Here is a 72,089-nt window from a genome sequence, read left to right as displayed (position 1 = left end):
AATTAAGTCGATAACGTGAAGTCACCTGCCTTTTTCACGTATTTCCACTCTCTTAGACATCCAAAATCGTTCAGTTTAACGCAGCCTTCACATGGTTGCAGCTGTAGTGCTAAAAAAACATGTGTCCCAGGGGATTTGGAATGCTCTTGCACTCAGAGAAACGAAGGTGATTTTCCGTATATTATCCAGGGTGTTCTGGTGAGCCGGAAGCCGTTGATTCATGAATGTGGCCCTACATGTAAATGTTTTCCTAACTGCAGAAACCGAGTATCTCAAACCGGTCTAAAGCACCAAATGGAAGTGTTCAAAACAAAGGATAAAGGGTGGGGTCTTCGATCATTGGATCCTATTCGTGCTGGCGCTTTTATTTGCGAGTATGCAGGAGAAGTTATTGATAAAGCTAGGTTAAGTCAGCTTATAAGAGAAGGAGATACTGCTGAGTATGTTTTCGATACAACCCGTGTTTATGAATCTTTCAAGTGGAATTATGAGCCTAAGTTACTGGATGAAGTGAGAGCAAATGAGTCTAGTGAGGATTATGCTATGCCACATCCTCTTATTATAAATGCTAAGAATGTTGGAAATGTCGCTCGATTCATGAATCATAGTTGCTCACCAAATGTTTTCTGGCAGCCTGTCTTATACGAAGAGAACAACCAGTCCTTTCTCCATGTTGCATTTTTTGCATTGAGACACATTCCTCCAATGCAAGAGTTAACATACGACTACGGAGCTGATCGATCTGATAACGCTGAGGGTAGCAGTGCACACAAAGGTAGAAAGAAATGCTTATGCGGATCATTGAAATGTCGTGGTTCTTTTACTTGACATTTTGTCGCAGTTTTCAGACTTACATGATGCCTGGCAATGCAATCTTGGCTAAAAAGGTTTCGAGTTCTCACCCCTCTTTTTGATTTTTTAAACTGTTGCCGTTGAATGATATATTATAAAGAATGTTTCGCCACTCAAACTCAAAATCACATATTAGACCCTCTTTAACAACGAGGTCACGGAAAAATCACTTCTTCTACTTTTTGATTTAACAGATGGATGATAGCATTCTGTAGAAGATTCGGATCAAGTTTAGAACTTTCTTGTGATGCAAGCTTCCAAAGATCCTTGTCAAGGGTTGGTTGGTGAGTTCGTTTGAACCATAAATAAATCATGTGTGACCTGGCCCTTTTATTCGAGTCCAACTTTATCATAAATATTCGGTGAAGCTGTATAATTTATGTAAATTACGAGCTGGTAATGGCCATGATACACTCACTAGAAAGTACATAACTAGTGATATGATATTTATCTTTGACTTTGTTCTCTCGGCATGGATTTGTACTTTGTAGAAGCCAATTTGTGAACATTGGCATAAATCTTCGGCTAAACTTGTTTTCGATTGTTGTCGTCTTGCTTTGGTTTCAGCAGCAATCATGGCTTGCACGCGATTGAGCTGCGTGAACTCTGTTTGTAGTTTATGTTGTTTATTAGTGAGAACTTGTTGTAGTATGTGTAGTGATTTATCAAGTCAATTGTACTTGGAATCTCCTTGTACATTTGTTACAGATAATGTCAAGATGCACTTTCAAATATTATTGGAAATATCCAAGTTGTTATGAAGTTTGAATGAAGTTTATAATGCGATAATTTTGAGTTATCTGAAACTTAAACTTAAAATTGTGGTATTATTTGGATAAACAATTTAATTTAGTGCTTATAACATAAATATTTATTAGATATTTTTACAATAACATAAAATAAAGTCGAACTATTTTTATATTAAGTTTTTTTTTTTGGCTACTCTGGGGAGTGTTTTAATTAAATTGGAAATTATTTATGAACATGGGGATAAGGTTCTTTTTATATTCTCTTCCAAATTGTCAACATGTATCAAAACCTATCTTGGATTTGTAATTTTTGAAGGTCTTATTATACAAATTTATTTTAGATCTCTAAATATATTGGACTGATTTTGATAATATAATGTCTTAATTTTTGTTGGAAAATTATATCACCATCCATTTGTTTTATGAATCCCTAGAGAGAATTTCTTTATGCATCATAAATATTTCTTAGCTACCATCAGAAATTATTTAAATGCTTCAAGTTTCTGGAGTTAAATAAACATTGAAATATTTTGGAGATGTATTTTCAAAATAATTTCAAACATTCAATACAATTAACTCAAAGACCATTTACATTTGAATTGTATTGGAGATGCATATCTGTGGATATTCCGGAGATACGTCTCCGGAATTATCAAAACAAGTATTTAATGTTATAAGTTGTTTATCTGTGTTCAAATGAAGTATAACGTACGATCGAAAAAAAAATTGGCGTACATAATAATAAGATAATACTACTGTGTGTGTCAAAAATAAAATAACAATACATGTCGAAAATGCGTACAATCGATATCCAAAATGTAGTAAAACTGTCAAAATAAAGTACAGACTATAGTACTACAACAAAATAATAAGAGACTACTATTGTGTGTCTGTCAACCTCTCTTTTACCTCCTTTGCTTGCTCTACCTCCTCGGCCATCAATCCCCCATGTTCTCTGATGACGTCTCTGGTAAAACAATACCCCATGTGCCTCCGCCATGATGACATCTAGGACTCGCATAGCACCAGACCCATCAACGAATATACCATCGTCAATGCCTGCCCTCGCAATCTCCACAATGCAACGACACCTAGGCAAGACATCATCAGTATGATCTAACTGAGCATGTTCCTCCTCTAATATCTCCTGATGAGCTGATCTCGACGGATCTCCTAGAGCAACATGCACCATGTATGGATGTGACACCCTGAAGAATCATCTGATGTACCCTTTGACGTAGCTTCAGTCGCTCTCAACTATGGTAGCATGTGCCTCCTATGGTATCAAATGACTCTCATAATCATCAAACACCTCATTTATTTGTCTATGTGTTAAGGAATGAGGAGCAGAGACATCAGGGTGTTTGGGAATGGTCTGAGTGTAGCCGAGCTGTCATATAACGCACTTGGGAAGATGAGGAGCAGTGAGATGAGATCTGCATGCCAATCATCTAGAGTATAGCACTATCTCGTCAAATAGCCACATCTGACGGTGATCAACGTAGTCGTTGAAATGCATGTCCTCGGCAATCAAACAGTCAAGATAAACTCTGAAATGCTCGACCGCCTGGTTCTCTCTGAGCAGGATAAAAGCAGTAGCACGCGACATAACCTCAGTGTACTTAGGCACACTCACCCAGTCATTGATGCAAGACTCCCCCAGTTTTACTCATGGATCCGCTGGAGATCCGTGAAGCACTATAGGTACACGACGTCAGTATAAGTGGCACTCATGTCCATAAAAATCGAAGTTTCAACCAAAAATAGCAGGTATGCTCTCAATTCATACGATATATGGACCATCATCTGCTCAACAATCACCATCATCCTGCTCTGCTCTCTGGATCTCAGTCGCATAAATGTTCCTCAGGAACTCAAATCTAGCATGAGCACCCATGGTCATATGCACCTCCTTCATCGCCTTCTCTGGATCATCCCCTAGATACTCTACGATCATCTCAAGTGCCTTGTCTTTACTAACCTTTCCATGATCGAAGAATCTCCCCCTGATCGGAAGATGTAACAAAAACGAGACATCGTCTAGTGTGATAGACATCTCACCATGCAGGAGATGAAACAACGAGGTCTTAGAGTGCCATCTCTCCACGGGTGCATTAAGCATCCCGTGGTTGACCAGAGTGTAACCGGTCATGCATAGGTCCTTCATGCCAGATAAAGTCATAATCGACAAAAACCAATCCTCATTCGGCGGAGGCAATGCAACAATCTTTCTCTTGTGGTTAACAAACTTTTGGGGATCACGCTTCTGAAATTTGTCTGAAATAATCAATATTAGGAATAATAAATGTCAGAAATTATCAATGTTAGCAATTAAAATTTAGGTAAAAAACAAATAAAGAATCCAACTAATGCTACCTCGTTGTCCCATATATGTCTGGCAGTATGGTCTAGATATAGAGGAAGTAAGGATAAATCAAATGGACCTCCTCCAAAAGCCCACGGTTCAGCATCCGCAACAGCCTCACCCTCTAGAGGTCGCACTGGATCAACATCATCAGTGACAGGTGGGACTAAAACAATAACATCATCCGTAAGAGGTGGCACTGGTGAATGCTGACGCCTACGGGAGGATGGGGAAGTGATGCGTCAGACGGTGAATCTTATCTCCTACGGTAAGAAGAAGGTGGAATGACCTGAGGAGAAGCACGGACTCAGAAGTAGACGACTCTACCTAACAAGAGGTACCTGGAGCATCCGGAACCTGCTGGCTCCGCTCCCACCGAATGGATGCGTGCTAAGCACCCATGTCATACCTCAGTCTTTCATGTCTATAGCCATTATGCTTGTAAGTTAAATTAATGCATATCATTAGTGCACACAAACAACACACACAAGCAAGAAAATAAATAAATAAATAAATAAATAAATATAAATATATATATATATATATATATATATATATATATATATATATATATATATATATATATATATATATATATATATATATATATATATATATATATATATATATATATATATATACTGCAGAAAATTTTGGAGATGAGTCTCCGGAAGAACCAGGTAACTAAAACGTTGAAACATTCTGGAGATGAATCTCCTGAACCGCCAGAGAGTTAATATATTTAAATATTCGAGAGATGCATCTCCGAATTTTTTTGCAGTATATGAAACGCTGAACAATTTCGGAGATGCATCTCCAAAATATTCGGCAACTCAGAAGTTGCGTCAATGATGAATGTACCACACGCAAGTTGAAAAAAATATGATGATCACTATTTTCAGCCAACAAACAACTTATACACTATGTCTAAACTATGTTACATGGATTTCTACACATTTCTAATCTTAATCATTGATTTATACTCATTTACACTAAAACTCAAACATTTATTGAAAATTCGAAAAACTTATTTGAAATTGATGGATTTGATGAAGTTGAATGATGTTACAGATGAAATTTGATGTTCCCTTGAGTTCCCTTTAGCCTTGTTTCATGAAATTTGATTTGGTGTATAGTAGTGTATTGAGAGAGTTTGAAGTTGTGGTTGAAGAAATATGAAACAAGAAAGGAAAAGAGTCAGACGCGACTCTTATGCTCCAAAATGTTCTGGAGATGCATCTCCAGAACATTTTAACGTTACCTTACATTTAGATGCGCCCGGAGATATATCTCCAAAAACAGGGGACATTTGTGAAAGTTTACATGGTGCAGTAGAAATAGTTAGGGTGTCATAAGAAACTCTCTTCCAATATTGCTTTATTTTGAAAAAACTTTTTTAGTGTTAGATGTTTTTCTTTTAAAAAGTCATTCTCTTACATATGCATATTTTAATCAACACTCACAAACTTTTATAAACAAAAAAGTAATTCTCAAAGATGTATGATGAAAATTTCTTTGTTTAAAATACTAAAACCTAAATGTTCATCGTTTTGAATAAATATAGAGAATAACTCACCTAAATAACAAAAGTCATATGTTGTTAAGGGGGATAGACTTGCTATGGTAATCATTAAGGAGGAATATTAACTTGAAGTGAAAGCGGGTAAACACCACTTTTATGATAGAGTGTTATGGTCGAAAGGTACAATTTCCCTAACCGTGGTTAAATTCAGAAACAAACTATCAATTTTGTAAAAATCAATAGGAATATGGGACATCATTTCTCTCAAACAGATTTTTCAATTATGTTAGAAGTTAATTATATATCTGTTTTTTCTCTCTTTCATTTTCATCTTCAACCTTGTATACCAACAAATTCCAACTATTTTTAAAATTCAATTTTTTAAAATCAATTTGTATTTTTAACACCCCTAGTGTTTATTATGAAAATGATAACATATTTATTAACTTTTATTAAATAACGTAGTTAAAATACAATAATTTTAACTTATGTATCCATTAATTTTTTTTATTTAAAATCCATGCATATATCGAATTAGTAATTAATGTGTAAATCTTTTCATTAAATTTTTTATCAAGAATTGTAAACCAAAATTATATACATATATGCGAACTGTTGTGTATAGTATTATTATTGCATATTATTTTGATTAAAGTATTCAAAAGTAATGGAGCAATTACCGAAATTAACCTTCAATTTCTTAAACGACAGGTCGTATTACATCAAAAAACGGTGATAGCTTATAAGTATTCATGTCGTTCATAGAACAAAAATCAGAAAAAATGAAAACTCTTATCAGAGTTTGGTTTCGATCCAGAGATCTGTGGGTTATGGGCCCACCACTCTGATTTGTTTATTTTAATTTTGTAAGGTTTGTATTTATTTAAAGTTTTAATCTACAAATGATAATAATTAATAAATTCTGACAAATATTGTTATAAACAAGTTAATGAAGATAACGTTCCGACAAGTTACTGTTTTGACAATTTCTGCCACTTGGGTTTAGTTTTTTATGACGGAAACCTAACAAAAGTTACCTAATCTTGAGATTAAAAAAAATAATAATAAAATACATACATAAAAATAGTTTTTTCTGTTAAATATATTTATCATGCTTTTAATTTAAGAAAAAAAATTGTGTTACTATAAATGCAAAAGGTTCAAATTGTATCACTAACTAGTGGTATAGTATAGGGATAGTTAGAATTATAAATGATAACTTCACAACAAAATTCCACTATTTTATGGTAAGTACATAGTGTTTGAATTTTTTAAGAGGTCATATTCTCTTATTGGTTGCATAATTGCATTTGCATTTTTTATTTAAACATCGATGTGTATAATATTTAATAAAAATAAATGATAATGTATAAAAACAACTAGAGTTTAGAGTAATTTTTTTAGGGGTGATCATGGATGCGGGTCGACCTACGAACTCAGTGATCCAATCCATAAATTACTCAAACTCATTTATTTATGGGTATACCCAACTCAACCCATAATAACTCGTATAGTTTTGATTCGAGTATCGGGTTTGAGTTTTACAACCCGCGGACCCGTTGACCCAACTCATTGATGTGGTTTTAGTAATTTTTTATTATTTTTATTATTATTTTAAATAAAAATATAAAATTAATTTCTCATTAATAACTATAATTTTTCCTAATTTTTTTATCTCCACCAATAATACTACTAAACGGATGAGTTTACGTAATTTTAAGATTAAATGTTGTTTTTTATTTTCTTTTGTATCATTTTCAACTTATATATTTTATGGAAATAACGTGTCATGTTGAATTTTATACTATTATAAAGTGTTATGTCGTATTGATGAATTTTATTAGATATTATATGATGTGTTTCATTGAATTTGAGTGTTATAAATGATTCTAATTTTATTGAGTTGTGTTACATCAACTATGAAACTAAGCACAAACATCTTGAGACACTACCTAATACACCCTTCGTTAAAGATATAAATTACACTTACAAAAGGATATTAATTTAACTCATTAATACATTGGTTGCTGCCCAATTACAATGTACCATCCTGCCACGCGACGCTATGCAACATCTGGACATTCAATTTTTCAAACTTTTGAGTCCAACCTATTACCCAGTACATCTTTCCCTCTTCCATGAAATTGCCCGATACATCTTTCCCTCTTCCATGAATTCACCTCTTCTTTCACTTTACCCTTTTGCTTGCCTTCAGTACGAGAAACAGAATTTGCAGTTTCGACTTTTCCTTTGACATTACTGTTACTTATGTCATTCATCACAACTTCAACTCACCTCTATAAGTGCATCTCATTCATCCATCTTCAACAACGAAGGAAACACTTGAAGGTTGGTTTTTTTTCCGACTGTTAAAAGGTTATAACAATGTTATTTTCGTATATGATACAGATCTGTTGAAAGTTGTCTGTTTTTCATTTTCGAATAACTCATTCTATATTTCCCAGATGGTCCATTCTGTTTCCTGAACTCATTTGTCAATAGTTCAGTTGGTTCATTATGTTTTATTCATGTCGTAGATGGTTCATTATGTTTTATTCATGTCGTAGATGGTTCAGTATATTTTATTCATGTTGTAGTTCATTATGTTTTATTCATTCATAGATCTTTCACCGTTTTATGTTATGCCATGTTTTACCATGATTTTCATAATGTTTTTAATCATTCTTCTGACAAGCTTATGTTTGTGATTTTATATCAGTAGAAAATCATGTCCAGACCACTGATTCTTATTAGTGCATTAACGTCTAACCAGAAAGTATGGAAAATTGTTATACGTGTTATCGATCTATGGATTGTGAAGGAGCACAATGGACTGCAGCATGTCGAAGCTATTATACATGATGCAGAGGTATTATTTATTTTATTTCCTAATATTTATTTATTGAATCCAAGTTTAACATACTAATGTAAATTATTTTCAATGACAAGGGACATGAAATCCACGTTGTGACCAGGAACCGTGAACTTGAGTTGTGGATGTAGACATTAAAAAAGCATCACACATACATGGTTTATAAGGGAGAGCCTCAAATTTATGACCTTCCGTTGAAATTATGTGACAACAAGTTCAAATTATTTTTTAATGGGACGACCGCAGTCACAATCATTGACATGCCACACATTCCACTTTAGAAATTCAATTTCAAACCTTTTGGAGATTTTATGAATGGAGACTTTGTAGTTGATCGCTTATACGATACTTTCTTACAACAATTGTCTTAAAAAATATGATGGTATTTCTTTGCAACAACTTCTAAAATGTGATTAATGGCATAACCAGATGTCTTTGGTGTTCTTCATCAAGTTGTAAGGTCTCAGATTGGCGGGAGTGGCAAAAAGGCCTGCATCAATGTTACACTCTCCGATGATTGGTATGTTACATCACATTTATACACCTATATAATCTACACCACACTTACTCACCTCGGTTTTGTTGGTTTTATTGTGATTCAGTGGAGCTGAACTAGACGTCACACTTTGGGAGTCGTACGCAAACCAACATACATCATACATAAAAGACAATGCTCCCCCAGGTGTTATACTCACCCATGATTGGAGTCTCAAAAGTTTATGTAAATCCCCTTACTAAAAATTTCTCATTTTCCATGTCTTACTGTGTACTGTTTTCTTTTGAATGGCCCTTTACATGATTGCAGCAACTAGGAAGCTCAACGTTTCAAATGCATGGAATGGATCAAAATTGCTTCTAAACTATGACCATCCCCAAGTCACTGCATTCAAATCCAAGTATATTTATACTACACATATCCTCTATTACTTTACTTGGAAAGTTATTATACATTTCCTAAACATGACTGTGTATACATATTTATATCTTTGAATGTGTTACGGTTTTGTATTTCTTTAAACCTTCAGCTTTGAAGATGGGAAGCCATATTCGATTTCTTCGCAAACAATGTCTGTCAATTTTGCATCACAAACAGCTTTCGAAGAAAGATCGTTCTCCTTTGTTAAAGATATGAAAACTATTGGCCAGATCATGTCTCTTAAGGATGTATGTTATTAGTCTCATTGAACATTGAATATTACAATGATTTTTTAAAATCAGGCTTCATAATATCATTATGACATTGTTATTGTTTATACTAGGATACTTTTTGCAACACGATAGGTATGACTAAAAGGTTCAAGTCTAATCGTTTTGTCTAGTATTATGAAGTTTGTCCAACCTGTAACAAGACCAACAAATCACTCGGTGATCCCTTTCAATGCGACTGTGCGGATAACAAGTCTCCCCCTATCACCAAGTAAACTTTTATATTTATATTTCCTTGATGTTATGCACTCACCTACAGGTTGGATATCTATAACAATTTACATTTATCTTATATTAGGTTCAAAATAGAAATTGAGATTGAACATGATAACAATATTGGCAATTTCGTATTCTGGGACAAAGAATGTATCCCCTTGGTTGGTATGTCAGCTCATGATTTATGACAGATAATGAAACAGGTTTTTCGTACGACTCTAACTGCCAAAATATTCAACTTTTTGAAAGCTTATTATCTATAACCATGTATAATCTATGTAGGTTTCAACTTATTTTCCTATTATCATGTTCATCAATCGTATGTCATAATAACACATGTAATGAGGTTTTGCAACTTATTAAATAACCATGACATGTTCATATATGCTACTCCATATCAACAGTCATATATGCTACTCCATATCAGACATGTTCATCATAGGAACAATTATCATCTATTTAGCTTCTTTCAAATCTACTACTTCAGTACCAATTTCATATTATTCAGTGAAATCAATTCAACTTATTTTCCTTAACTAACATATGAAGCAGTGAATTGTTGAAGTCTTCAGTGGTTCAGCTTTACAAATTTGAAGTAGCACTAACTTTGTTGCCAAGAAACTCTTAAAAACATATTATATATATATATATATATATATATATATATATATATATATATATATATATATATATATATATATATATATATTAATGGATTCTTAAATATACTATATACAACAACTGCATGTCCTTCATTAACCCCCTTTGCTTTTGAACCCATGTTATGTTGTTAATTTCCCCCCATAAAATACAGTTTCCATACAACTAAATTTTAATTGATATGACTACATAGGATCTACATTATTCTGAACATTATATTTACTACATTCTTATTGAACATTAATTATATATTATTCTTCGATATATATAACAGACCAATGAGGATCATTCGTTGATGTATCCTGTAGCGGGAAATTCATGATCATCAAGCTAGAGATCAATTAACAAGAGTCGCCACCGCGCTTTTATTGTTTCCAAGGGAAAAGGGAAAAAGTACGAACAAAACCCAATAAGTAAGAAGTTTTCAAATCAAAACTAATAAAAGTCAGAGATCACGGGTAAGGGGGTTGGTTACACAGAGGGAAGATGTTAGCCCTTTTTGTGTGTATATGTATTTTGTACAAAGTGATATTTACAAACAAATAGAATGGGGGGATGAAAACCTCGTAGTTCGTGCTATAAATTTCAAAATGAGTGTGTTGATTTTAACAAAATTTAAGTTTGAAAGACACAAAGGCCTAAAAATGGTTTGATTGAGTTAGTTCTTTTTGGCTTTTTGAAAGTTTAAGTCACGTATTGTTAAGTTCATTTACAAGTTTAATTTAAGAAAATAAGTTTGAAAATGCAATGGCATAAGGCCAAAGTTTCTATCTTTTGAAAGTGGTCAAAGTCTAGAACAAAAGCAGTTCACACAAAGAAGGTTTTGAAAATGGAGGGAGATATTTTGAAATTAAAGAAATGGGGAGAAGATGAAGAGACTACCTTATGCACAAAATTTAAAAGTTTAAAGTTGAAAAGATCTGACCAAATGGGTAGCAATCCAATAAACAAGTATGTCAATAGAAACCCAGAATTCCCTTGGACTTTTAGATTCAAACAGTACACAAATGCACAATCATATCAATCTTGAAGAGCAGAGGCATCAAATAAAGATGGTCTCATCCAAGCTTATCCACTTCATGGTCTTCTTCAGAATAGCCCATGTAACAGATGAATTCCATAAATCACAGGTTCAACATAACAGCTTAACAATGATCAATGTTGTAGATGAACTGGAGAGATCTTGAATGATATATCAGATGAACTTCAAATTGCAAGCACTTGGTTCTTCAGCAAATTGGCATTGGCCAAGTCCATTAGCAAAGTAATGTTGCCTAAGTTCTAAGTTCAATTGGGCAAGATCAAACCAACAGTCCACTCAAAAGTCTTTTAGGGTTTTTGTTGTTGTTATTATGTACATTTATGGTCAAAGACCACACAAACAAGCAAAATAGCACAAAAACAAAATATATCACACAATATGGTCCAAATGGGCAAAGAGAAAATTACATTAACATAAACAATTAGAATGATATGTACAATGGCAAATGAAATAAAGTGCTAAAAATAAATTGCATTAAAGTAAAAGCTTGAAATTAAAAGTCAATAGTTAGTAACTTAGAGGTTAGTTTTGTTTTGCTTTTGATTTCAAGACATTCTTTGGAGAACACTCAACCCACTTGCCACAAGCATGGATCCTTGAACCAAAACATCTTCCAAAGGAAGGAAAGAAGGCCAAGTTTCCACACAATACCATGGAAGGGGGGAGACTTACAATCTCACTAACTAGAATGCATATGCCTTTTGTGTCACAAATTTAGCACTATGTTAAGCAATCGTAATTGGACTTATGTAGAAGTCACAACTATTTGAGACCGGGAAATAGACTTTTGGTCTTAATGCATGTTGGAGACATAGTATTATGAACTATGCTTATTAAACATACCATACAAAAAATATGCAAAAGGTATGGCCTAATCTCATCCATACTCATGTTAATCTTTCAATCAACTAGCATTAGGATTTTGAGATGTCATTGCCCAAATGAAAATGAATGGATGAAGAAGGGGAATTAGATGAAGAGGAAAGGGGATGAATGAGATCACAAATTGGTCAAAGGAGGACTTTTACCAAATTAATATCATTCATTCATTTTGGGAGATGGAATGTAGATTCATCATTCCCCTAAATCCAATGATATTAACTTGACAAAGTCAAATCAACCTTGACCAAGGCCCAACAACAAACAATCAAACTCAATTAAGTCAATACAAATGGTCAACATAATTAAAATGACATTTATTTAATTAAAAATAGTAAAATAATGCATTAAAATCAAATATATTTTGTCCAAATCCTAAAATCTCATCAAAACACCAAATAAATGGCCATGAGATTTATCATAGGTCAAACAAGGTCAAAGGACCTTGGAGAAAAAATTTCATAATTTTTGGACACTTAAAAATATTGTTAATCAATTAAAAACAAATGAAAAATTAATTAATTCATGAAAAATCAATTAATTCATGAAAAATCAATTAATCCATGAAAAATATTAATAATGATCCAAAAAATAATTTTAATTCAGAATATGGAAGAGAAAAATATTTGAATTTTTTAGGTGAAAGTCCCATATTTTTTGGATCAATATTAAAATTAATATGAATTATTGAAGAAAATGCAATTAAAATAAAATTCAGAAAATCCAAAAATACGTGGACCATCAGATCTCCCTCATTAATTGAGGTGGCAGATCTGATGATCCAAAACACACGTTCCATGTACACCTGAGTCAACTGCGCGACAAATGGAGTAATCACAAAGAATGATCTAGATTAAAACGTGAGACATGGATCATGTGGCTCAGACTCAAGACACGTCATCACCGGAGCCAAAGCTCCGGTTGTCTTCTCTGGTGAGCTCCACTGGACTGGTCAACATGAACCATCACCAAAAAAAGAAATAGGGACATGATCTTAAAGAAAAAACATCACTGAGCACGAATATGACCTCCAATTCCTCCAATTCCAAATATATTAAGAGATATGTGGAATTGAAAAATGAGGTTCATGATCTGAGTTACTTCGATTTGGCCTCAAAGCAACTCAATCTTCTTGCCTATATTGGTAGGACTTCAGACAACTCAAGAATAAATGGAATTGAGCAATAATTTGAGAGAATCGAAGAGTTTAAAATTTCTGCAAATTACCTTCAATGGAGGTCTGAACATGATGGGTCTTGATCTGAATTGTGTTTGGCTTCACTTTACTTGCTTGCAGGAGAGGAATGGAAAGGTTTAGAAGCAATGGACTCCTGGAGAATTGAATTCCAAAACAGTGGAGATTCAAGCTCAAAATCAAATGAATTTATCAGGGTTATCCTATGTGAGTGAAGGGTTTTCAATGGAGATTCAAAGTTGGCGCAATATGTGTGTGATTTCTGAGCAAATGCATCTGTATTTATAGCCAAATCCATGTGATATTTGCACACTCTCTTCAACCTTCCAAATTTGGCAAATGATGATAGCATGGTGCATGGGCGTGCATAGGCCCATGAACTGATAGCTTGAAGTCCAAAATTAATGATCAGATGTGTTTAAGCAAGTTTGGAATGCAAGGCAATTGAACATTGATGCTTGAAGTTGGATCCATGCCAAATGATATTAGCCTGTTTAAGCCATGCGCAGCCTATGCATTTCTCATCCAAAATGAAGATTTGAGCTCTTTGGAAAGGTGAGATCAATAGGAACAAGTTTGATGTTGAACACTTTTTCATTTGGAGCTTGTAACTTGGAGAATTTTGAGGTGGAAGTTTGGAAAAATTTGACATATCAAAAATTTTCTAAGTGTCAAGCCATATGTCTCAATATTCCACCTTGCTTAACTTTTTATAGGAGCTTCAAATGAGAAAAGTGTCTTCATCAAAGTAATAGCTATCTCAAAGACCTTTAAAATGGTCACTAATTTCATGTCATTTGGATTTTAAATGATAGAGTTATGCATTTTTGAAGTTTGAAAATATCACTTAATCAATGGTATAGGTCAAAAGTGATCTATAATGTAGCCTCATATCACATGCTCAAAAAAGTTGAATTATCTCCCACTCCAAACATCAAAGTTGAAGTAGACACATTGAATTTGATTGAGAAGCTTGGAAATCTTTCATCTCATAAAAATTGAGCAAGTTAAGGCCTTGGGAAGTTGACTTTCAAATTAGGGTTTAGACAAAATGACCTATAATATTTCAACCTAGAAAATGATTTTCCAAGCAAAACTAGATCTAGGTATCAACATGAAAGTTGTTTATAATGTCATTTAGAGTATGATTTATCTTGGAATCATTTTCATATGGTGAAAATTGTAGGAGATAGGGTCTAGGGAGACCCAGTTTTGATCAGATGAATTCATCTGGCCAACCACCATCAACCAACTTGCTAATTTCCAATCCTCTTGACTTTATTGGCTCATGGTAGATCATATATGCGTAAGATGATGAATTTTGAAGTGTCCCTTGAGAAATTTGATCAATTGGTGAGATAGCTTATTGGAGAAGTTACTCAAGATACCTAGTCAAACTAGGGTTTTCAAGGCAAATCACCCTCAAACTCTTGAAGAAATCTTGATCAGTATAACATGTAGAGAACACCGGGACTCATATATTATGTTCATAACCATTTCTTGAATCAATTCTTGGTTGTGCTCTTTGTTCATGAGGGTCTCAAACCCTAGATGTGATCAATGAATCAATGAGATCATGTCTTACCTACAAAAAGATTTAGATAGAAGCAAAGACATATTTTTGGTATTTTAGTTAGTAAAAATGATAATATACAAGTATGATATAATCACAAAGATGCTTGGTGATCTCTCCCAAAACAAACCCAATGAAGGAGGGGTAAGTAAGATGCCAAGGCATGATTCCAATGCTAATGCTTATGATAGAATGCATAAGGGATCTTAGGGTCAAAATTGGGGTCTTACAACTGCCCCTATTTAAGGACATTCTAACTGAGGAGGCGAAGGTTAAAATCTTCATGTCGACTCAGTAGAATGGGCTTAAATAACAACATAGAGAAACAAATTTTGGTTCCTAAGAGACCTCATGGTGCATATGATATGAATGTAAAAGGTTAACACTCCGTGGGGAGATATTTCCACAAAGAAAAAAGAAATTAGAGGGACCGAAAGTCCGCAAGAGCATAATGCATTCCATAAGGAAAACTCACTGGGGATACATAGACTCTGGGGGGAATAAAAAGGAGTTATGCGTAGGCCAGGCTACGACTTAAAACTACTGGGGGGGACTAGAGGGATTCCAAAAAATGGAAAGACTCAGTCGGGGAAACAAAAACATCTGCAGGGGATACGAGTAAGTCAGGATAAAACTGAAGTACTTGAATCATGTAAGGGAAAGCGATTTCACTAAGGAAATGCGCACTCAACTCAACTGGGGAGAAATAAACTTTCAATACATGAGGAGCAGAAATCTATTATCTACTACCTGTTACTGGGTAAGGCGATAATAAAGATCTGATAGAGAGACCATCCATCATCGGTTAGGATGAACATATCAAGGATGACTCGCTGGGAACCGCCAGGAGGAAGTATTCATTACCGGTTACTGGGTAAGAATAGCCTTGCTGGGGGAAACTACAGACAAGAATAAGATTTACAACTACCAATTATTGGGCAGAAAACCAAGGGTGAGAGTATCTGTCATCGGTTAGGATGAACATATCAAGGATAAACTTGACAGGGAAGAAAATCCGTCACCAGTTAAAGTGAACATATCAAGGATAGACTTTCTTGGGGATGTTCAGAAGGATACCCGTCATCGATTAAGATGAACATATTAAGGATATACCAACTGAACAAAAGGGGAATTACATCTATCGTAAATTGGATAGAAAACCGTCGGAGAGAAAATCCGTCATTGGTTAAGATGAACATATCAAGGATTAACTCTGCGAGGGGACAAAGTAGGATTTACAACTACCGGTTACTGGGTAAAAGACCAATCAAAGAGAAAATCAGTCACCGGTTAAGATGAACATATCAAGGATAGACTCTGAAAAGGGGAGCAAAAATAGGGATTACATCTATCAGTTACTGGATAGAATACCAAAAAAAGAGAAAACCGTCACCGGTTAAAGTGAACATATCAAGGATTAACTCTACACAGGGAAAAAGTAGGATTTATAACTACCGGTTACTGGGTAGAAGACCAACAAGAGAAGGAAATCTGTCATCGGCTAAGATGAACATATCAAGGATTAACTCTCTGAGGAACAAAATAGGGATTACAACTACCTTTTTATTGGGTAGAATACCAATCATGAGAATATCCGCCACTGGTTAAAGTGAACATATCAAGGATAGACTCCACGGGGGAAGAAAAGATATCCGTCACCGGTTTGGATGAACATATCAAGGATATACTTTTCGAGGAATAGATCCACTAGGGATTCTGCTGAGGAGAAAAAGGGTACTTTTGTCGGGTATTGGGAAAGAAGTAACAAACTGCAAACTAAGAAGAATATTACCAGTTACTGGGTAATAGACTCTTAGGGGACCAAAATATCTATCTAGGTAAGATCTAGAAAGAAAACGGTCAATCAAGCCTCAACCCATTGAGGACATAACTCAAGCGGAGTAATTCCATCCAGAAAATTTGCTGGAGAGGAAACTGAAATAACGATCATCCACGAGGAAACAAACTCAGTGGGGAAACGGAGAAAGGTTAAATTCTTTCTGCTTAAGGGGCTGACACTCTACAATTGAAGGAGGACTGACACGAGATTTGGTATGGGGATAAAGTACCACCATGACAGAGAATGAGAATCTCAAACAAATCAAAGGTGGAGATACAGGATATGCAAATCATGAAATTATATGAATGTATATGTATATGTATATGTATATATGATGATTATGTTGACAAAACGATCACAAAGGATACAAAGGTGTCGCAAAGAAATTGAACCACCGATACAATCCTCGGCCAATCCATAAATCATGGAGACAAACTACTGGAGAACAGAGAGATCAACATCCTCAACAGATCTCCTCTGTCTTTCCCCGGCCAGGGTTGAGTCTTTGGGATAGAACATCCAAATCTGTGGGGAATTTTAGGTCAACACCATAAAATGGGAGACAACCCTACTGGGGAAGAATCAAAAAGCTGCTCAGGCACCAGGAGGAAACTCTAAATGGGGAGCAAAGATACGACGATTGATGGGGACACCAAAGCGGTCTACCGGGGAAGATCAAAACATCTCTTGATGACGATCCACCCGTTGAGGAAATACGAACTCCACCGAGGAAGGCCGAAACTCTGTTGGAGACAAGGACACGCCGCAACCAACTCAGCTGGGGATAAAGAAAGAAGCTCCACTGGGGATCGAACACTCCGCCAAGGAACTGAATCAACACAAACGTCTAGGGATACCCGAAGAGTTAACTGCTTGGGGAACCTCAGATGCTTCACACTTAAGGACTTGCTTTTTACCGAAATATTGTTGATATTCTTTTTACTTGTTTTGGAAAATTTCTTGCTTTTATATATTAAAGAAAATTGATTTTGATTTAAAAATTTAATTTCAAAATGATCATAATAAAATTTAAAACTATTGGCTGAAGTAAAATAAGAGTAGAAACAATTTGGATAAAGGCTCAACTTTATTTAATATGATGGTATTCTGTAAATGACAAGACTCCATAGATTTTACAAAGTTGAAAATGGTAATTTACATGGAAAAGAATTACATTGAATACAAATGATCCTTAATCCTTCTACCAACTCTTGATATCCACTGTGCTTTTGACCGCTGCTGGAGATGAACTGATGTCAACCCTTGTGCTCAAACAAATTTTCAAAACCCTGAAGATCAGCAGAATGCAGTTACTTGCCATAATTCCTAATTTTGCATAAGTTGCCCCAAGGTGGGGTACTCAACTTATCGAGAAATTCTTTCTGTTTTATGACTATAATTTTTTCTTGGATCGCCCTTTCGGGTTTTCAATCCACCGAGACGCTCATTTTTGCCTAAGCCGCCCTTTCGGGTTTTCAACTTAGCGAGTTGTTCTTTTTTTTAGGCAAAGTATCTCTTGATTGCATCCGCGTTCACAATACGAGTGAACTCTTCACCATCCATAGTTGTAAGAATCAATGCACCGCCTAAAAAAGCTCTCTTGACAACATATGAACCTTCATAATTGGGAGTCCATTTTCCTCTGGAATCTGGCTTGAATGATAAAATCTTCTTGAGCACAAGGTCTCCTTCTCTGAACACTCGAGGTTTGACCTTCTTATCAAAAGCTTTCTTCATTCTCTGCTGATATAACTAACCATGACACATGGCAGTCAATCTCTTCTCTTCAATTAAATTCAACTGATCAAACCTGGTCTGACACCATTCATCTTCAGTCAACTTGGCTTCCATAAGCACACGTAATGAAGGAATCTCAACCTCTACGGGGAGCACTGCTTCCATACCATATACGAGAGAAAAAGGGGTTGCCCCTGGTAAAGTGCGGACGGATGTACGATACCCATGCAAAGCAAATGAGAGCATCTCATGCCAATCCTTGTACGTGACAACCATCTTCTGGATAACCTTCTTGATAATCTTATTCGTAGCTTCAACATCCCCATTCATCTTGGGTCTATAGGGAGAAGAATTATGATGTGCAATCTTGAAGTCTTTGCAAAGAGCTTCCACCATATTATTATTCAAGTTCGATCCATTGTCAGTAATGATCTTACTTGGCACACCATAACGGCATATGATTTAATTCTTGATAAACCTTACAACAACTTGCTTGGTCACATTTGCATATGGTGCCACTTTAACCCATTTTGTGAAATAATCAATTGCCACCAAAATGAAATGATATCCATTCAAAGCTTTGGGCTCAATTATCCCAATCATATCAATTCCCCACATGGAGAAGGGCCATGGGGAAGAGATAACATTTAATAGTGTCGAAGGAACATGAATTTTATCAGCATAAATTTGACATTTATGGCATTTCTTCACAAATTTGCAATAGTCAGATTCCATTGTCATCCAATAGTAACCTGCTCGCAACATCTTCTTTGCCATTGCATGTCCATTGGAATGAGTACCAAAGGAACCTTCATGCACTTCGGTCATCAACAGGTCTGCTTCGTGTCTATCCACGCATCTGAGCAGAACCATGTCGAAGTTTCTCTTGTACAGTACATCACCATTTAAGTATAAATTACCGGCTAACTTTCTCAAAGTCTTCTTATCTTTCAAAGATGCCCCAGGCGGGTAAATCTGACTTTGGAGGAAAATCTTGATATCATAATACCACAGTTTCTCATCTTTGATCTCTTCAACAGCAAACACATGACCTGACCTATCAAGACGCATTACAGACAAATTGGGAACTTCATTCCAATACTTCACTACAATCATTGATGCCAACGTTGCAAGATCATCTGCCATCCGGTTCTCATCTCGAGGGATATGATGAAATTCAACCCTTGTAAAGAAAGTTGAAATCCTCCTCGCATAATCTCTATATGGTATTAAACCAAGTTGGTTCGTCTCCCAATCTCCTTTGGTATGATTCACAACCAAAGCTGAATCACCGAAGACATCCAAATATTTGATTCTGAGATTCATGGCCTCCTCAAGCCCCATAATGCAAGCTTCATATTCTGCCATGTTGTTTGTACATTTGAAAGTCAATCTAGATGTAAATGGTAGATGCGTGCCTTGAGGAGTAATAATCACCTCCCCAATGTCATTTCCATATTGATTAATAGCTCCATCAAATACTATGCCCTAATGGGAACCAGGTTCTGGCCCTTCTCCTAGAAATGGTTCATCACAATCTTTCATTTTCAAGTACAAAATCTCTTCATCAGGAAAATCATATTGTAATGACTGATAATCTTCAATTGGTTGGTCAGCCAAATGGTCAGCCAAGATACTATCTTTAATCGCTTTCTGAGATCGGTATTTGATATCATACTCTGATAACAACATCTGCCAACGGGCAATTCTCCCAGTTAAAGAAGACTTCTCAAATATATACTTGATTAGATCCATTTTGGATATCAACCAAGTGGTATGATTCAACATATACTGGCGTAGCCGCTTGACAGCCCAAGCCAATGCGCAGCAAGTCTTCTCAAGCATAGAATACCGAGTCTCACAGTCAATGAACTTCTTAATGAGGTAGTAAATTGCAAATTCTTTCTTTCCAGTCTCATCTTGCTGACCAAGAACACATCCCATATTATCTTCTAGCACAGTCAAATACATGATCAATGGTCTTCCTTTTTAACAAGTGGAGACAAAATTTGAGGTTCAAGCAAATATTCTTTTATACTATCAAATGCCTTCTGGCAATCTTCGGTCCAATCACAAGACTGATCTTTCCGAAGAAGCTTGAATATAGGCGCACATGTGGCAGTCATGTGGGAGATGAACCTGGAAATATAATTCAAGCGACCGAGAAAACCTCTGACTTGCTTCTCAGTTTTGGGCGTAGACATCTCTTGTATCGCTTTGACCTTGGCAGGATCAACTTCAATACCCTTCTCGCTGACAATAAAGCCCAACAACTTACCAGACCGAACACCAAAAGTACACTTACTGGGATTCAAGCGGAGTTTATACTTCCTCAAACGCTGGAATAACTTCAACAAATGCTCAACATGTTCTTATTCATCAGTTGGTTTAGCAATCATGTCATCAACATAAACTTCAATCTCTTTATGCATCATATCATGAAAAAGAGTAGTCATTGCTCTCTAGTAAGTTGCACCAACATTCTTTAAACCGAAAGGCATCACTCTATAATAGAATGTTCCCCAGGGTGTAATGAATGTGGTCTTCTCCATATCTTCGGGTGCCATCTTGATTTGATTATATCCGGAAAATCCATCCATAAACGAAAAGACTTTGAATTTAGCAGTATTGTCTACCAACATATCAATGTGTGGCAGAGGGAAATCATCTTTCGGATTGGCTCTATTCAAATCTCTATAATCGACACACATGCGGACTTTTCCATCTTTCTTCGGCACATGCACAATATTGGCCACCCATTGCGAATACTCAACAGTTACAAGCAAACCGACATAAATCTGCTTCTGCACTTCCTCTTTGATCTTCATAGCCATATCAGGATGCGTTCTTCTCAACTTCTGCTTGATTGACGGACATTCTGGTTTCAACGGCAATCTATGCTCCACAATCTCAGAATCCAAACCAGGCATGTCTTGATAGGACCAAGCAAATACATCTGAATACTCTCGAAGAAGATCAATCAACCCCTTCTTAGCATCTGGACACAATCGAGACCCAATCTTGACTTCCCTCACATCATCTTTGGAACCTAAGTTGACTAGCTCAATCTGTCTTCAAACGGCTGAATAATCTTTTCATCTTGCTCAAGAAGACGAGACAATTCTTCACTCATCTCTATATCACTTTCCTCCTCGGCTTCAAACACAGGGAATTTAAAATTTGGAAAAGGAGAAGGATCATTGTATTCAATGGGGGTTAGGAACCAACCTGCATAATGGTTTGATATTTTGATTTTAGAGAAGTGAATTTGTGACCAAATATTATGCAGATGGACAATTATATTGTTTATTTATGTTTTTTGTGATTACCATTTTCAGAATAAAGCAAAAAGTAAAAATAAACATCAAAGATGTGGATGAATATAATTAATTTTATTGATGATCAATTTAAAATGCTCAAACAATGTTCACTTCTCCCTTAGGCATAGGAGAAGGATTTTAAAATATAAAAGCAATTACTTAGATTGATGCAAAATAATAGGAATATCAACAGCAGTCCAGTTGTTGCATGTCCCTCCATGCGTAACAAAGTTGGTGCAGTCTTCCTCTTCATTGTCCTCTAGCACAGCAACTAAGTTTTGTTCATTCCCATGAATGAACCCTCCGCTACGGAAGCTAAGTTTCATCTCTTCAGATCTAACGGCTGAACGGCCCTTCTGGAACCCCAAACCAGTTCTTCCACTGTTATCGGCGACCTCTACCACGCACCCCCACTGATCAACGAGGACATAGGTGCCCCAATTCTCTTCTCAGCAGCAATAGATAAGGCTTGGAACGGAGTTCCAACCTCATCCTCAACTTCCACATAGGAGAAAGATGACAGATGGCTAACCAACAATGCCTTCTCTCCTCCAACAATTACCAGCTTGCCATTTTTGACAAATTTGAGTTTCTGATGCAGAGTGGAAGTAACAGCTTCTGCCTCGTGAATCCATGGCCTTCCCAATAAACAACTGTAGGCCGGGTGAATATCCATTACCTGGAAAGTAATCTGAAAACCACTCAGACCTATCTTGATTGGAAGGTCCACTTCTCCAATAACTGTTTTGCGCAAGCCATCAAAGGCTTTGACAATCACCTCACTATACCTCATGGGAGCTCCCTGGTAAGATAGCTTTGACAATGTTGACTTTGGAAGCATATTGAGTGACGAACCGGTGTCAACGAGCACGTTTGACAAAGCATCTTCTTTACAATTCATCAAAATATACAAAGCCAAATTATGATTTCTTCCCTCCTCAGGGAGTTCTTCATCGCAAAAGCTCAAATTATTACATAAAGTGATGTTAGCCACAATGTGATCAAATTGACCCATAGTAACATCCTGCTCCACATATTCCTGTTCAAGAACTCTCTACAGTGCTTCTCTGTGTGCTTCAGAATTCAAAAGCAGAGACAACACAGAAATCTTTGAGGGAGTCTTGAGCAACTGCTCGACCACATTAAATTCGCTCCTCTTAATCATTCGGAACACCTCATCATCATCATTGGCTTTCAAATTGCTGGATTCACCAGACTTATCCTTTGAACAGCCAACAGGGTCAACAATAGGCACCTCTGCCTTCTTACCAACCACTGTTTCTTCTCTATTCTCCGGGAATACCGGTCCAAAAACTCGACCACTGCGGGTCACCTTCGTCGCATCAGCAATGCTCACCACTGAACTGGTCGTAGGCAATGGAACCTCTTGACCATTCTCTAACATTGTAGCATTATACTGGTATGGTACAACGTTGTCAGATGCATACGGGATTGGGCCCGTTAACTGTATTACCAACGGTGATACTGATCTATTGCTGATGTTCTTGTTACTGCTGGTATCATACTGAATCACCAACCACTCTGGTTGCTTGAAAACAGGCACTATGACATTAACACCGTCATATTCATGACGGGATTGACAAATCTGAATCATGCCTTCATCCATCAGACGCTGGATGTCCCTTTTCACAACAACACACCCCCTTGGGTCCACGCTACAAATATCACAACCATCGTGATCATGTTCACAGTCACTCACCAAACAGATATCTTTATGCATTTGTACCAAAGATCTTTGGATAAACCAGACATCAAAAACTTTGAATTCACCGGGACAGCCGTCCACCATGTTAACTAAAGAATTCCCATGAGCGGGCAAGGGATTAGCTTTCACATTAGGCATGCGGTCTTCAAAAGACACCATGCCACTCTTCATAAGCTTTTGAACCCCATACTTCAGCGGATAACAGTTCTCAATATCGTGCCCAGGTGCACCTTGATGAAAAGCACAACGAAGCTCGGGTTTATACCACCATGGAAGTGGTTCTGGGATCTGCAGTGGGTTCCTCGGTTGAATCATATTTTTTAGGACTAATGATGGGTACAGTTCTGCATATGACATAGGAATCAGGTCGAAAGAGACCTTCTTCCTCTCGAAGTTCTGTTATTGGTGATGATTGTTGTTGGAATTGTTGTTGTTGTAGGTGTTTGTTCTTTGTTGCGGTTGTTATTATTGACGTTGATTTTGATATTGCTGTTGTTGTTATTGTTGAATTGGTGTTGTTTGCTGATTAGAAAAAACTGGGATAATAGAAGATACTTGATGGTGATGATGTTGACGGGGTGGTAGATTTCTTCTTACTTGAGGCCTCCTCTGCCTCCCATTGGAAATTGCGTTGGTCTCATTATCCTTCCTTTTACTGAAACTACTCCCATATTTCTTGCTTGTCGACGCCTCATCTTTTGACAATCGTCCTTCACAGACCCCCTCTTTAAGTCTCATCCCCATGTTTACCATTTCGGTAAAATCACTAAGGGCACTTGCAATCATACGTTCATAATAAAATAAACTCAGGGTTTTCAGAAATATTTTTGTCATCTCTTTCAACTCCAAAGGAGGAATGATCTGGGCAACCAACTCCCTCCATCACTGGGCATACTCCTTGAATGTCTCCTTATCTTTCTGAGACATGAACCTCAGCTGGTCCCTATCCGGCGCCATATCCACGTTGTACTTGTACTGTTTCACAAAATCTTCCCCTAGGTCATTGAAAGTGTGGATGCTTGCACTATCTAACCCCATATACCAACAAAGTGCAGCACCTGCCAGGCTATCCTGGAAGTAGTGAATCAGCAGTTGGTCATTATCTGTCTGGGTTGACATCTTGCGGGCATACATCACAAGATGACTGAGTGGACAAGAATTCCCCTTATATTTCTAAAATTCAGGCACTTTGAATTTCATTGGGATTTTCACATTGGGCACTAAGCACAGTTCAGCAGCACTCTTCCCAAACAGATCTTTGCCTCTCAACATCTTCAATTCCTTGCGCAGCTCAAGAAATTGGTCTTTCATTTCATCCATCTTCTCATAGACACCCGGGCCCTCATATGGCTCGGAATGATAGATGGTGTCCTCCACACGAGGCAAAGTGTGCACAACTGGAGGTGGCACGGACATGACCGGGCTAGATGTCAGCATGGAAGCAAAAGTAGGAGTGAAACCTTCTGGCACAAAATTCGGAGGCATTCCCCACGGGAATCCAGCAGACAAGTTTTGAGCAAAGTGGACGGTAGCAGCAGGCACCGTAGAGGTAACCACCTCAGAAATGACAGTCCTCGTGGGAGGAGTTGCAGGCGTTGGAGAAGCTTGGCTCTAAGCAGCTAGAACTGACTCCATCATGGCAGTCAGTCGGGCAATCTCCTCTTTCAAATCTCGGTTCTCTTGCTCAAGGTGCTCCATGATTCTCTGGTGATTGGCTTTGGTGTTGCACCGGTGAGTTAGCTTGGCTAAAGCACAGAAGAACACCAATCAGACACCTGGAAAAAAACTTGCTTATGCAAATGATGCATGCAATGCTTGATTATTTTTTATTTCCAAGGAACTTACTATATCATTTGCAAATATATATAATTGAAATGGCAATTGCAACAATTTGATATGACCAAAAATCTCTTTTTTATTTATATAAATTGGAAGGATTACACTGAGTACAATTTCAGAAACCAAGGATCCCTAACAACAGCGTCAGAAGATCTGGCTGAAGGCGCGTACTTCCTTCGAATGCGGCGGATCTCAATCTCAAAAGAAGCCTTCATCTGAGTCTTCTCGAGGACAAGCTGGTCAATAATCTTCTTCCAAGCAACGGAAGGCTAAGGCATGCTAGAAGATGAAACCTTTGGCTCTCTCTGTCTCTTCGTCACTCGGTCTTCAAGTATCTCAATCAGTGCATCTTTGTCCTTAGACTCCAATAGCAACTCTTCATGCTTCTTGCTCAAAGCATGGAAACGCTCTTTCCACATATCCTTCTCTTACTTCATCTTGGTGAGCGCGTCTTCCAACTCCTCTACGTCTTGGTTAGGGAGAGTTAATGGCTTAACCACAACCATAAACATAGGTCTTTCACAAGGATAAGGCATCTTCAACTCCAAAGCTCTCTTCTTCACCCAAAAAGTGTAAGCTTCCAAAGCTACACAATTGTGCGGACCAAGCTCGAATCTTCATTTCATATGCACATAATGCCAAGCATGCACAATCTTCTAGCAACATGTTATTAGGCTTGTCTCTCAAGGGGAACCCAAGTTGACGACGAGCCAAAGCAGGGTTGTAGATAATTCCTCCTTGTGTACCAATGAGGGGCACATTAGAGAATTCACCACAACTATCAATAATCTCCAAACTGCTTAAGGACGGATCATACCAAACTATATCATCATTAGTGAGAGACATAAGTCTCTGAGACCACCTTAGACATTGTTTGTTCTCCACAAAAGCAGGTGTCTGAGGTAAGTGCAAAATAAACCACTTATACAGAAGAGGAATGCAACAGACAATCGTTCCACCACCTTTAGAATTCCGTAGATGCAAAGAGAAATACATATCACCCAACAAAGTAGGCACATGATTCCTAATCAAGAAAAGTCTAATGGCGTTAACATCAACAAAATCGTGAATGTTAGGGAATAAAGCTAATCCATAGATGAGAAACACAAAGATAGCTTCAAAAGCATCCACACTACCAGCTTGAGCAAAAGTGGTAGCTTCCTTGATGAGGAAAACAGATGGCAACCCAAATAACCCTCCTTTCTTCACCCAATGAGCCTCTATCTCAGACCTCTTCAAGTGAAGAGTTTCAGCAATAATACTAGACCGGGGAATCTCCTCCAATCCACTAAAAGGTACTATACTAGAAACAGGTATCCCCAAAAGATGAGAATACTCCTCCAAGGTAGGCACAAGCTAAAAATCTGGGAAAGTGAGACAATGGTAGAGAGGATCATAGAACTGCACCAATACACTCAACAACCCTTCAACTACATCAGCAGACAAGATGGACAGAAGCTTTCCATGACGTTGTTTGAAGTCCAAGGGATCTAATACAAAATATGCTAGCTTCCTTAACTCTTTCAAGTCGGGACATCTGAAACTGTACTTCTTAGTGTTCCTTCGTCCACAATCCATGGTCTGAAAATATTTGCAAATGATACCTTAGTTCCTTGAAATTTTGTGTGATGAATGTTATGATGCGCATGAATGCATTAATGCAACAATCACAAATAAGGGACCACACACAAGGCAAACAAAGGTCAAGGGATGAATCAAGTCATTGTCAAGATCATTCATCCATTTTGGTGGATTATGGTTTACACCTTATCAACATCCAAGTTCCATTGATATTGACAAGACTTGATTGGATCAACCAAGAATCAAGGGTTTGTTGCAAGTCACGAGCATGGAGTCTGGGTAAGAGCCATCCCAAAGGAGTGTACTAAGGATAAAAACCTGTAGATCATTTTCTAAAAAGTTCCCAGAGTCTTAATTTCATCTATCAGATATTACAAGTTAAGATGACTGACTCATCGACCCATAATATTCTCAAGAGAAACTCTTCTGAGTGTAGTATAGTGTAACAACTGTTATCAAGTCTACACTTGAACAGTTTCCGCACTACATCTTAAATAGGCCAAGATGGGTTAGGTGTTCTAAGGTCCTCGACTTCTCAGACCCAATTAGAAATAGTAATGCCTAACCACAAATACTTGTGTGACATTTCCAAATCTAAAGGAGTCTCCACTGAGCAGATGGATCTCAAGCCAACTTGTTAAGGACTACTCCACACAAGTCGAACATGACTATACCATCCTCTTATCTTAATTGCACTCAAGTTCGGGTTAAAACATATCTCACCACTCAGAGATCACCAAGCACAACAAGAAGATTATATCACACATACATATATACAAACATCACATATATACAAATATATTCACACAAAAAGTAGGCTAAATCCACTGGAGACTACTCCCCAACAGAGTCGCCACTTAATTTCTGTAGTGGGAAATTCATGATCATCAAGCTATTGACAAACTAGAGATCAATTAACAAGAGTCGCCACCGCGCTTTTATTGTTTCCAAGGGAAAAGGGAAAAAGTACGAACAAAACCCAATAAGTAAGAAGTTTTCAAATAAAAACTAATAAAAGTCAGAGATCACAAGTAAGGGGGTTGGTTACACAGAAGGAAGGTGTTAGCACCCAAAGTATCCTAGGTACTCCTAGGGAGCCCTTTTTGTGTGTATATGTATTTTGTACAAAGTGATATTTACAAACAAATAGAATGGGGGGATGAGAAAAGAATTCATTAATTATATTTTTTATGTTTGACAAGACCTTCGGTCTTGTGCCTACATACCAACATAAAAATTAGGGATCAAAACCTCGTAGTCTGTGCTATAAATTTCAAAATGAGTGTGTTGGTTTTAACAAAATTTAAGTTTGAAAGACACAAAGGCCTAAAAATGGTTTGATTGAGTTAGTTCTTTTTGGCTTTTTGAAAGTTTAAGTCAAGTATAGTTAAGTTTATTTACAAGTTTGATTTAAGAAAATAAGTTTGAAAATGCAATGGCATAAGGCCAAAGTTTCTATCTTTTGAAAGTGGTCAAAGTTTAGAACAAAAGTAGTTCACACAAAGAAGGTTTTGAAAATGGAGGGAGAGATTTTAAAATTAAAGAAATGGGGAGAAGATGAAGAGACTACCCTATGCACAAAATTTAAAAGTTTAAAGTTGAAAAGATCTGACCAAATGGGTAGCAGTCCAATAGACAAGTATGTCAATAGAAACCCAGAATTCCTTGGATTTTTAGATTCAAACAACACACAAATGCACAATCATATCAATCTTGAAGAGCAAAGGCATAAAATAAAGATGGCCTCATCCAAGCTTATCCACTTCATGATCTTCTTCAGAATAGCCCATGTAGCAGATGAATTCCACAAATCACAGGTTCAACATAACAACTTAACAATGATCAATGTTGTAGATGAACTAGAGAGATCTTGAGTGATGTATCAGATGAACTTCAAATTGCAAACACTTGGTTCTTCATCAAATTGGCATTGGCCAAGTCCATTAGCAAAGGAATGTTGCCTAAGTTCTAAGTCCAATTGGGCAAGATCAAACCAACAGTCCACTCAAAAGTCTTTTAGGGTTTTTGTTGTTATTATGTACATTTATGGTCAAAGACCACACAAACAAGCAAAATAGCACAAAAACAAAATATATCACACAATATGGTCCAAATGGACAAAGAGAAAATTACATTAACATAAACGATTAGAATGATATGTATAATGGCAAATGAAACAAAGTGCTAAAAATAAATTGCATTAAAGTAAAAGCTTGAAATTAAAAGTCAATAGTTAGTAAGTTAGAGGTTAGTTTTGTTTTGCTTTTGATTTCAAGACATTCTTTGGAGAACACTCAACCCACTTGCCACAAGCATGGATCCTTGGACCAAAACATCTTCCAAAGGAAGGAAAGAAGGCCAAGTTTCCACACAATACCATGTAAGGGGGGAGACTTACAATCTCACTAACTAGAATGCTTATGCCTTTTGGTCACAAATTTAGCGCTATGTTAAGCAATCGTAATTGGACTTATGTAGAAGTCACAACTATTTGAGGCCGGGCAATAGACTTTTGGTGTTAATGCATGTTGGAGACATAGTATTATGAACTATGCTTATTAAACATACCACACACAAAAAATATGCAAAAGGTGTGGCCTAATCTCATCCATACTGATGTTAATCTTTCAATCAACTAGCATTAGGATTTTGAGATGTCATTGGCCAAATGAAAATGAATGGATGAAGAAGGGGAATTAGGTGAAGAGGGAAGGGGATGAGTGAGATCACAAATTGGTCAAAGGAGGACTTTTACCAAATTAATATCATTCATTCATTTTGGGAGATGGAATGTACATTCATCAATCCCCTATATCCAATGATATTAACTTGACAAAGTCAAATCAACCTTGACCAAGGCCCAACAACAAACAATCAAACTCAATTAAGTCAATACAAATGGTCAACACAATGAAAATGGCATTTATTTAATTAAAAATAGTAAAATGGTGTATTAAAATCAAATATATTTTGTCCAAATCCTAAAATCTCATCAAAACACCAAATAAATGGCCATGAGATTTATCATAGGTCAAACAAGGTCAAAGGACCTTGGAGAAAAAATTTCATAATTTTTGGACACTTAAAAATATTTTTAATCAATTAAAAACAAATGAAAAATCAATTAATTCATGAAAAATATTAATAATGATCCAAAAAGTAATTTTAATTCAGAATACGGAAGAGAAAAATATCTGAAATTTTTTGGTGAAAGTCCCATATTTTTTGTATCAATATTAAAATTAATATGAATTATTGAAGAAAATGCAATTAAAATAAAATTCAGAAAATCCAAAAGTACGTGGACCATCAGATCTCCCTCATTAGTTGAGGTGGCAAATTTGATGATCCAAAACACGCATTCCATGTACACCTGAGTCAACTGCGCGACAAAAGGAGTAATCACAAAGAACGATCCAGATTAAAACGTGAGACATGGATCATGTGGCTCAGACTCAAGACACATCATCACCGGAGCCAGAGCTCCGGTTGTCTTCTCCTGTGAGCTCCACCGGACTGGTCAACATGAATCATCACCAAAAAAAGAAATAGGGACATGATCTTAAAGAAAAACATCACCGAGCACGAATATGACCTCCAATTCCTCCAATTCCAAATATATTAAGAGATATGTGGAATTGAAAAATGAGGTTCATGATCTGAGTTGCCTCGATTTGGCCTCAAAGCAACTCAATCTTCTTGCCTACATTGGCATGACTTCAGACAACTCAAGAATTAATGGAATTGAGCAATAAATTGAGAGAATCGCAGAGTTTAAAATTTTTGCAAATTATCTTCAATGGAGGTCTGAACACGATGGATCTTGATCTGAATTGTGCTTGGCTTCACTTTACTTGCTTGTAGGAGAGGAATGGAAAGGTTTAGAAGCAATGGACTCCTGGAGAATTGAATTCCAAAACAGTGGAGATTCAAGCTCAAATTCAAATAAATTTATCAGGGTTATCCTATGAGAGTGAAGGGTTTTCAATGGAGATTCAAAGCTGGCGCAATGTGTGTGTGATTTCTGAGCAAATGCAGCTGTATTTATAGCCAAATCCATGTGATATTTGCACACTCTCTTCAACCTTCCAGATTTGGCAAATGATGATAGCATGGTGCATGAGTGCGCATAGGCCCATGAACTGATAGCTTGAAGTCCAAAATGAATGATCAGATATGATTAAGCAAGTTTGGAATGCAAGGCAATTGAACATTGATGCTTGAAGTTGGATCCATGCCAAATGATATCTGTCACACCCCGATTTTGACCCTGATATTCATATCATTATTTCATTCATTTTCTTTGTTCCTCACGATTTTGTTTCCTCTAACATGGTACCCCATGTTGTTTTCATGAGCATCAAGTGGCCTCCTCTTCTGTTATTGCTGCACCTTGTTGTATTTTGCGCATTCAATGCGAAGTTCTGCTGTCAACATGTTTAGATACATAGGCACATTCTGCGTCGTTGGTAAATCAAGGAAATTCAAGGATTATTGTGTTTGGATTAGAGTGGCTTACCATGTCTTAAGGGAGAATCATTATCATGTGGGTTTTTCAAGAGGGACCAAGCATGGTCGTCACCAGAATCAAGCATCTATTCTCAATGGATTAGATATATATCAGAAAATACAGTCGCAATGGAAGTCTGCATCTGTACTAAAGGAACTCTTGAATATGACATGCTGCATTTTGGCTATCTTGGTTTTGCTTTAGTTTTCTACCGAATGAGGCTAAAAATACTAAAGAAAGGAAATTAAGTCTTTAGGTATTTAAGGATGTACAACTTCGGTGTTACCATCTCGTTTCTTGCGTATCAATCTCCTTGTGTTGTTGACTTTAGAGAAATCAAAGGTGGTTACGTGGAACGGATAAATGAATTGGTTGGATTTCACATATATGATTATGGTTTTCAAATTACATCAAGATCATCATTTATAGAAATCATCATATTCATGAAGTATTTGACTCAGTCTCAGTGCTTTCTTCTTGGTGCTTGCTTACCTCATGGGAAATAGTGAGGATGGAAAATCCGTTAAGACTGAAAGGTCTTCTTCACCGGTAACAACTGATGAGACCAATCAAATCAACCAGCCTAACATTCATGTCTATCCTGATTGGGCTGCCATGCAGGCATACTATGGGCAAAGAGTCAACATTCCACCATACTTCAACTCAGTCGTTGCTTCTGGTCATCCTCCTCACCATACATGTGGGGAGCACCACAGCCTATGATGCATCCATATGGGCCGCCGTATGCACCATTTTATTCACGTGGAGGGGGTTTATACTCACCCCGGGGTTGCCATTGGGACAAGTTCACATGGCCAAGGAATTCTGTCTTCACCCGCTGCTGGGACTCCTGCAAGCATAGAGACACCAACCAAATCACCTGGAAACAGTGATCGGGGTTTAATAAAAAATTGAAAGGATTTGACGGGCTTGCGATGTCAATAGGCAATGGCAATGTTGAGAGTGCTGAGCATGGAGCGGAAAATTGGCTATCTCGGAGCGTGGATACTGAGGGCTCCAGTGATGGAAGTGATGGCAACACTACAAGGATCAATGGAACAAGGAAAAGAATCCGGGACAAAACACCAACAACCACTGATGGAGAAGGGAAAACTGTGATGCAAAATAGTCTAGTTTCTAAAGAGATTGCAGCTTCCAAAATGATGGTGCCAGTTACCCAAACCAGTGTTGCAGAAAAGTTTGTTGGACCTGTACTTTCTTCATGTATGGCCACAACACTGGAGCTGAGGAACCCTTCAACTGTTCCCACTGGTGCTCCGCAACTTGTGGAGTTTTGCCTCCCGAACCTTGGATGCAGAATGAGCGTGAGCTGAAACGAGAGAGGAGGAAACAATTAAACCGTGAATCTGCTAGAAGGTCCAGGCTGAGGAAGTAGGCTGAGGCTGAAGAATTGGCACGAAGAGTTGATGCATTGACTGCTGAGAATTTGGCGCTGAAATCGGAAATAAATGAATTTACTGAAAACTCTGAGAAGCTGAAGATAGAAAATGCTACATTAAAGGAAAAGCTGAAAAACACTCAACTGGAACAGACAAAAGAGACAATTTTGAATAGCATTGACAAGAGAGATACACCTGTAAGTACAGAAAACTTGCTATCAAGAGTTAATAATTCAAACTCTGGTGATAGAACTGCAGAGGAAGAGAATGGTTTCTGTGAGAACAAACCTATTTCTGGTGTAAAACTGCATCAACTACTTGATGCAATCCCCAGAGCTATCCTGCTGCTGCAGCAACAACAGCACAAGAAATCAATGGAACCCGCAAACAATCACAAGTATTCTCATCTCCACTGTTACATCTATTAACCCTCCTAATTCAGGAATTTCATTATTTCTCCAGAAATTAGCTCTAAATACAGGGATTGGAACGGTGAATTTTATTATTTTCTTACTTGATTGGTAGCATGTTTTGGGTGGATTTGGGATAAAACTGCTTTTCATATATAATCAGAAGCAAAACAAGAAGGGAATAGTTTGAGAATTGGAAGCTTTTGATGGCTTCTACTATGGCTGCAGATACGAGTGATTTGGAATTCGCAACCTTGCTAGAGTTGAACAGCTCTGATATAAGTTTAAATTCAACTGCATTTGTTCCACTTCGTGCTAGGCTTTTTTTTAGATGCCATGGCTGATTGTAAGATGTCGGAGTCTATTTATACAAAGGAGGATAAGGAAGGCCATCTAGCTGTTCACAGTGGAAAATTAGCTATTGTGTCTGCTCTTTTGAATACACAAGAGTCTCAAATTAGAATTACCAAAAACCTTCGTGTTTGTGGAGATTGTCACATTGCTGCAAAGTTAATCTCCAAAATAGTTGAATGTGAAATTGTTGTTAGAGATACTAATAGATTCCACCATTTTAAGGATGGTGTTTTCTCTTGTGGTGATTATGGGTGAGGGTTCTGATGAAAATTTAAACAGAACTCAACCAAACTTTCACACTCCCATTAGAGCTTCCAGTAGCTAATACAAGTAGAGGATTTGAAGAATCAAAAGCAAACAGTAGCCAACTCATTGCTGCTGATTCCCTCAATTGTTACTTTCATGTATTTCATGGATAGACCAGATAGATCCCAGCAAACAAGTACTTCGGTCACTGTAACCATTGCAGCACCAGCATCGCCTTACAGAAGCATCCTTGCTCAGGTCGAAGCCTTGACAAAAACATGGGAGTACACATCAGTTGACCGGTTTTTGCACTATCTACCATTACATCATGTCCATGGGATTTTCAATAGTTTATTCGCCCCTCTCTACGTCGGTTCCACGGTTGAGTTCCTTCCGAAATTTAGTGTCAGTGGAATTTGGAAGAGACGGCGTGAGTCATATCCAACTGAAGGATATGAGGCTGATGAGGCTATAACTGTATTCACCGGAGTTCCAATTATGTACACTCGATTAATACGAGGTTATCATGCCATGGATCCAGAGCTGCGAGCCACTCCTGCATCTAGCGCAAGGAACTTGCGTCTAATGATGTGAGGATCCTCTGCACTTCCTCAACCTGTTATGCAAGAATAGGAATCCATCATCGGACATCGCTTATTGGAGCGATATGGCATGACAGAATTTGTCATGGCACTGTCAAATCCTTTGAAAGGAGGATCATCAGGTGCAAGAAGAGCAAAGCAGAATTGCAGCAGAAGCTTTGGTTTCCATATCAGGATTTGTAGCTCAAAAAGACATCCAAATGACAACTTGTTCATCATCTGAATCTTTTAAAAATAGTCCTCTTAACTGGTTTGCTGCATTTATCTCAACAACAGTGGATCATCTAGAGAATGACAATGAAACCGATTTCAACGATAAGGTTAATGGTCTCAAGGAGTTTCTGTCTGATGAAATGGATTACTTCGAGTTCATGACCTTAAATTTGACAGATAAAAAGGACCTCGATTGCTGCTGCAAGAGTATTGACCAAACCGAGCTTCCTTTGATGATGTTGGACTTGGACAACAACAATTTCAGTGGAAAGATTCCTTCTAGTTTGTGGAACTTATCAACTCTGATGGAGTTTTCAGCCGCAAATAACCACTTGGAGGGTTCACTTTTGTGGAGATTGGGAGTGCTGTAATTCTACAAAGGCTTGTTCTTAGCAATAACCGTCTCAAAGGTACTATCCCGAAGGAAATCGGAAGTCTTCAAAGTCTTTCAGTTTTTAATTTGAATGGAAACATGCTTGAAGGAAACATTCCAATGGAGCTCGGTGCTTGTGTTTCACTCACTACATTGGACCTTGGAAACAATCAACTCAATGGCTCTATTCCTGACAAATTGGTGGAACTAAGTGAATTACAGTGTCTAGTACTTTCTCAAAATTATCTGTCGGGGTCTATTCCGTCAAAGGAATCTTCGTATTTTTGACAACTTACTGTCCTTGATTTGAGCTTTGTTCAAAATCTTGGCGTGTTTGATCTTTCGCACAATAGATTGTCAGCACGATACCAGATGAATTAGGGAGCTGTGTAGTAGTTGTGGATCTATTGCTCAGCAACAACATGCTTTCCGGGAGCATTCCGAGACCACTCTCGCGTTTGACGAATCTAACAACTTTGGATTTGTCTGGAAACTTGTGTCAGGTTCCATTCCAGCAGAGCTTGGAGATGCTGTCATACTCCAAGGTGTATATTTGGGACATAATCAACTCTCAGGTACCATTCCTGGTAGTTTCGGAAAGTTAACTGGTTTGGTGAAGCTGAATTTGACAGGAAATGTGTTGTTTGGATCAATTCCAATTAGTTTTGGGAACATGAAGGAGTTAACTCACTCGGATTTGAGCTATAACATGCTTAGCGGCGAACTTCCATCAATTATGTCAGGTGTGCAAAGCCTTGTCGGTCCTTACGTGCAGAATAATAGGCTTTCAGGCCAAGTGGGGGAGTTTTTCTCAAACTCCATGACATGGAGGATCGAGACAATGAATTTAAGCCACAATTGCTTTGACGGAAACTTGTCGTGGTCTTTGGGAAATCTTTCATATTTGACGAATTTAGATCTTCATCAGAATCAGTTGACCGATGAGATTCCTTCAGACCTTGGGAATCTAATGCAACTCGAGTATTTTGATGTTTCGGATAATACCCGGTAGGGATCAGTTGGAATCGTCTTGTTCAGAAGGCAGAAAGCATGGAGAGTCTAAGGACATACGGGGTGTAACCGAGTTGGAACTCGGTGAGATCACGGGTTTCACATTGCCATTAGGATAGATTTTTCCTTTTGAGTGCAATTACCTCTTTTGAGGAATTGCTTCCTTTTGTATTGCTCATTTGAGCCACACTTTTCCAATCAATAAAATGCATATTCAGTCAGATAATTTTGTTTTGTCTTTCATTACCGCTTTGATTGCGAAAACATCCAATTATTTTGATAAAGAATCTTTGCATTTTAAAACATACAGGTTCCTTCCAATGCATGTTTATAAGATGGAAAGCTTGAAATCTTATTTGGAAGGTCGAGTGACCCAAGTGTTGAAATCTTGACACGCCTGGGGCACGGTTTTATCTGACGATCTGTTTTGCAGGTGCTGTTAGGTATTTTCACTCACTTGCAGGTTGTGATGTGGAAGCTTTGTAACAAATCCCCAGGGAGTTCGCTTAGGGACGAATGAATGAAAGGACGGCGGGGTGACGTTGAGGCGTACGACGATCCTTGAGGATAATCAAGAAGACTCTTCAAAGTCGGAAGATTTGAAAGTTTGTAGAAATTCCCCGCAGAGTCCGAAGAGACGACGAGAGACGTCCGACGACCTTTGGAATCAATCAAGAAGACTCTTCAAAGTCGGAAAATTGAAATTTTTGTATAAATCCCAGGAGTACGTTTCTCGTCGAGAGCGAAGCGGTTGGGAATACAAGATGATGGAGCAGAAAAGGTCCAGACGAGTCTGGAAATTCTCAAAAGTGGAAAGCTGATACGAGAGTGGGAGGTGGATACTATGGTTCGACGGGTGTTCTGTACCAATTTTTCCCATTTCCCCAGCAAGGTCCCCAAGCAGAGTTAGAGGACCAACTCCTTAGCAGATTCCAGAACTGTGACTTTCCCCAGCCGAGTCAGGATGGTTATCCCAGGCAGGTTTACAACGGTGTTTCCTCAGCAGCCGGGCCAGAAGGTTGCTATCCCCGAGTGGAGCGGGTTTCAATGAAATATATCTCCAGCAGTGTTCATCCTACCAGTGGATTGGGCAGGTTCCCGTAGCGGACGAATTTTTGCATCCCCAGCTGAGTTGATTCTACCTATGGATTGCATGGGTTGTCCCCAGCGGAGTAGCATCCGTTTCCCTAGCAGGGTCAGGATGGTTATCCCCAGCAGGTGATAGATTGATGCTTCCCCAGTCGACAAGCCTGGAGATTGCTATTTCCCCAACAGAGTATCTGTGAGCATTTCCCTAGTGAAGTCGTCAGGTATCTGTGAGGGTTTCCCAAAGCAGAGTCGGGATTGATATCCCCAGCAAGTCAAAGACTGTTGTATCCCCACAGAGCGTTGGTGGTGCTTATCCCCAGCAGTTTCTCGAGCGGATTGGGTGCAAAGGAGGTTTTTCCCCAGCGAGGGTTGCCCTTTCCCAGCAGCAGCGCTATTCCCCAGTAGGGTGGAAATTGGAATATTGACGAGCTCCTCAGCAGAGTGTCTCGAGCTTCCCAGAAGAGTCCTCTGGGGGGGATACCTTTTATGCATTCATCATGTAGAATAAAGCATAGCATATTGCATAGAAAAATAAATAATCGCGTAGCATTTCCATGATTATGGAGCATTACGCAGAAAAATCAATCATGCATCATTGCAAGCATAAGCTAGTCTCAGACCGTGGATATTGTTTGAGAGGTGGTTGGCCCAGAGGTGAAGATGTTACTCCGAAGAGTTTAGCCTCATGATTGAATCAAAGATGTACCCCAGTAGTGCGATACTGGAGGAAGCTTTTCCGTCGGACAGAGATGGAAATGAAGATCGGAGAATGTTACGCGATCAGCGTGATTCAAGTCGTGGTTACTGCTTGAGATTTGGTTTCGACAGAAGTTTGGAGATGATACTCTGAGGAGTTCAACATCGTGATGTTGGGGCAACGGTATTTCCCAGTTATTCCCCGGCAAGCGTCTGCTTGGTTTTGGACATGTGGAGATATCATCCCTGTGACACCAGTAAGTGTCGTGTCGATCCCCGTCTGGTCGAGTTTTGTTCGATGTCCTATAAACATCGTTGTCCGATGTCCTGTAAACATCATTGTTCGATGTCCTGTCAACATCATTGTCCGATGTCCTGTCAACATCATTGTTTGATGCCTGTCAACATCGTTGTTCGATGTCCTGTCGACATCATTGTTCGATGTCCTGTCAACATCATTGTTTGATGCCTGTAAACATCATTGATTTGATGCCTGTAAACATCATTGTTTGATGTCCTGTAAACATCATTGTTCGATGTTTTGTAAACACCATTGTTTGATGTCTTGTAAACATCATTGTTTGATGCCTGTAAACATCATTGTTCGGTGTCTTGTAAACATCATTGTACGATGTCTTGTAAACATCATTGATTCGATGTCAGTAAACATCATTGTTTGATGTCCAGTAAACGTCGAGTTTCTTCCCAGTCATCAGTAAGTGTCTGGTCGAGTTTTCTTTGGTGTCTGTCAACATCATTGATTCGATGTCCAGTAAATGTCGAGTTTCTTCCCAGTCATCAGTCAGTGCCTGGTCGAAGGTGTACCCTCTGACATGTCGCCCTCAGAGTGGTGTTTTGGTGTTATTTCCGACAGTGCCAGCGGAATTATCACAAGAAAATGGAGAGCGGGGTTCAAATGGAGAAAGGGAAATGTTGAGGCATTTTCTGGAGAGCGGGGTTCAAATGGAGAAAAGGAGACACAAGGTGTTTTCTGGAGAACGGGGTTCACACTGGCGATCACAAGTTATCGTCAGGCGACTGGGGTTCAAATGGAGAATGGGGTTCATTATTTTGGCAAACAAAGATGTCGGGGTTCAAATGCAATGATCGGGGATCATCTGCGCGAAAGAAAAATTTTGGGGTTCAAGAAAAAGAAAATTATCCGAAAAATTTCGGGGTTCAAGAAAAGCATAAAAGAGAAGAGATAATAATAATCCCCAGCGGATGTGGTGTTCAGACCATGGTTATCCCTGCGTTACCATTTATTTTGGTATCCAGGTCGACAGTGCTGTTTCGGTGATCAGGCCGACTTTCTCCGTACCAGACGGATTTTTGTTTCAGAGATTGTTTCTTTGCCGATTCTGACAGGAATTGTTAATTATTTCCCGTCAGAGTGCAAATTGTTCGTCTGTTCTTGGTATTCAATCACTCTTCATCCTGATCATCTGAAAGCCGAGGCTGTTCATATCGACAGGTTCACAGTGGATTGAATAGGGGTAGCTGTAACACCTCAAAATTTGCCCTCCTCTCTTGGGACTAGCATAACATATTACATATCATTTTTAGGTCATTAGGCATTGCATATTGCATATCATGTGGTTACATTGTGCAAGTCATCCTCACAAGTCTTGGTCAGAAGATGGGAGGTCATGTGCAAGCTAGGGTTTTATTGGACTGATCATTAGCCATCTGAGGATGTGCAAGTTCAAATTAGGGTTTCATGATTCTCAAAGGATATTGGTCTTCATCTTGATTACAATGATTCATCATCATCATCATGGTTTGGCATCATCAAGTGTTGAAGCATGTTCCTTGAGATTAGGGTTTTGACCACTGGTCAACCCTAATCAGGTGCATTGGGCCAATCAGGGCATGATCGGGAGATGGGGTCTATGATGTATATGGGGATCATCTCATGGTTTTATTGTACATATTGAGGCTAGGGTTTCATCCTTGAGCCATTTCATCAGAAGATTGGAGCTCAGACTGATCTATGCATTGCCAAATTCATCTATCAATTGAAAAAGTCAACTGTGGTCAACTGTGCATGATTTAATGGATTTGGAGGTGGAAGAGAGTTGGATACACTTCATTCATGTTGAAACAAGTGTTATTTGACATTTCAAAGCTCAAGAATGGAGAAAATCAAGTCAAGACAAAAATTGCCAAAAATAGAAAGTGACTTGTAATGGAAGTTTCCAAAAATGGAAAGTTTTTGACCTCAAAATTACATGTCCAAGAAAGCTTCAAATGAAAATTTGTTCAACATGAAAGTTGTAGATCTTGTTCTCACCTTTCCAAAAAGTCCAAGAACTTGAAAATCCCATGTATGGTTGGCAAGTTATGGTCCATTCAATTTCAAAAATGACCCATAATCAGAGGGGCATAACTTCCACATGGAGGGTCCAAATTGAGTGATCTTTTTATGTGCAAACTCCATTTGACATGTACTTTCATGGTGCATAATTGGAATTCATCAAAAATGGTCAATGCAAAAAGTCAATTTTCAAGTGTACAGTTAAAAATCCAAGGGGCAAAATGGTCCAACTTGAGAAATAATGGGAATTTTGGCATGGGGATTTTTGCAACATCTCACAAATGCAAATTAGAAATGGTTTGAATGGTCACAAGTGCCCAAGGTTCAATATTTGACCAAGTCATTTTTGAATTGCATTTGAAATTGCACAAAGTGGCATAGCATAGTGAAAATGGAAATTACAATGCCAATGAATGTGGGACCAATGCCAACTCATCACAAATGGCATTTTGAGAGTGTGTGAGCTGTCATACAGCTGTCACAGGGCCTATGTGAAAAGTCCATTTTGCCCTTGCTTAGTAAAATGCATTTTTTGCTAATCACATTTCATTTTGGTTAATTTGGTGATTAGAGTGTGATTAAGTGGAGGTATATATCACTAATCATAACTAACTTTGGATCAGAATCACAATTTCACAAAAACTCTAACAACTTTTCCCTCCAATTCTCCAAATTCACCAAGAACCTTCAAGAACAAAATTCATTGAATCTTCCTCAAATCTTCACCATTTGGCACGATTTTTGTTTGGTTGATCTGCTACAAGCATAGGCTACAACTGTTTTGGTGATTGGAAGCAAGAAAGTGTCAAATTCGCAACTGTTCATATCTTGCTCATCAATGGCATTTGGAAAGTTCTCACATCTGGATCGTGTTTGAGCCAAGGATTCTCTTCCAATCATCTCTCTAAAGCTTCTTCTTCATCTGTTTTGCATAAGTGGAGCTCAACAAGCACGAATCCATGGCTGCCATCACCTATGAGGTATTTTTCGAATCTTACCTTTGCTCTAATTGTGATATGCATTAGAAAGATCGTTCAACGTAGAACAACATGCAATTCGTAGTTTGTGGATTGGTTAACTGTGGAAAGAGAAATCATGATTTCAAGTTTGATGTTCATTCCTTTTCATGCTCGATTCGTCTAGTATAGGGAGAATTAGGCAAAATAGTTAGCATATTCTTGATGTGCGTTGGAAGAGGAAGAGAATGGTATAAGGTTTGCGCATTTTAGTTGAGATTTGAGCGAAGCCAATTTGGAGCATGAACATGGAAGAACGCGGCCAGGAGCGAAGAAATTCTGGGATTTTCCTGCATTTGATCTGCTTCGCTGGCTTGGTAATTCAAATTCCGTGTTTCCCGCGCCTGGACTTCAATATTTACCAAAGTGCCACTGCTCCATTAATTAAACCAAAAAACATTTTAATAATTATTCCATACTATTTAACAAACTTTAAAAAATCATAAAAAAATAATTACTAGTCCAAAATTAGTGAGACTTTTTTTGATAGATCCCAAATTCTCTCTAGTTTTTTTTAGGTATGGTAACATAAGTTGTGCATGGAAAAATGTTGACCTGGCCTATTGATCTTTGACTTGTGTACAATTTTTGCATGTTTTGCCATTTTCATCATGAAATGCTCATACTCTTAAAGAAATTCATGAAAATTTTTGTGCTCATTCTGGACATGATAATGGTGATTTCCATATAAAGTTTGTGATTTTTGGATACCTGATGATTGAGATATGATTTTTTGAATCTAGGTGTGACAATTTGTGTCACACCTAGCTAGGTCAACTTCATGAATTTATTTGCATGACCTATGATTGTTGGATTGGATTGAAATTTTGCATGAATGATAATTGATATGTTGAGATGTCTTGTGAATGTTTCTGGATTTTTCTATGGCATTTTCAATTTGATTGATATTTTTCTTCTCTGTTGGTTCATTGTGCAACCTTGTGTGACACATGTTGGTATATCTTGTGTGAAATTCTCATATGGTTTTGGATGAATGTGAAATTTGGTATGCTGATTATAGACACATTGTAGGACATCATGCTTTTGGTCCCTTTCATTTCTTAATTGTTTTCACTGATTTATGAATTTTTGAAGTGAATGCTTGTGTTGATGCTATGAATTGGCTTACATAATTGTGTCTGGATTTCTTGATTTTCATTGGCCTAGTTCCTTTTGTCCAATTGAGCTGAAAATTTACATGCTATACCTTGAATGTGTCCTGTTTATGTGTGAATTATTTGAGGATTTTTGGAATTGTTTTGGTATGCTTTTGAGGGAATTCATTCTGTTTGGACTTTTGGTGTTGTATTTGACCTAGTTTGTGATGTTTTGGTCATGAAATGAAAATGGTGAATGATATGAGCATGGGATCAATTGTATTGGCTTTTGATTTGTTTTAATTTGATTTTGGTTGAATATCCCTTGTTGTTTAGATTTTTTTTCTCCCTTTTGGATCCTAGGCTTGGCCTAGTGGTCTAGTTTCTCACATTTGGTTTGACTTTTCAGGATGAAATGCAAAAGGCTTAAGGAGAATGCTTCAAGTCAATTAAATTGAGATTGTTTGATGTTGAAAACTAACATAAATTGGTTTTGTAGGTTGTGAAGCTTGAGCTTGAGCTTATAGCTTGCACTTGTGTGCATTAACCTGTGTTGTTGCTTTGTACAGATTAACTGATTAACATTTGCTGTTTATTGTTTGTCTGCCTGAGTACTGATGATACTTGATTGATTTCAGGTACACTTAGTCGCTTACAGTTCTTTAAGAACTTGCTTGCAGCTGCTTGGTTGTATAAACCACTTGAGGTAGAATCTCTTGACTTCATGTAGTCTGGGAGACCCGGCCTGTTACTTGGCCGGGCAATTGTCTGAAGTCCTCCTTAAGAGGCAATATTTGTGGTTGTTTACTTTTTGTGCCAAGCAGGTAAAGACCTCTATGAGGCAATTGGTGAATCAAAGGGATATGCAATCTATCCCCCACTATTCTGTTGAGTCGTCCCTCTGCTCACACGGCGGTGTGTTGACGCATTGGGGCACAAACCCAAGATCTAGTGCTGTTGCACAATCGAGTCAGAGTCTTGAGCGTAGAAGGGTCCCTCCATTCTGGACCCACGCTCCTTTATCTGAAGCTCTCCCTGGTCAGGGATAAGAGCTGTGAGGTCTCATCCTCACTTCACCTTTTCATCTGCTTCACCTTAGCCTCGCAATGGCAAGGTTAAGAGCGAATACTACCCTTGTACAGACGACTTGCTTCGGCAGTCAAACCCATTGTTTGAGCCCACTTGATTGGTTATAGTGTGTGCTTTGTGAATATTTGTGTGACATGATTGTTTTGATTGATTGATGCTTGTATGCTTGCTTTCTTCCTGGTTAGGATTAGCTTGCTTATGCAAGTAGGATAGAAACCTGAACATAGGGCAATGATGCATGATAACACTAGGCTCGAGTCCAGCTCCCTGGTAGTGTGTCTTCCCTTTGTATCTGGTTGGAGTTTCTTTCCCTTTCAGGGGAACTACATCGCTCTGATCCTTGTTCCAGACGAGGTATGTAGGCAGGAGACCGTGCGAGGTCTCTCCGGGCACTTTTTTTCCTTTTTGTGTGTGTTTGCTTGTTATCTCCTTGTGTGTCAGGATATGGACGTAAGCCCAGCGATTGGTTGTACGTATCCTGATGGTGTTTTGGTTCGGATGCCGACGTAAGTCCAGGGATTGGCAGTCGGGCTCCATGTTTGCCCGTGTGTTTGTTTGCTTGTTTGGCGTGCGTGAGCCGAACTACGGCAGCTCTGATTCTCGTTCCAGACGAGATACGTAGGCATAGGGTGCGATACCCTATCGAGCTCCCTTCTCTTAACCCCACCTGTGTTCCCTGTGTGTGTGTGTGATGTTTTAGCAACCTATTCTTTATTTTAGAACGTGGATCCCGTCGAGTACGACGGACGTGAGGGGTGCTAATACCTTCCCCTTGCGTAACCGACTCCCGAACCCTTTCTCTTTGGTCGCGAGACCATGTCTTTCCAGGTTTCTCTGAGCGTTTCCTTTCCCTATCTTGGGATAAATAACGCGCAGTGGCGGCTCTGTTTGTGGTTTTTTGTTTAGCCCGCCGGTTGTTTTTTCGCAGGATGCGACAGTTGGGTACAAATTGTGAGGTCAAAAGCACCAGTAGATATGCATTGTTTAATGCATGGAGGCTTGGTGGAATCGCCATTACGGTTATATTAATAACCTTGATCTTTGCTTCTGTTCTGCATAGATGGATTAGCAGGATGCAACACGATCCCGAGGAACTCAATGATACCAAACTGAATAGTTATTTGGATCAAAATCTTTACTTCTTGAGCAGTAGCAAATCGAAGGAACCAAGGGAGATGTTACTGTCTTAAAGCCCACCCTTTTGACAGCAGTATCGGCTATTATTGATCGTATTCGAGATGGAGTTGTAAAAATGTGGAAGTGCAGGGTGACAAGATAAGGAACCGCAAAAGTTGGTCAAGATGGATTCAAGCAGCCTCTGGAAGTTCAGGATCATCTGTGACTGAGGTTCAATCGGACCAACTTATAGAGGCTACTGAGAATTCATGTCGGTATAGTGATGCTATTGGAGATAACACCAAGGAGTCTTCTGAAGCAACTCTGGAAGATATTGATCATAATTCAAATTCAACTTTCACAGAGCAGAATCAAATAAAGATGCGTTTCAAGTTCCTGATATGAGCCAATATCAGGATACCGACAATCATCAATTAAATGATAATATATCACATGCAGTAACAAGCAGACTGAACACCTCTCATACTTCAAGTTTGTGGTGATTGTGCGTGGGAAACTCGAGACTCGAGCTACTCAATTGGCTGCATTCCAACGTACAGTACGAGGGAGTCGATTAATGGTGCATTGGAGCAACTTTGTTCATAACAGCAAGTTTGCGAACTTGCTCAATCTCTGAATCAACCATGTGATGCATATTAAGATCACTCGGTATTGGTGACTTCACTTCAAATACATCGACGTTTCCGGCAAGACATTCTTCTATTTGCTCTTCAGTAGCATGCAAAGTTTTGGTAACTTTTCACTCTCAAGTAGTCTCCAATGAGCAAGTCGCGGTCTCAGCATTCCATATACTTCAATTGCTTTTGAATTCCATTCGTCTCCACCTCCTTAAGTACAAAACGAACAAAATAATATGGATCCCGGAATAGCACAAAAAGCGCTCCAAGCCATCGGTTTAAATTGTTGCTAAGTGTTTGAGCTGCTAAGGTTGCCGGTAAAGTGCTTCCTGCCTTGAATGGAAAATTGACCGGTATGTCATTCATTGTCTCAACTGTGGATGTCTCAGCCGTCGGCCTTACAGTGAGGCTCGAAAAGACCAACCTCAATCCACGCCGAAGCTGCTGCAATACAAATACCAAAAATCAGTCAAATTCCAAAAAAGCAGAAAACACATATTCAAGTGAGTTACAGTGGTGAGTTGTTTCTTACCGACAGTAAAATTCTCTTGAAGATGAAGAGAATTGAGGGAGGGACCACTAGCTTGAGTGAAGACAAAACCTCCAGCGTCCTCTGTACTAACAGACCTCCACTACTCTGAGAAAACACAGAAACACAGCAGAGGAAAGAGATTAATAGCATATAAAAGGAGGATCACTGTTCACAAAAAAGGGGAGAGAACGGGAGCGGCTACCATTGAGAAAAGGGAGAGAGAGCTGAAAAAACCCTAGTTTTTGGAGAGGATTGGCGGCTACCATTCAGAAAAGAAAAGGAGAGAATCGAAGGCAACGCTTACTCACATTCGTCGGTCGAGCTCGCCGCAACCGGTTAGCTTCTTTTCCGAGCTTTATTTCCATGTTTCGATTATGCTTTGAACTCCATGTTTGATTTAGCAACACCGCTGCTTGTGATGTTAACTTGCTGTTAAGATTTTGATTTTCGAAATGGAAAGAAAACTTAGCTTTGGATTCGTCGTTACTGTTTTCAACATGAGCTTTGGTTATTCGTAGTTACTGTTTTCAACTTTGTATTTTATTTAAAAGGTTTGGTGCGGCTTCTGTTATATTATGTATTAGTGTTTGAAACTGTATAACACAGATAGTTCTAGTCCAGTGGTAGGAATATTGTTTGTTAAATCTTAGGTTCTGGGTTCGATCCTTGGTTGGCAGCATTTTTCATTTTTAACATATTTTCTATTCTTTATTAGTTTTTATTATTATTACCACTTTTTATTATTTTAAACCTTTTATTTTTATTTTTTCTCCCTTTTTTAAAAAAAACACTTGTTGATTTTAATGTTAAACATCGATTTTAATTTATGGATTCAACGATTTCCATGTTGTTCATCCATGATTATTTTTATCGATATATTGATAGTATTTCGCCGCGTTTCGATTAATCGCATATGACATTTCAATTATTGTCAACATGCACAAACCGGCTTTGAGCACATTATTTAGGTTTTGTGTGTCCCTCAATTTCCATCTGTGCAAATCCCGATTTTACCTTTTTTCGATTTAATTTTTAAGTGTCTTGTAAATATAACCTGTTGTGTTATTTTTTCACATGGCTTACTCTTGGGCCTTCTTACAATGAGACAGTTCGTTGCACTTACACTCATACATTGCATTATTTGTTATCTGGGTCCGATTTAATTATTCCAGTACTTTGAATCCCCATTTGACAAAATGTACCCCACTCCCCCGATGTGTAATAATTTTACTGCTTTTCATTTCTTTATTGCTTGACTGTTTAGTTAGTGTTAGATGCCCAAAAGTGCTTATTTGAGCTATCATATGTGGGCATCTTTCACTCTTTTTCCTTGCTAAAAACTGTCAAAACCACATTTGTTTTACATGGAATGCATTACATTGATAAACAAGCTTGGTGCCTTTGATTTGTGTGTTATTGTGCAGGAAAGACATGAACTAATTGAAAATGAAGACACAAGAAAATTGGCAAAGGAACCAAAGAATACAAGCATTTCATCAGCCTGCTCGCTAGGCGAGGCTGTGGCGAAGCATTGGTTCGCTAGGCGAGTTCCAGGCGAAAAGCTCCAGTAAATTGTCAAATTAATTTGCTAGGCGAGCTGAAGGCGAAGGTGGTAGCGAGTTCGTTCTGTTTTGGTGAAAAACGCAGCCAGCACTCACTCGCTAGGCGAAGCTCTAGCGAGTCCCCAGCGAGCATTCCAGTAGCAAAACCTCTCAACCTCGCTGGGGCGAAGGTTGAAGCGTGTCCTTCACTAGGCGAAGGTATGTTCGCTAGGCGAACATGACAGTTCAGCAGACCCTGTTTTCTCTGGGCGCAGGGGCCTTATGTGCCCATTTTAGACCCTCGCTAGGCGAGCCATTCTGCTCGCCTAGCGAACATGACAGCCCAACAGTGGTCTATAAGTAGCTGGTGCCACTTTTGAGCACCATACCTCATTTTTACCAACTTTTTCCACTTTTGTACTTAGAGGAGATATTTTACAGCATTGTTAGAGGGGATCTTTTATGCCCTAATTTTCATTTCTTTTCATCTTAGAACCATCTTCCACAAAAAGAAGGTGGATTCCCATCCAACTTCGATTATCCGACTTGGATGTTGATCAACCTTCTTTCCTTACTTGCCGACCAAGCTACCATGAAAATGAGTAGCTAAGTCATCCATTTGTCAAGGTTAGATGTAGGTGATTACTAGCTTTGTGTGTAAATGTAAGGATCCTCATATGTAAACTCTTTAATGGTAAATATATGATGAAAACTTTGTTTCTATTTAAAACTCTTTGTGTTGGTTTATGATCGAGAGATGTTTACCGACTCTTGACCTAGGTTTTCATCCAAACTTGTTTGTTAGCTAGAGATAGTAATGAATGATTTTGTTCACCATAAGGTTGAACCAAAAAGTTGTCATTTTGATAGATTGTGTTCGAGAGAAACAATGGATCAAAATGGAAAAACTCACAATGTGTGTTCGAGAGAAACATATTGAGAGGACTTTGTGAAATGATTTATCATCTAAAGGAGTTTATAAGATTGTGGACCGAGCAAATACATGCAAAGTGATCATTGAAACCTAACTTTGGCAATATTTCTCATTTATTCAAAACATAACTTTTACCGCAATTTATTACTTTTTATGCAAGATAACTTGATTAAAACCAAAACCCTATTGTTACTTGAGTTAGAATTAAAACAACCATCGAACGGCAGTGATATCTTACAATCTCTGTGGATACGATAACAAAAACCCGACACGAAATATACATTTCAACAAAATGGCGCCGTTGTCGGGGATTGTAAATTGATATTGCGAGCATCGCAATGGTTGTTTAAGTTTTAGCTTGTGAATTTTTGACTTGTGCTTGTAATTTGTTTGGTTTAGTGTGCAGCTTACGTTTTATGCGAGGGCAAATCCCTGTGGACGAACTTCTTTTTGATCCTGAGATCGAGAGAACCGCAAGGAGGCTCAATAGCAAAACGAGACGTAGGAGGCAACAGGCTAGACAACGCCAAGAGCAAGGAGAAAGTTCTTCAACCACAAATCCACCACCATTCATACCAAACATGGAGCCACAACCACCACCACCTATTTCTACTCCATGTATCAATAGTCCAAGGAACACCGCTCAGTTTGCCAACCACACAGGAAGGCAAGCTGAGATGAAGACGGGAACTCTGAATTTATTATATGGGAGTCCATTCACCGGAATGGACCATGAAGACCCATTTGCTTTTCTCACAAAATTTTATGAGATAGCATTGGCTGCCGGAGTGGATCAGGCTCAGGAGCTTCCGTTGTTCAGACGATTATTTCCCCACGCTTTGCTCGGAAAAGCAAAGGATTGGTACCTTGATCAAACACCAGCCGTAATGACAGACTGGAACGTGTTAGAAGAGAAATTCATTGAAAGATTTTTCTCCCATAACCGATTCATGGAATCAAAGACGGCCATCTCGGTGTTTTCTCAAGGAACCAGTGAATCTTTGAATGAAGCGTGGGAGAGATTCAAGTCCATGCTTAGGAAATGTAAAGGGCATGGATTTGATGAATTGACTCAAATCCATATCTTCAGAAATGGACTTCAACCAAACTGTAAGACGTTGTTGGATGCCACCTCGGGTGGCTCGTTGATGTCAAAAAGTGCCGAAGAAGCCACGAACATTATCAATCGAATGGCTTTAAATGATCTGCAAAGTCAAAGTCGTGGAAAGTCTTTGAAGAAGGCGGGAGTGCTTGAGTTAGGGACGAATGATGCCATCCTTGCCCAAAACAAGCTCATCTCACAACAAGTGGAACTCTTAACGCAACAAATCAAAGAGTTAAGAGAACCGTCAAAAGCTAAACAAATAGCTTGTTGTGAACTTTGTAAAGGTGAACATGACACCGGATTTTGTCCACCTCCAGGTTTTGACGAAGTAAATTACATGGCCAATCAACGGGACTATCAACCAAGACCACAACAACAACAACCTTATCAAACAAACCCTCAAAATCAACAACAACATTTCCAAGGGAACCAAGGGTTCCAACCTAGAAGTAACTATTACCAAAACCAAGGTTATGGAGGTAGTTCTTCTAGCCGTCAAAACCCTCCCCAAAATCCTTATCAATCTCAACAACCACCGGTCGTCAATTCTAAGTTAGAAGAGACATTGACGCAATTTATGCAAATGTCAATGGCTAACCAAAAGAGCAATGACGCGGCCATAAAAAATCTCGAGACTCAAGTTGGGCAACTTGCTAAGCAAATCGCGGAACAACAAACCGATCCTTCATTTTCGGCAAACACGCAAACAAATCCTAAGGAGTATTGTAAGGCGATCACAACGAGAAGTGGGAGGGAATTGATGAGTGAGAATAAAAAAAGAGTTGAGAGAGCAAATGAGGTGGAAATAGTTGAGGAAAATATTGATGGTGAAGTGGGGGAGTGGAATGAGAAGGAAGAAGTTGAAAATAACGAACAGAATGGTGAAGTTGAAAAAGGAATAAGTGTGGAGATTGAGAAAAATACAAGTGATGAGGTAATAGGGGAGGTAGTGAAAAAGCCTAGATGGAGGAGTTCTAGAGTTGCAAAGGGAAAGGAGGTAGTGAGCGCTACTCCAATCCAAAATCTTCCTTATCCTCATGCTCCTTCCAAAAGGGAGAATGAACGGCATTACGCCCGGTTCATGGATATTTTTAAACAGTTGCAAATCAACATTCCGTTTGCCGAAGCCTTGGAACAAATGCCCAAGTATGCCAAATTCATGAAGGACATACTAACCAAAAAACGGAGGCACACAGAACCTGAGACAATCTTGCTTGATGCACGATGTAGTGCCATCATTCAAAAAACCCTCCCAAGGAAGGAATCCGATCCGGGACGAGTTGTTTTACCAATAACCATCGGAGACACCTACATGGGTAATGGCTTGATTGACTTGGGATCTAGCATCAATTTAATTCCCCTGTCCATTATCAAAAGATTGGGAAATGTTGATATCAAACCTGCGAAGATGACTTTGCAACTCGCTGATAAATCTACCACTGCACCATATGGAGTGGCTCAAGACATGTTAGTCAAAGTTGATAAATTCTTCTTCCCGGTTGATTTTATTATTATTGATATGGAAGAGGATGATGATGCTCCGCTCATCTTGGGCCGACCATTCATGAAAACCGCGCGCATGATGATAGACGTAGACAACGGTTTGATGAAGGTAAGGGTCCAAAATGAAGAGGTAGCCTTCCATCTGTTTGAAGCCAAAAAGCATCTCAATGATAAACATGATTCTTTCCGAATTGATGCCACAGACGAGAAACTTGTGGAAGTCGCAAACCAGGTTCATGTTTCGAATCCTTCTGAAAGATTTCTTATCGGAGTATACAAAGGTTCAACCAAAAATAAAGGAAAAGACATGGAAGCATTGTTGCATGAATTAGAAGCTTGTGGAGAACTTGTCTATCATAAAGAGACAAGGGAAGGCGGGGATATGACTAGTATAGTGGAGGAGCCAAAACTAGAGCCAAATTTGAAATATGTGTACCTTGATGATAACTGTGCTAAACCCGTGATCATTAGCAACAATTTGTCCACAAACGAAGAGAATCAATTGATGCGGGTGCTAAAAAAGAAGGAGGTTGTCAAATTAGTGGAGGCCGGGATGAATTGTTCTATAGCCGACAGTGAATGGGTGAGCGTTGTTCAAATAGTTCCGAAAAAGGGTGGTATTAGATTTTATCAAAGGTTCATCAAGAAACTCTTGAAGACGACAAGGCCCTTGAGGAGGTTGCTCAACAAAAGGGATCCCGGAGGCTCAAACAAAAAAGTAGAGCGCGGAAGCTGCACAATTCCGTTCGATGCTCCTCTGTGAGCATCGCACCGTCGAGCTTAGTCGACGTTAAACAAGCGCTAGTTGGGAGGCACCCCAACATTGTAAGTATTTACTGTTTTATGTTGTATTGAGTACACTGTGCTAAACCCATGCTGGATGACTTGCAAGTGCTGCATTTGCCAATGCACTTGCTGTCACGCTCGCTAGCAGCTCGCTAGGCGAAGCAGTAGCGAGCACGCTCGCTAGCTGCTCGCTAGGCGAGGCAGCAGCGAGCGCTGCAGTACTGTTTACTATTTAAATCTCAGCAGGGCCATTTTTCCCCAAACCTTCAAAAAAAATTCTGAACGACTCTGCTGAGGAATTTGTGCTAGGCTTCTCAAACTCTCTCATTTGCATCTCTATCACCAACACTTGCTCTTTTCGGTCGATTGCAAACTCTTCTCACTTCACATTTCCGAATCCGTGTAACTAAGGTTTGCCCTACTACATTTTTCTTTTTGTTTGAACTCTTAATTTCCAAATGTGAATGGCAAATAGGATGAGTGTGGTATGGGAACATTGAGGTTGCATGTGGTATTTTGGAGTTTGCAATTTTTGGAGATTTAGGTTTTCAAATTGGGGATTTAGTTTTACTTTAGGTTTTGCATGCAATTAGGCAATCCCCAATAGCATAGAACGATTAATTGCCATGAGAAATCATTAGGTTCTGATGTGGGAACCATTAGAGTATGGGTGTTGGGGGAAAAATCTTTGAAAATGCATAAAACCCCAAAACCCGTAAGGTTCGCTAGCACTCGCTAGGCGAACCTGGGGCGAGCGTTCGCTGCCACTTCGCTAGGCGAAGCAGCAGCGAGCAAGGCAGTCTTTTGAATTATGCTTTGATGGCTAATCTGTTTGTTGGTGTGTGTTGTTTCTTTGTATATTTTGCAGATGGAGTCAAGATCTGGAGCGGGTAAGAAAAGAAAGGGAGCGACTACATCTCGGACAGTTCCTATCCAGTTTGACCAAGACAAGTTTGTCGGCCCAAAGCAGGCCGCCAGATACATCGCTCTGGAGAAGCGTAAGATACTTCCAGAGAAGCGATTTCTGATCAGCCCACAGGGCACTTACAGAAATTTCGCCGGGTTGATTGACGCAAAGAAGTGGGATAGGTTGATTAGTCCCTTAGAGCATTACGACATTGCGACAGTGCGGGAGTTTTATGCTAACGCACTGCCCGACGACGACGAGCCCTTTACTTGGGTTTCTAAAGTGGCCTGGCGTCCAATTCCATTTGACCGGGATGCTATCAACCGAATCCTTGGGGAACCGCTCCAGCTGGGAGCTGACCAGAGAGACCAATACCACACCGACCTAAGGCTTCACCGAGATGTTCCTGCCATTACTGCCGCCCTGCTTTTACCTGGGAAATCTGTTGAGCCGAACCCATCTGGGGTTCCAGTGAGGTATCACCGGGAGGACATGACTCCCATGGCTCAGCTGATACTGCTCTTGGTTTTGACCAACATCCAGCCCAAATCCCACACCTCCACTGTGCCGATCCCAGTGGCACATTTGGTCCATTCCATCCTCACCAATGTCGAGATCGATGTGGCGAGGATCATCGCAAATGAGCTGAAGTCCGTGGTCGAGAGCGGGCTTAAGTCGGGGGCTCGTGTTAATTGTCCCCTAGCTTTCCCGTGTTTGATCATGAGTTTATGCGTTCAGGCAAGGGTGAGACTTCCGTCTCGTGGGCATGTTAGGATCCCGTCACCTATCGATGATCGGTATGTGGCTAAATATTGTAGACCAAAGACTACCGGTGGCAGTGCAGCCTCAGGAAGTACTCAGGCTTCTGATAGTCCTGGTACTTCTACTCCTAGAGTAGATCCGTACCTGCGGGCTGTTTGTGACTACAGTTTTGAGTGGATGGCGGCATCCCAGAGAGCTATGATTGATATGCATGACTCTATGCAGCGTTGCAGCTGCAAGGTAGTGGTGCTCATGCTCTGATGACGCGGGAGCAGTTTCTGCTCAACGCCAACTGGCCCGTGGACACGCCAGTGTATAGTGAGGGGGTGGGCGCTGATGCTGCTGATGATGATGATGTTGATGATGAGGCTACCGGTTCTGAGGCCGGTAGCGAGGAGGAGTCCTGAGCCCTTAGTGGGTTAAGTTTTTGTGTGTTTTCAGTTTTTATGTTATTTCTATTTGTATTTTCGGATTTTGTATTTTGACCATGGTGTTATACTATTGGGGTGTTTTGTCCCCCATGAACAAATTTATATTTTATGTTAATGTTATTTATTTATGTTTTTAATTTTGTGTGTTTAATAAATTTTTGGTTGATTGAGTGGCAAACCCTTCTAGATTGGTTGCTCCTCAAGAAGTACCCAATGAAGGTGCATCCGAGCTTGGATGGCAATGATAAGAATAAACAAGTGAATGAAGCTAAGGTACATGGTTACCTTCGGCTAGAATTTTAGAATGCATTAGGAACTTTACTCTTTTTGGTAAATTGAATATTGTCTTTTTGCAACATAATTGAATGAATGCTTCATCTAGAACTTAAAACCACAAATTGTGAGGAAACCTCCATCTTTCACTTAAATGCTGGATTCTAATAAGTTTTGTTGATTCATGTGATTCATTCTTTGTCTTTTATTATTGTGAAATTGTGGAAGCAATTAGAAATGATCAAGGCACTTGTTTTCTTTCGAGCACAACTACATCCAAAAACAACTTACCTGTGAGCAGAGAGAGTATTTGTAACCCCTTTGAGCCTAAACAGTTGAATCTCGGCTTGAAATAAAGCGAGATCTCAAAAATCTTTTTTTTACAACCCGGAAAATCTTGATTATTGTTCTTTTGCCGTAAAAAGTTAAGAGCATTCACTTAGGGTGTGGAAGAAATAAGGTGGGGAGAACGAAAAAGAATTGGTAAGTACCACAACTCTTGAAAAAGAAAAGAAAAACCGAGCAAGCATAGAAAAATATATGTATAGAAAATATAGAAAAGAAACATCTGTTTTGTATATTTGATGTGAAAGAAAAGAACAAAAATAGAAAAAATGAAAATGAATGCTTGCTTGGAAGAAAAATAGTGAAAAATAAAAATTGAGTTGTGGAATATGTGTTGTGAAGGTTTTAAATAAGAAACAAATGAAACAAAGTCGAGTAGTGTGAATAATACTGTGAATGTCTCTTTTGCATCGGCACTTTCGTTTCAATGGCCTTAGAAATGACCCTTGTTTGTTAACCTAACCAAGCTTCAACCGAAAAGCCCTTAGTGATCTTTATGCTTCCACAGTACAATTTTTAATTGTTAGACATTGTATGAATCTATTTGATTTCTTCATTATTTGTTAGAGAGTGAGATTAGTCCCGCGGTTGCAAACGCGCAAAATCTTCATTCGTTATTCGAAGAGGAGAGATAGGATGATTAATTCAGAATAGTATTGTTGTAGATAGATAAATATTTTGCATTGCTATTTAAGTTTTAGTTCTTATGTATTATTTTATTCGAACCGTTGGGAACTTGTATTTGCTGATTTCGCTTGTGTTTGAGCCGTTTATCCAACTTCGGAGAAACCATTTTCTTTAAGCAAATCCTCTTGTCCTTCAAGAGGCATACTTTGCTTGAGGACAAGCAAGAATCTAGTTGGGGAGAGTTGTTAGATGCCCAAAAGTGCTTATTTGAGCTATCATATGTGGGCATCTTTCACTCTTTTTCCTTGCTAAAAACTGTCAAAACCACATTTGTTTTACATGGAATGCATTACATTGATAAACAAGCTTGGTGCCTTTGATTTGTGTGTTATTGTGCAGGAAAGACATGAACTAATTGAAAATGAAGACACAAGAAAATTGGCAAAGGAACCAAAGAATACAAGCATTTCATCAGCCTGCTCGCTAGGCGAGGCTGTGGCGAAGCATTGGTTCGCTAGGCGAGTTCCAGGCGAAAAGCTCCAGTAAATTGTCAAATTAATTCGCTAGGCGAGCTGAAGGCGAAGGTGGTAGCGAGTTCGTTCTGTTTTGGTGAAAAACGCAGCCAGCACTCACTCGCTAGGCGAAGCTCTAGCGAGTCCCCAGCGAGCATTCCAGTAGCAAAACCTCTCAACCTCGCTGGGGCGAAGGTTGAAGCGTGTCCTTCGCTAGGCGAAGGTATGTTCGCTAGGCGAACATGACAGTTCAGCAGGCCCTGTTTTCTCTGGGCGCAGGGGCCTTATGTGCCCATTTTAGACCCTCGCTAGGCGAGCCATTCTGCTCGCCTAGCGAACATGACAGCCCAGCAGTGGTCTATAAGTAGCTGGTGCCACTTTTGAGCACCATACCTCATTTTTACCAACTTTTTCCACTTTTGTACTTAGAGGAGATATTTTACAGCATTGTTAGAGGGGATCTTTTATGCCCTAATTTTCATTTCTTTTCATCTTAGAACCATCTTCCACAAAAAGAAGGTGGATTCCCATCCAACTTCGATTATCCGACTTGGATGTTGATCAACCTTCTTTCCTTACTTGCCGACCAAGCTACCATGAAAATGAGTAGCTAAGTCATCCATTTGTCAAGGTTAGATGTAGGTGATTACTAGCTTTGTGTGTAAATGTAAGGATCCTCATATGTAAACTCTTTAATGGTAAATATATGATGAAAACTTTGTTTCTATTTAAAACTCTTTGTGTTGGTGTATGATCGAGAGATGTTTACCGACTCTTGACCTAGGTTTTCATCCAAACTTGTTTGTTAGCTAGAGATAGTAATGAATGATTTTGTTTACCATAAGGTTGAACCAAAAAGTTGTCATTTTGATAGATTGTGTTCGAGAGAAACAATGGATCAAAATGGCAAAACTCACAATGTGTGTTCGAGAGAAACATATTGAGAGGACTTTGTGAAATGATTTATCATCTAAAGGAGTTTATAAGATTGTGGACCGAGCAAATACATGCAAAGTGATCATTGAAACCTAACTTTGGCAATATTTCTCATTTATTCAAAACATAACTTTTACCGCAATTTATTACTTTTTATGCAAGATAACTTGATTAAAACCAAAACCCTATTGTTACTTGAGTTAGAATTAAAACAACCATCGAACGACAGTGATATATTACAATATCTGTGGATACGATAACAAAAACCCGACACGAAATATACATTTCAACAAAATGGCGCCGTTGCCGGGGATTGTAAATTGATATTGCGAGCATCGCAATGGTTGTTTAAGTTTTAGCTTGCGAGCATCGCAATTGATATTACTAACACAAGAATAAAATCAACCATTTCCAAAAAATACAAAATATGACTCGATCCAACGTCGAGTATTTTCTCAATAAACAAATCAATTCATTTCTCCATCCTATTCTATTCCATTTCTTTCAAACTTTCACCAAACGCTTGATTCAACGTCAAGCCATTTTTTCTGATAAAAACTCAAAAAAATATTAATTCATAGTTAAGACCTTTTCATAAAGATGGAAGTGGAACGTGGTGTATACCACGCACTCCTGAGGCTAGGATTCGAGATGTATATCTCGCCAATCCTAGTTCTCGCCATCATCCAAACTTATCCATTTTGTTTTTCCTCAAGCACTCATCCAAATTTCTTTTAAACGTCCATCAATACTTGATCTACGGTCAAGTCGTTTTCACAACAAAACTCAAAATACCTAATTCTTATTTAACACTTTCTCAATAAAGGTGGAAATGGAACATGGTGTATACCATGCACTCCTGAGGTTAATATTCGAGACGTATGCCTCGCCAATCTTAACTCTCGCCATCGCCTAAAATTGTCAATGCGGTTTCTTCAAACCCTTTCTCAATCAAATTCCAAAATACTTAATTCATATCTTAATCTCTTTCAATAAAGAAGGAAATGGAACATGGTGTATACCGTGCACTCTTGAGACTAGGATTCGAGATGTATATCTCGCTCATCCAAGTTCTCGCCATCACTCAAAACACATTAAACCAATCAATTTCTTTTTTTCGCCGCCGTGCGATTAACCCTTCAAATCTTTTCTCAAACGAAAGGTACTTTGTTTCAAAACAATGCAAGGCAATGTTTTTCCACCTGTTTTGGGTAGTCCAACAATGTTTTCGTCGATTTGACACAAAGTAGCTTTCGCTAAAATCGACCAACAAACAAACATTTTTCTACCCAGAACTACGTAAGCCTTGATTTCTCTATTGAGATACGTAGGAGCAGGATTTGTAAATCTTGTCAGGCCCACTAATAAAAAACTTAGGTTTAGTCATTCGTTAAAAAATCCAAAAAACATTCTCTTCTTATCCTCTCTTTCTTTCCCACCTAATAAATCGAAAAGCCTAACATTTCAAACTAACATTTACGCACACAACTGACCTAATGGTTCCCGTTGAGTACAACGGACGTGAGGGGTGCTAATACCTTCCCCTCGCGTAATCGACTCCCGAACCCTGATTTGGTTGCGATGACCATATCTTATCCTTTTCTTTTGTCTTGGGTTTTATCGATATTTCCCCTTTCCTTTTTAGGAATAAATAAAGTTCGGTGGCGACTCTGTTCAGTCCATCATTGCGAGCGTGCGATCGCGCTTCGCTTTATAGTCGTATCCCACATTTTCATATGAGGTGCGACAATATCAGCTTGTTTAAGCCATGCGCAGCCTATGCATTTCTCATCCAAAATGAATGAATTTGAGCTCTTTGGAAAGGTAAGTCAAGAGGAACAAGTTTGATGTTGAACACTTTTTCATTTGGAGCTTGGAACTTGGATAATTTTGAGGTGGAAGTTTGGAAAAATTTGACATATCAAAAAATTTCTATGTGTCAAGCCATATGTCTCAATATTCCACCTTGCTTAACTTTTTATAGGAACTTCAAATGATAAAGGTGTCTTCATCAAAGTTGTATCTCTCTCAAATAAATTAAAAATGGTCACCAATTTCATGTCATTTGGATTTGAAATGATAGAGTTATTCATTTTTGATGTTTGGAAAAATCACTTGATCAATGGTATAGGTCAAAAGTGACCTATAATGTAGCCTCATATCACATGCTCAAAAAAGTTGAATTAGCTCCCACTCCAAACATAAAAGTTGAAGTAGACACATTGAATTTGATTTAAAATCTTGGAAATCTTTCATCTCATAAATATTGAGCAAGTTATGGCCTAGGGAAGTTGACTTTCAAATTAGGGTTTAGACAAAATGACCTATAATGTTTCAACATAGAAAATGCTTTTATAAGCAAAACTAGCTCTAGGTATCAACATGAAAGTTGTTTACAATGTCATTTAGAGTAAGTTTTATCTTTTAATCATTTTCATATGGTGAAAATTGTAGGAGATAGGGTCCAGGGAGACCCAGTTTTGATCAGATGAATTCATCTGGCCAACCACCATCAACCAACTTGCTAATTTCCAATCCTCTTGACTTTATTGGCTCATGGTAGATCATATATGAATAATATGATGAATTTTGAAGTGTCCTTTGAGAAATTTAATCAATTTGTGAGATAGCTTGTTGGAGAAGTTACTCAAGATACCCAGTCAAACTAGGGTTTCCAAGGCAAATCACCCTCAAACTCTTGAAGAAATCTTGATCAGTATAACATGTAGAGAACATTGGGACTCATATATGATGTTCATAACCATTTCTTGAATCAATTCTTGGTTGTGCTCTTTGTTCATGAGGGTCTCAAACCCTAGATGTGATCAATGAATCAATGAGATCATGCCCTACCTACAAAAAGAGTTAGATAGAAGCAAAGACATATTTTTGGTATTTTAGTTAGTAAAAATGATAATATACAAGTATGATATAATCACAAAGATGCTTGGTGATCTCTCCCAAAACAAACCCAATGAAGGAGGGGTAAGGAGGATGCCAAGGCATGATCCCAATGTTAATGCTTATGATAGAATGCATGAGGGATCTTAGGGTAAAAATTGGAGTCTTACATATCCGACTCACCTTGATAATCTTCTTGACAAGCATTTTGCTTTTCTTGTCAAGTACCAACCATACTATAAACATGCGTCTGTTGTAAGGCTTACCCAATATCCATAAGTTTGACAAATGGTTGCTGATGCAATTCCTCCAACTCATGTATGAATTTATTCAATATTATGTATGTCACTAATGAATTCATTTCAATGTGCATGACATCAATACTAATTTTTACACCTTGTGTATTCCTTTAAGACACTACAAACATGGCCATCCACTCTCCAGATACAAAAGGGAAGGAAATTGTTACAACAGAAAGTCCAGTCATCCCAAAGGCCCTGTCTCAATCTTCCAATCAAACAATATGTAATTTTGCACCCATGTTGATACAATGCTTCACATGTTTTTAAATTATCGCTTATGTTTGATTTTATGAGTAGACTCCCTCCTATATCCATGTTTTCCAATGTTGAAATATTCTAAACCTTTGTTTTACAATGTCCACATATTATGCAATTATCATGCCTACCTTATAACACTGACTAATGTTTTCCAGACAACCACTTCTGCTTCTGATGCACAAACCTGGAGGCCAGATGCTAGCAATAACAATACTTCTTCTAAGAGGTTTTCAGAAGATGGTGACGATGGAGAGTCATTCCCTTCAGAAGTCTTGTCACCCAAACTCTCTGCTACAAAATGCGCCAGGGCCAAAAGTGCAAGACATCCCAAAGGCAAATGATTTAAATTATCGTGATCAGTAAACAACTAAGTCTTCTTTTGAACGTTTGTTTAGAGGCATATGACCAGTTTTTGTGTAAGACAATACTTGAATGACTCTGCAACATTATTTTTCTGCAAGCTTAGAAACCTACTCCATAAGACTTATGCTTATTTTGTAATGCATTTTTCATTTCAATGACAAACATGATATTTTTATGGTCAACATGTCTATTTTTTCAAATATTACTCACTATTACTGAAAATGCTTCATTCAAATCGTGACAATATCATTAGTGATAATATCATATGTGTTCCACTATAGCATATACTTTCCTTTACGACTGTCCTTTTACATCCTATTTTATTCATATGATTTTTTCGTGTTCTACAGCATTTTGTCAAGAACATTGGTGTATCTGTTAAAATATGCATAAAAACCATACTTAATGTTAGATGCCCAAAAGTGCTTATTTGAGCTATCAATTGTGGGCATCTTTCACTCCTTTTTGTTGCTAAAATGTTCGAAACCGCCTTTGTTTTAGATGAATTGCAATACAATGTTAAACGATCTTGGTACCTTTAATTTGTGCGTTATTGTGTAGTAATTAGGCATGAAATAATAGAAAATGAAGGCACAAGAAAGTTGGCAAAGGGACCAAGAAAAGAATGCATTCATCAGCTTGCTCGCTAAGCGAGTGCTGTGGCGAAGTGCTCGCTAGGCGAGCACCCAGCGAAGGTGGTAGCGAACACGCCCAGATTTGGTCAAAGGATATTTTTTGGGCGCAGGTGCCTCATTTTGGGGCTCGCTAGGCGAACCAATCTGCTCGCCTAGCGAGCATGACAGCTCAGCAGCAGCACTATAAGTACCAGAGGCTACTTTTTGGAGCCATACTTTGTACTTTCATAACTTAGGTTTTCTTAGATATTTTCCTGCATTTCTTTTTGGATCATTGTGTGACCTAGAAACCCATTTTTATCATTTCTCTTCATCTCTTAACAATCTTTCACAAAAAGAAGGTGGATTCCCATCCAATCTCTATTATTCGACTCAGATGTTGATCAACCTTCTTCCGAAACTTGTTGACCAAGCTACCATGAAAATGAGTAGCTAAGTCCATCATTTTGTCAAGGTTAGATGTAGATGATCACAAGCTTTGTATGTAAATGGGATGATCTTCATTTAAACTCTTTAATGATGAATATATGGTGAAAACTTTGTTTTTATTGAAAACTCTTTGTGTTGGTTTATGATCGAGAGATGTTTACCAACTCTTTACCTAGGTTTTCATCCAATCTTGTTTGTTAGCTAGAGATAGTAATGAATGGTTTTGTTCACCATAAAGTTGAACCAAAAAGTTGTCATTTTGATAGATTGTGTTAGAGATAAACAATGGATCAAAATGGGAAAACCCACAATGTGTGTTAGAGATAAACACATTGGGAGGACTTTGTGAAATAGTTTATCATCTAAAGGAGTTTATAAGTCTCGTTGATCGAACATATGCATGCAAAGTGATTGTCGAACCCTAACTTTGGCAATATTTCTCAAATATTAAAACCAAATCTTTACCGCAATTTCTTACTTCTTTTATGCAAGCTACCGTGACAAAAACCAAAACCCATTGTTACCTTAAGCTAAGAATTAAAACAACTGTCGAAAGGCGGCGATATCTCACAATCCCTGTGGAGACGATAACAAAAACCCGACATACTAACCCTATTCCAACAAAATTGGAGCACAAAGCATTGTGGGTCCTGAAATTGTTAAAGTTTGATAAGGATTTGGCCGGTGAGAAAAGGAAAGTGCAACTACTTGAGTTGGAAGAGATGCACAATGCCGCATATCACTCAAGTTGGTTGTACAAAGGAAAAGTAAAAAAGTATCATGACAAAAAGCTGCGAAAAAAGGAATTTGTGCCCGGACAATTGGTCCTATTGTTCAATTCCAGGTTGAAGCTATTCCCTGGAAAGTTGAAATCTAAATGGTCCGGGCCATTTCGGGTCAAGGAAGTCAAGGAATATGGAGCTATTGTCATTGAAGACTTAGAAATGAAAGAGAGTTGGACGGTGAATGGCCAACGTTTGAAGGTTTATCTCGGCGGTCAAGTGGATCGCGGGAGCTGTGCTATTCCCTTGGATGCTCCTCTGTGAGCATCGAACCGTCGAGCTTATCCAACGTTAAACAAGCGCTTGTTGGGAGGCATGATCGCTCGACTGTGTGAGTCGAGAATGTGATACAAACTGCAAGTGCACAGTTCTATCGCGTAGTTTTAAAAGATATCGATCCCACAGGGACTTATGAATCGATATACCGTTATCTAAGGTTACTACGTAAATCTAAGGTGAAAATGTTTGATTGTTTGGGGAACTAAGAGCTAAACTAATATCTAGATTTTATATTAATAAAACGGATATCGGTATGTAGTTCGTCAAAACTAGGGAATCAAGTCTTTGTCGGTTTCTTGGTTTTAAAATAAATCGTTTCGGTTAACTTTATTGGTTAAAGGTTTTATCTCAAACTCTCGCTCTATTGAATAAACCATGATTTTATATTAATGTTGCTGTCACTTATAATTAAGTCAAAAACCATATTTTGAAAACAATAAAGTTGCAGAAACTCTTTTTAAGAAAACACTGACCGTTTTAAACACCCTTATCTCAAACTCTCGCTCTGTTGACTTAGGTTATATAATCAAATCCAAATGCTTAACTCTCGTCCTCACATTCAATCTTTAAAAATACTTTTTGGAAAAGGTCAGAATTTAATTAACTCTAAAACTTGCTCTCGCCCTGATCTAGAGTTAATGCCTAACTTACACTGTCCAGTGAAAATCTCAAACTCTTGCTCTATTGATTTTAACTTCTTTATGTCTTTTACTTTTGTAAAAAAATCTTGTTATTAAACCTGTAAGTTGAGACCGTAAAAAGATTGATTTTTGATTTTAAGTTTAGATAGACCGACTCAATCTTGATCCCTTATTTTGCTTACTTTACATACCGATACCTAGGCAAATTAGCCAGACATGCTAAATAAATAAGAATTTATATCATGCATAAACAGACTCATTCCAGGCAGATAATATAGATAAATAATAAAACAAAATATTAAATAACGATTAAAGAACCTGAATGCGTAATACAATGGTCTTGAACACTCCACCATAAGCCGGTAGGATTTGTTCTTCGATTCTTCAATTAAACAGTAAAATAAATCAAGGAAATAAAACTGGAATATAACGTAAGGTTAAATCCGGTATAAAGTTGCACAATAGTTTCCGGTGTAGAAACTATTACGCGAAAAATTATCTAAAAGCTAAAACAGGAAAGGTAAATTTGCAAGGGAAGAAGAAAATAGAACTTGCAAAAGAAATAAATAAAATAAACAATACTGCGTTGCTGGAAAGGAAAAATAAGCAAAAGGCGTGAAAAGAAAATTTGGCAGAGCTTCGGTGTGTGTAGACGGCAGAGAGAGGAGACTGGTTTTAGGTTTTAAGGTAGCTATTTATAGTAGTGCTACTACTGCCTTTTTCTTTTCCACGAGTCTTCAGCATAGCTAAATACATGGCTTGGGAATAGGACACGAAGTCCTCAACGTTACTTCCATTCTTCTGAGAGCGTAACTTGCGCCAAAAAGCTAGTGGACTGGTGTGACGCTCGTCACACCATGTGTGACGTCCGTCACAAGGCTACTTCGTGTGACGCTCGTCACAACCCTTGTGACGCCCGTCACAGGGGCAACGTGCGCTTTCTTTGGGCTGGGCTTGGTCTTTGTCATTTGTTCCCTTTTTATTTCTTTTTATTCCTTTTTACACCTCCTTTTCTTCCCTTTTTCACATTTGCTTCAAAATGGATGCCTGACATAAATAGAAAGGAAATGCTGCATAATATCTGATAAAATGAGATAAATCAAAGTAAATGATAGTATAATCTAATTGAATTAAGTCCTAAAATGCGATATAATTTCGTGTTATCAAACTCCCCCATACTTAAATCTTTGCTTGTCCTCAAGCAAAATCCAGTATAGAACTTGTTAAAAGTTTTAGCCAGATGAAATTTCAAAGCACACATCAATTTGTACTAGGTTGCAAATGGAATTTTGTTTAGGAGGATTTGAGTTTAATCAACAACTACCGTTACAACTTAGATAACCCTACCTTATGCAAATCAGTTCAAGTACCCTATGATAGCTATCCTGGTTCCTTTAGTCTTATTTTACCCGTTTTCATTCTAGCGAAATCACATTAAGCCCTTTATCTTTTCGCGCACGTAGTGGAGTAACCGGTTAGTGATTATGATCCGCTTTTAGCTAGAAGTTCTGGTACATAAGTCGGATAACTTCATTATTCAGTCCATTGCAAATTGCGGGGGATCGAACCGTAGTCCGCCCTACCAAGTTCAGTACCAGATTCCTACTGAACCAACTCGTAATGGACCTTTCGTATTGTGCTTTTGCATGATCTGCAACCTTTAGATTAAATGATCTGGTAAAGATCATCTAATTTAATTAGTGCATTTCTTGATATATTTATATATCTTAGGTTACTTTGGGGATCATTCACTTATATTCATCGGCCCTCCACGTAGTTTGCTATTAAGATGGTGCTGACTTCTGTATAAACTACTTGGGGTTGCCATAGAACTAAAAGTTCAAGGGATCGGTATGATAGGTACTTATCCTGATCTAACATATTGAGGTTCTCAGAGCGTTGTTATGGTAATGATTTTGTTTTGATTTCACTCAAATTTTATAAAATAAGCAACCTTTATACTTCTTGGGTGTGTTAAAATTTTGTTATGGCTCAAGAAAATTGAGGGGAATGGATAATACGAAATTTTCACATTTTTTTTTTTAGATAAATAATGGAAAATGACAATGAAAGGGAAATAACATACTTGAAGAATGGAGATAAACATAATATGGTTGTCCCCCCCATACTTAAACTAAACATAGTCCTCAATGTTTTAAAGGGAGGTAATACAAGAAAAAGGGAAATGTAAAAGAAGCTACAACTACTGATGTCTTCCGCCTCTGGTTCTTGGGCCAGGTGATCGCTGACGTAAGTCCAAGTTATCGAACCTGCTAAACAACTCAGTAAACCGCTGGTCAGTGATGGCATTTCTAGCATCCTGTTGTTGCTGCATGTGACGCATCATTTGCATCATCTCGACGTTCTGTGCTTGCATACCATCGATAGCATCCATAATGTCGTCGTTGGTTGCAGGCCTTCTTCGTCGACGACGTTGTGAGGATGAGCCGGCAGCATTACTGGAAGGGTTGAGCGGGACTGAATGTTGTGTTGGCGGATGATCACCTTGTTCCATTTCTTCAAACTCATCTGTTTGCTGGTTTGCTTGTGAAGGCTCGGTGGCTTCAGGAGCGCTAAGATCGTAGAGGTGGCGGGCCGGGTTTGTGACATCGGTCAGGGCCATGTTTGGTAGGACAACACTTGGGACAGCCTGGTTGTTCACCATAAGATAATACCCATTTCCTACTCTATTCTTGATCATGCGGCTGGATCGACAGTAGTTGATGTCCATAAACAGGGGAGGTAAGGATTCTAAGTTCTGGAGTCTGTCCCCTAAGTTTAGGCCAAGTGCAATGGTGGTGATTAATCCACCAATGACAAAGGGTTGGCGGCCTCTAGCACATAAGGTGCGGATATGATGAAATAGAAAAGAGGCAGCGTTTACCTTAGCATTTGGTTGGAAGACGCACTCGAGGAAGAAAAGTTCTTTTGCGTTGACCTTACTGTTGTTTGGTCTTCCAAAAACGGTGTTTTGTAGGATTCGGAGAAAATATCGGATGGTTGGGTTATGTACGTGGGAAAGAAGGAGTTCTTCCCAGTTGTAGGCATCTAGACCGGATATTTTCTTAAAGAGGGTGGTAACGGCTACTGTGCTCCAGTTTATTTCGGGAGGGATTCTTGGGTATACCTGGCCTTCAGTGGGAAATTGTAGCATTGTACTCAATTGGTTTTGGGTTAATGAGTACTCGGTGTTAAACATTCTGAAGGTTGCGGTGCCGGTTAAAAATTCGTCCGCACCGGCGGAGGTGGTGTATTCGTAGGAACTTAGGAATTCTAAGGTGAGGGAGGGGTATGTGGGTTGGTTATGGGTGCATAGAAAGGTTAGGTTGGTTTTACGGAGCATCCATTCGATACCCTGGAGTAATCCTAATTGGTGTAAACAAGTAAGATCAGGGTACCTGGTGGAGACGACGCCTCGCTGTTGGAAACGCTCGTATTGCTCCCTTTGATAATCTTCATCCTCGGATCGGAAAATGATGTTTCCAAAATTTTGGTTGCCCGCCATTGTGATGAATTTTGAAGGGATGATTTGGAAAGAAAAAGAAATGTATTTGATATGAGAGAATTGTTTTGTGGTGAATGAAGGAAGGTTTGGTGGGTATTTATAGGAGAAGGATTGGAAGATGGAAAGAAGAAGTGGTTGAAAAGTAATTAAGGGTGGTAAATGAAAAATGAATGGGGAATGTAAAAAGGTAAGGGGTGTAACGTTCGTCTCCAACGGCTCCCTAACGTTCACATGTCTGAGGGGCGTTACGCTCGTCACAGGAATGTGACGCTCGTAACAGGCACTAAGCGTTCCGTTCGTTACGGAGTGTGTGACGCTCGTCACACTGTTCTTTTTGGAAAGGCTTAGTGGCGCTTCACAGCACTACTTTGGTAGCAAATTTTAATGTTTCATTTTTCTTATGATCAGTTTAGTCTGTAATTTAATTTATTGTGCACGCTTATTTGCTTTGTATAATAATAATAATAAGTAACAACAGTAGAGCATAATAGCCATTGCATAAAAAAATTAACTAAACAGCTTCAATAAAAATGATCATAATGTATTACAGGAAAGGAAAACAATGAAATGAAAAAGAAATAAACATGAATTCAAAAAAAAACATTAATAAATAAATCTAACTTAAAACTAAATAACTTAGGAAGAAATAACTAAATTCCATCTATCTTCGGATCTCTGGCCGGAGGAGCAAAAGAGTTAACATGATGTAGCAATTCGTAAAACTGATTCGTCATGCTGCTCATGTATCCTAGAACTTCGTCTCTCATGTTAGTAAATTCTCCTCTGAGGGCGTCGTGCTCTGACATCAAGGCTTCAATGACGGTTTTAATATCTGTTCCTGGCATATGATGTCGGAGGTCAGGTATGGCTGATTCTTCCGTTGGAACAGGCTGAGGGGGAGGCTCAATGTCATGATAGCCAGATGGGGTCTGAGGGTCCGATTCAGCAAGAGAGATCTGGTCAACATAATTCTCATAGTCATCACAAATCTCGTAATCCTGGATGGATTCAGTGGATCCAGCAGGAGTTGGGGTTTCATTCAGGTTATAGAGCCAGTTCCTTTGGTTATGAACACTAGTCCTAGGATCGGGCATGGTGAATAGGCAAAGAACCTGGTTATCAATAATAAGCTCAAACTCATCAGACCCTAGGTTTGCTATAAACATAGTGTTGAAGAGAAAAGGTATACTCATAGTAGTAATGCCGCAAAAAGGGCTAAGGTCAAGCATAGACTGACGTAATCCAAGAGCATTACCTATCATAGTTATCAAACCGCCTATTCTAATGGGTGCTCGCTCATCCTGGATAAGGTGGTCCAAATTAGCTAACATAAAAGTAGCGCCGTTTACTGGACGGTTCTGGGAAGCACAAAATATGATGAAGAGTTCATCACGTGAAACTGAAGTACTATTTGGCTTCTTCCCAAATAAAGTGTGGGTCAGGATCTTATGGAAATAGCGAAAAGCCGGGTTATGTATGTTTCCAGAGAGAAACTCATGTTCTTCGGGCTCATCATTTCCAGTCAGCTTACCCCAAAAGTGTTCAAGCTCTCTATATTCAAAAAGTTCTTCCTGGCTTACAGTGAATGTATCAAGGGAGGTAGGAAAACCCAAAAGGTTGGTAAAGTCTCTAATATTAAATTGGTACTCCATATTGAACATTCTGAACTGGATAAAACCTCTGCTAATTCCTTTTCCATGGCTGGGAAGATAGATTAATGAACTAAGGAATTCTAGTGTGAGCCTCCGGTAGGTGGTGAATTGTCTCAGGATAGGGGAGGTCTCCCATCCTATCTGATTCAGCAGATACAGGACACTCTGTCTCAGTCCGAGGGCAGTCATAGCCCAATCATCAGCATATAAACTAGGTAGCATCTCTCTAGCGGCTAATTCTTCAAACTTTAGTTTCAGAGCCATTCCTCTGAACTTGATACCCATACGATCAAAATATCCCATCTGGTTAGTGTTAGCTAGAGAAAAGAAAACATGAGTTTAAGTCAGGATTTGGCCAAATGCCGAAAGAAAGAAAAATTATTATTATTATATTTTTTTTTTTATATTTTTGAATAGATAAAGAATGAATACTAAACAAAAATAAAAAGAATAATTAAGAAAGAAAATAGTGAAATGATAATACTAGAATAAGAAAATAGCAAACTAATTAGTGGGTTGTCTCCCACCAAGCGCTTTGTTTAAATGTCGCAAGCTCGACAAAGAAACTGTTAAATATAGTCTATGAGTCCTGGGGGCGTTTCGTCTAAGTGTAGGATTTGCGAATCCTCGTTGGTTTCCGCATAGTGATAGTGTTTCAGACGTTGCCCGTTTACGGTGAACGGTTCTGTAGATTGTCCTTTTATTTCTACCGCTCCACTGGGAAAGATTTTAGTGATATGAAAAGGTCCTGACCATCTGGATCGTAATTTTCCCGGGAATAACTTTAGTCTAGAGTTAAATAAAAGTACTGCGTCACCTTGCTTGAAGATTTTCCTTGATATACGCTTGTCATGCCATTGTTTTGTTCTTTCTTTATAGATTCTGGCATTTTCATAGGCGTCTCTTCTGAGTTCCTCTAATTCGTTTATGTCAAGGATTCTCTTTTCACCGGCGGCTTTATAATTCAAATTTAGATTTCTAATAGCCCAATAGGCTTTATGTTCTAATTCCACCGGGAGGTGACAGGATTTTCCATAAATGAGCTTAAATGGGGTCGTCCCTATGGGGGTTTTATAAGCAGTTCGGTATGCCCACAAAGCTTCTGGTAGTTTTAATGACCAATCTTTCCTTGAAGTGGCGACCGTTTTTTCTAGAATTTTCTTTATTTCTCTGTTAGATACTTCCACTTGTCCACTGGTTTGAGGGTGGTAAGGTGTTGCTATCCTATGTCTCACTCCATATTTAAGTAGTAGTTTTTCGAGTACCTTGGATATAAAGTGTGATCCACCATCACTGACTACTATTCTGGGGATGCCAAATCTCGGAAATATTATATTTTTAAAGAGTCTAGTTACTACTCGGGTGTCATTTGTTGGGGAAGCTATAGCTTCGATCCACTTTGATACGTAGTCAACTGCCACGAGTATGTATTTGTTACCGAAAGAGGATGGGAAAGGTCCCATGAAGTCTATCCCCCACACGTCAAAAATCTCTACTTCCAAAATACCTTTTTGTGGCATCTCGTCACGTCTAGATATGTTTCCCGTGCGTTGACATCTGTCACACTCCTTAATAGCCGCATGAACGTCCTTCCATATAGTTGGCCAATAAAAGCCAGCTTGTAGGATTTTAGAGCATGTCTTGGATGTACTTGTGTGTCCACCATAAGGAGCGGAGTGACAGTGTTGGACTATATTTTCTACCTCTTCCTCGGGTATACATCGACGGAAAATACCATCGGGGCCTCTTTTGAAAAGTAAGGGATCATCCCAGTAATAGTGTTTTATGTCGTGGAAGAATCGTTTCTTCTGCTGGTAAGATAAAGTAGGTGGAACTATTCCGGCAGCTAAATAATTGACTAGATCAGCGTACCATGGTGTGACAGATATAGCTAAGATGGTTTCTACTTGCGTGTCGGAGTTGTTCTCTTCCAAAGTAGCTATGAGTTTGTCATACGAGAAATCATCATTAATGGATGTTCTTTCCGGTTCAAGGTTCTCAAGTCTAGAGAGGTGGTCTGCTACTACGTTTTCAGTTCCTTTCTTGTCCTTGATTTCTAAGTCGAATTCTTGTAGTAACAAGATCCATCTTAGGAGTCTAGGTTTAGCATCCTTTTTTGTTAAAAGGTACCTGATAGCAGCGTGATCGGTGTAAACTATTATTTTGGCTCCTACCAAGTAAGAACGAAATTTATCTAGCGCAAATACCACTGCTAGGAGTTCTTTCTCGGTTGTGGCATAATTCATCTGTGCTTCATCCAGGGTTCTGCTAGCGTAATATATAACGTGAAGCTTTTTATCCTTTCTTTGTCCTAGAACAGCACCTACAGCATAATCACTGGCATCGCACATTATTTCGAATGGTTCATTCCAGTCTGGTGTCTGCATAATGGGTGCGGAGATCAATGCTTGTTTAAGAGTTTGAAATGCTTTTAAACAGTTACCGTCGAATATGAATTCGGCATCTTTCATCAACAGTCCGGTTAAGGGTTTAGTTATCTTAGAGAAGTCTTTGATGAATCGTCGGTAAAAACCGGCGTGTCCTAAAAAGCTTCGAACTTCTCTCACGGTTCTAGGGGGTTGAAGATTTTCGATTACCTCTATTTTGGCTTTGTCTACTTCAATTCCTCTGTTCGAGATGATGTGTCCTAAGACAATTCCTTCTTGTACCATAAAGTGGCACTTTTCCCAATTAAGTACTAAGTTTACTTTTACACATCGTTCAAGAACTCTTTCTAGGTTTTCAAGGCATTCTTCGAAACTTTGTCCGTATACGGAAAAGTCATCCATAAATACTTCCATGATGTTTTCGAGAAAGTCGGCGAAAATTGCCATCATGCATCTTTGAAAAGTTGCAGGGGCATTACACAGACCAAACGGCATTCGTCTATAAGCGAAGGTACCAAAAGGGCACGTGAATGTTGTCTTTTCTTGGTCATCAGGGTGAATTGGTATTTGAAAGAAACCTGAATAACCGTCTAAATAACAGAAATGTGAATGTTTTGCTAATCGTTCTAACATTTGGTCAATGAATGGTAAAGGGAAATGATCTTTTCGGGTTGCTTTGTTTAGTTTCCTATAATCAATGCACATTCTCCATCCCGATTCGATTCGTTTAGTTATAATTTCTCCTTTTTCGTTTTCAATAACGGTTATGCCTCCTTTCTTTGGTACAACGTGTACAGGACTAACCCATTTGCTATCAGATATAGGATATATAATACCTGCTTCCAATAACTTGGTTATTTCTTTCTTTACTACCTCACTTAGGATCGGATTTAGTCGTCTCTGGTGTTCCCTAGAGGTTTTACAGTCTTCTTCTAACATGATGCGGTGCATACAAATAGAAGGGCTTATTCCTTTAAGATCGGTGATGTGGTATCCTAGTGCGGTTGGATATTTTCTTAAGATATGTAGGAGTTTTTCTGTTTCGAGTCTTCCTAGATCTGCATTAACTATCACAGGTCGTTTAAGTTCTAAGTCTAGGAATTCATATCTCAGATTTTTGGGAAGTGTTTTCAAATCAGGGGTTGGTTTGTTAAGACACTGCGTAGGGTCCGGTGTTATTGCTAAGCATTGGTTAGATTTGTCCTCTGAAAGATAGTCTGATGATTTGTCTTCTCCTGACTTTGCTTCTTTTATGCATTCATCGATGATATCCATGAAGTAACATGTATCTTCTATTGCAGGTGCTTTCAAGAATTGGGAAAGAATGAATTCAATTTTCTCTTCACCTACTTCGAAGGTGAGTCGTCCTCGTTTTACGTCTATGATTGCACCGGCAGTTGCTAAGAATGG

General features: G+C 38.6%; 3 protein-coding genes and 2 pseudogenes across 3 annotated transcripts; 4 read left to right on the top strand and 1 right to left on the bottom strand.

Moving 5' to 3' along the window:
- Positions 1 to 1,625, top strand: part of LOC127075506 (histone-lysine N-methyltransferase, H3 lysine-9 specific SUVH1-like) — a 3,340-nt pseudogene extending 1,715 nt beyond the window's left edge.
- A 1,786-nt stretch (positions 1,626 to 3,411) lies between these two features.
- LOC127137542 (protein MAIN-LIKE 1-like) lies at positions 3,412 to 4,431 on the bottom strand. Its single transcript, XM_051064001.1, has 3 exons — positions 4,376 to 4,431; positions 3,978 to 4,182; positions 3,412 to 3,867 (listed from the first exon to the last, which is right to left on the bottom strand). Exons 1-3 carry the CDS (start codon positions 4,429 to 4,431, stop codon positions 3,412 to 3,414), a joined length of 717 nt encoding a protein of 238 aa, XP_050919958.1.
- A 3,785-nt stretch (positions 4,432 to 8,216) lies between these two features.
- Positions 8,217 to 9,679, top strand: LOC127137541 (uncharacterized). The gene is made up of 6 exons (XM_051064000.1): positions 8,217 to 8,357; positions 8,828 to 8,880; positions 8,963 to 9,081; positions 9,166 to 9,256; positions 9,386 to 9,524; positions 9,620 to 9,679. The coding sequence occupies exons 1-6, from the start codon at positions 8,217 to 8,219 to the stop codon at positions 9,677 to 9,679; spliced, it is 603 nt and encodes a 200-aa protein (XP_050919957.1).
- Positions 9,680 to 32,130: 22,451 nt separating this feature from the next.
- Positions 32,131 to 33,888, top strand: LOC127075505 (common plant regulatory factor 1-like; annotated as a pseudogene).
- A 1,008-nt stretch (positions 33,889 to 34,896) lies between these two features.
- On the top strand, positions 34,897 to 36,294 carry LOC127137540 (leucine-rich repeat receptor protein kinase EMS1). The gene is made up of 3 exons (XM_051063999.1): positions 34,897 to 35,248; positions 35,392 to 35,510; positions 35,698 to 36,294. The coding sequence occupies exons 1-3, from the start codon at positions 34,897 to 34,899 to the stop codon at positions 36,292 to 36,294; spliced, it is 1,068 nt and encodes a 355-aa protein (XP_050919956.1).
- Positions 36,295 to 72,089: the final 35,795 nt, after the last annotated feature.

Source organism: Lathyrus oleraceus, chromosome 4 (genome assembly GCF_024323335.1).
Source record: "Lathyrus oleraceus cultivar Zhongwan6 chromosome 4, CAAS_Psat_ZW6_1.0, whole genome shotgun sequence".
NCBI classification, from domain to species: Eukaryota; Viridiplantae; Streptophyta; class Magnoliopsida; order Fabales; family Fabaceae; genus Lathyrus; species Lathyrus oleraceus.
The sequence above is the reverse complement of the archived record's forward strand: the minus strand, read 5'-3'. Positions and strand labels throughout refer to the sequence as shown.

Bases quoted from the DNA above. Each gene is read 5' to 3' on its own strand.
- LOC127137542 (XM_051064001.1), bottom strand. From the start codon at position 4,431: ATGATATGCATTAATTTAACTTACAAGCATAATGGCTATAGACATGAA. The intron at 4,183-4,375 runs GTATGACATGGG...ATCCTCCCGTAG, and splicing joins TATAGACATGAAAGACTGAG to GCGTCAGCATTCACCAGTGC. The intron at 3,868-3,977 runs GTAGCATTAGTT...GACAAATTTCAG, and splicing joins GACATATATGGGACAACGAG to AAGCGTGATCCCCAAAAGTT.
- LOC127137541 (XM_051064000.1), top strand. From the start codon at position 8,217: ATGTCCAGACCACTGATTCTTATTAGTGCATTAACGTCTAACCAGAAA. The intron at 8,881-8,962 runs GTATGTTACATC...ATTGTGATTCAG, and splicing joins GTTACACTCTCCGATGATTG to TGGAGCTGAACTAGACGTCA. The intron at 9,082-9,165 runs GTAAATCCCCTT...ACATGATTGCAG, and splicing joins TTGGAGTCTCAAAAGTTTAT to CAACTAGGAAGCTCAACGTT.
- LOC127137540 (XM_051063999.1), top strand. From the start codon at position 34,897: ATGACAACTTGTTCATCATCTGAATCTTTTAAAAATAGTCCTCTTAAC. The intron at 35,249-35,391 runs GTTCACTTTTGT...ACATGCTTGAAG, and splicing joins CGCAAATAACCACTTGGAGG to GAAACATTCCAATGGAGCTC. The intron at 35,511-35,697 runs GTACTTTCTCAA...TCTATTGCTCAG, and splicing joins TAAGTGAATTACAGTGTCTA to CAACAACATGCTTTCCGGGA.